The sequence below is a fragment of the Chamaea fasciata genome, unplaced genomic scaffold, assembly GCF_029207755.1.
Source record: "Chamaea fasciata isolate MVZ Bird 193981 ecotype frontalis unplaced genomic scaffold, bChaFas1.0.hap1 SCAF_2, whole genome shotgun sequence".
Taxonomy (NCBI): domain Eukaryota; kingdom Metazoa; phylum Chordata; class Aves; order Passeriformes; family Sylviidae; genus Chamaea; species Chamaea fasciata.
Genome location: NW_027094087.1, coordinates 52,958,251 through 53,019,198, shown reverse-complemented (window position 1 = coordinate 53,019,198; position 60,948 = coordinate 52,958,251). Strand labels below are relative to the sequence as shown.

The window sequence follows — 60,948 nt, the reverse complement described above, 5'->3', positions numbered from 1 at the left end:
AGAAGAGCTGTGTGAAAACTGAGGGAGGGCTTCAGGCAGATCCAGTAGAATAGCTAAAAAATAACATGACAAAGTAAAAAGAAGTAAGATAAGCAGAGCACAGCGCTTAAGAAAAGCATTTTTTTATAGACAGGGCATCCAATATCTAGCTGCTCCTCTGAAGGAGGTTTTGGCTAACATGGTCAGTATGATGAGATGTGAGGCATTTAACAAAACTATCCTAGGGTTTACGTTTTATGTTTTGGGGGTGAAGGAGAGTTTGAGTTACAGATAAGGGATGGCAGGTGTTCATGCCAGTCTCCCACTTCTTACTTCTGGGTTTAAAGTCCAGGCTATTTGCTTTCTTTTTTCTCCAGGACAGTAGTTACCCTTTTTAAACAAAGTCCTTCAGTTAGTGTCCCATGTTTTGTTTGTGCACAATACTGTCGACAATATCAGGATATGTTTAGATAAAAGATCTACTAAATAGGCTGGCTTGGGAGTTTGGAGAGTTTATCTTCACAGATTTTTTGTAGTGGCTCTCATTAGTTGACTCAGTCTTATCTAATCAGCCTCCGAAGCCAATCAATACAGAAAGTTGCCAATCAGTGCTGAAGCATTTCACGCGGTTGTATTCTTGAGGCTCCCAGAAAAAAAAAGGGAAAAGGCCATAGAAGTAGTTTTTGTTTGCTTCTGGTTAAAAGCTGTTCTGAAAAAACGGTTGCTGGATGAGATGCTGGGAGCTGATCCTTGCTAGGTTTCTTGGCACTGGTTGATGGACTAGGCTGTAAATGTCTTTATTTCTCCTGAGGTAGGATTCTTTTCTGTTTTTCAGATGAACCTTCAGTACTTTGTTGCAATGTATTAATTCAGCCTACCTACACATATCTCAGTGCTCAGGCTCCTGAACTGGTAATGTTTATGGACAGTTAACATCAACCATAAATATTGGCTTTAAGAGGATTTGACTGATACAGGCTACGGTGAATAATCTGGAGGGTGTGTTTAAGCATGGAAGAAGTGTCCTGGGTACAATATTTATATTTTATTTTCCAGCCCATCATAAATGAGGTTGGGTCTTCCAAGGATGGTACCTCATGACTGATCCTGCATGGTGCCGGGTTTAGTCATCTGACCAAACCAGTCCTCACATATACCCTTGATGGGATGTCAGTCCATGAAGACACTGGTGTGAAGTGTTGAGATGGACCCTGAAGTCTCGTGTTGTAGTTCAATGTTGTGCATTTATCTTCACTGTTTGCTTGGCATGCTTTTATAGGTTGGAAATTACAGCATCCTGAACTGAGAAAAACAGATGAAACCCATAGTTCTCACTTCTTGAAGCACACCTGTGTATTTATAAATGCAAGCAAAGGCCATCTGCACCTTCTCATGCTGCAGGTGTCCATGGCCACATTACAGTTTTGATCTGACTTTTTTTTCTGAGAAAGCTAAATGAGGAGTGTGAAATATTCCTGATTTGGTTTCTGTGATCAAACCCAAGAGATATTTCAAGCATTTTAAAGCACGATGAATGAGGAAAAAAGCTAAAAGTGGGGTATGTGAGATTGCTCAACTGTTTCAGTCCCTCAGTCTAAAGGGTGGGAGTCTGGCAGCAGGCTGCTAAGGGAAGGTGCAAATTGACACCAAGATGATGTACATCTGGTCCTGGTTGAGGAGCATAACTGAGGCATAAAACGAACCCCACATCACTTCCACAAAAGTAGGAGTTGTTGTTGGTATGATTGACCATACCACTGGATTGATGCATGTCTGTAGGGAAAATGTACAAGGAGTGGACATCTCTAAAGCCAATATGTCCCACCCCTGGCTGAAGTATCCAAATGTACCCTGGCATCCTTTGGTGAGGGAGCAGCTGGTGCATGGTAGAGCACAACCCAGGTTATGGGGACAGCTGGGGGTTGGGGTTTGAGCATGGCACTGGGGGTGTGGCAGCAACCTGCACACACCCATGGAACAGTGCTCTGGGAAGAAGGCCCTGAGGGAGAACACTTCTGCAGAAAGTGTAACTGCAAAATGTGGTATGGTGAGAAAATTCACATATGAGGTGCAGCCAGGGGACACTTTCAGACCTCCAAACTCCCTCCAAAGGAAAGAAGTAAAAATGCTAAAAAATACAGAGGGGTCCCTGGCAAACAAATGAGATCAGCAATACATGATGTCAATATATTGCCTCTGTTTCTGTTTGCTCTTTTTCTTACAGAAATATCAATGATTGCCATTGAGACCAGTTCTGGAATAAAATCTGTGCATCCAGGCTGAGGATCTAGCTTGTTTTCTGTCTAAACTTTTAAGTCAGTTTTGCTGGATGTGCATTAGAACTAAAGTCCTAAACATAAATAATTACTGTATTTGCTTTCCTGTTTTATTGCAGCTGTGAAAGTGAGCCATAATGATTTTTATACTACATGATAGAATTTATCAGCTTTGGGACAGAATGAACTCACACAATAGCGACTGGCTCAGCCTCAAAGTGATAAACATGTCAAGATAACAGCAATCATTTTTTCCCTGAACACGAGAATACAATGCAATTTAAAGCAGTTTTTTTTACTCTTTTTCTGCATTTTAATATTCCTATAATCAATCACCAACCATAACGGTTTTATTATTACTATGGACACAATAGATCAAATTTTTATGGCCTGGTCTTAGTTTTCCATATGTAATCTGCCAGCACCAGCAATTGCACAGTTTAGGTCATTTGACTACCCGATTACACCCACAAATCAGGTAACTAGACATCTATGCTGCATGCCGACATAACTGGGAGAATAAACTTGTTCACAAAACTTGGCACATGTAAAGTTGAAAGTCATTCTTCAGGCCAAAGTGAGAATTTTGCCTTGCTTGTTTATTGTTATGATTCCCCCAGGGACCATATGAAGACAGAAAATTAAAAAAACCACATTTGCTTTAAATATGCAGTTTCTTTCAAGACTTTGGCTAGAGCCAAACCTAAAATTTAGGGTTTCTTGCCAACAGGCAGGCAGCAGGTAAATCCTGTATGATTAAAATAGTGGATTGAATTTTTCAAAAACTTTAATTCACAAGTCTCAAAGCTGTAATGGAATCAAGTGGAGACCGAGGTTGAAGTTTGATTAAAAGTTGAGAAAGGGGACAAGGAAAAAAGTTATTTATTTACACAAGGGAGAAAGACCACCTGAAAGTATCCGTGGCACTTGTGTAGATCATCATCTTCATAAATGATCTAATAAAAGGTCTGGTACAAGGTCTCAACATTTCTGAGTGAATTAAGATTATATAGGATAGTAAAACTAAAGGAAGTTGAGAAGACTTGCATGAAGATTTTAAAATGTGGATGACTGAGACATGAATAAGGCAATGCTTGCAGAAGAGCAGACACACAGGGAGCAGGAATTCACTGCAAGGTGAGGCATGAGAGGAAAAATAAAGTCAGCTACGTACACGTGTACAAAAAAAATGTCTGTACCTAACTTCAGCCTCTCAAGAGAGAGCTGGCATTAGTTCCCTGCTTATTAGTGGTCAGGAAGACAAAGGGTGCATTAAGTGTTATTACAAAAGGAGTATATAATAAAGGTCAATCAGTCATCATCCACCTGTATAAATCCTCAGGGCTCCCACATCTTGAGGTGTTCATGCAGACCTAGTCCCCTGGGTGACCAAGATGGGATGGGGAAAGCTGCAGACTCAGATGTCCCATGGCAAAGGAAGTTTCACCCTGTCTCTGCTGGAGTCACTGCTCCAGCTGGCCTGAGTCCTTGAAGCTCTTCTTACGCTACAGAGGTAAGAAGAACTTTTTACAAATACAATTCCTTTTTATTAGTCTGGCAGCATCCATCCCAGTTGAGTCAGGGGTTTTTTTGGATGAGTCCCACTGTGGGATAGGATCCTGGGAAGCTCAGCATCCTAGCAGGTGTCCTTGGTCAGAGTTGCCCTCACCTCACGGTGGCCCCTCATTTCCCATGCCTCACTGACATAAGCTCCTGGAGGCCTCAACAATTTGAGCTGGAGCTGGTTTCCCTGCCTGCTGCTGCAGCCCCATCCTCTCACAGACTGGAAACACTGGAGGGGAGGCAGGCACTGTCCCTAGCAGTGAGTACGCTCATCCTTTCCTGGGAGGATGACGCCTGGGAAGAGGGGAGAGACAGTGGAAGGATTGGAGACTTCTGTCCTTGTTCTGGGTGCAGGTATGGCTCTTGGCATCCCATGCTGTCATGCTTTGTCTGCCTCCCTGTGCTGGTGATGTGTGCAACGGCACTGCTGCCTCTCGTGCAGGGGAAAGGCACATATGAGGCAGAGAGGGGCTCAGACATGCTGGCAGAGAGCACTGCAGGCACACACTTGAGTAAAAATTGGAAGACCTAGTCAATTGCTTGTTTTTTGTTTGATATGTTATCCTAAAGCATTCCTGCAAAATTATCGTGGTCATAAGCCAGCCAAGGTACAGAACTCACTGCCTGTCCTTTGCTATGATAATGAAAACACTGTTGATATTTTCAATTAAAAAAATACCCCAGGGAGGTAAGATTTTGTGAGGCTGTTCTAAAACTTTCCTTCATGTCCAACAATATGTACGTGACTCAGCTACTAAATAGGCATCTAAATAAAGAGGCTTCTCTTGTGCTTTATGTTCACAAAACTCTCATTCTAGTGGGCAAAGAAACACTCTCCAGCTTTTCTACATGTTCTTTCTTTGATCTGCACAGCTAATGATAAAACATGTTAGCGTGAATCATAAATGGAGAATTATTCCAGTCTGATTTTTTCAGAAATCCTGCTTATAGTTTAATATGACACAACCACATAATTAAATGATAAGAGTATGTAGTTCATGACATAATTTTATTTCATTTAGGCTTTAAACTATGCTTAGCAGAAGTACAACAGTCCTGAGACATTTTTATTTCAACAGAACTCAAAGGGCCTAATACTATTGTGTAATATGGGAGAGACCTTTAAATTTACTGTGTCTAACACGAATGCATATTGTCATGCAGAGACTCCCTGAAGGTATTTCAGTGCATTATCCAAGTGGTAGATGCTTGGAAAAAATGCTTACAAAGTAATCTCCAAATACAGCATATTCAGACAAAGTGCAACTTGTGGATTACTTTTACCACTGCTGTGCGTGTTCTTCTGTGCCTGTATAATCCTCACATAATGGGGTCCTAGACCATTCCTGGGGCTTTTTGAAATCACCAAAACACGAATAATTCATAATAATAATACAAAACAAAAGTCATATAAGGAGGTGCAAACTGACTGTATAAAGTTGTTACAGCAGACAAGGCCCTCTCAGCAGTCTCAAAGTTATGTGAAAGTTGTTTCAAAATTCAGAAGTCTTCTGCAGTATTCACAGCAATTCATCCTTAGCAGAACAGCTAAATGGTTTTTCATCAGTAAATTACATTTACATACACCCTCTGTCTTCTTGAAAATATGTTGGAAATTCACAGTAATGTTCAGTAGAAGAAGCATCTTTCAAGTGTTTTGGGTACTCCTTTTAAGGAATGCACTGTTAATTTTATTCTATGTGGCATTTTGATCTTTATGTGTACAGTGCAAATGACCACCAGTTATTATTTCAGTCCTCTGACTTGGCAAATCAAAATTTTAAGCAAAGAAGCTGGTCTGAGGTGAAGAGCAAAGGAAGGTTACTGGCCAGGGGCTTGTAGGAGCACTGGCATATATAATGACACTGAATTGAAGGAATTAATTTGTGTGAATGGTGCTGGTGGGGAACTATGTGTGCTAATGTGTGCAATGAGGACGTTTGCTCTAGGAATTTATGCACTGGACTTTCTGTGTCATGTTCCATCAGTTCCAGGGACCAGTTTAGGAAAGTGTTTAGGCACATCATCAACATATGAGCTTACACATTAACAGCTGGCTTTTTCAAGAGCAATTTGTCCTTAGATCAAAGCCTTAGTTGCTTGGAATAGAAGGTGTGGTAGCAGTAATACAGGGAACGATTTTGAAAAGGTATTTGATGGATTTGAACAGAGAGGGTTGCCAGTTCCCAATGGTGTCACATGGTGTAAAATATTTGCCTGTAAATGGAGATGGAGCTGTTTCTTTCATTTTCTTTGTAACTTCCATTTTATAACAGAAATGGGATGAAGCACACTATGTTTCAAAGAGATCAGTGTTATCCTTGAGTAAATCTGTTTACCCACTGGCCTCATGCCTTTTGAAATATCCATACACCTAAGAAGCCAGACTTAACACTTGCAGCGCTGCAAATCAGAAATAGCTGTTATTACAGTAAGCTAGCATCACATCAGCAGAAAACCAATGAAAAGGTAAGCAGGCCTAACCCCAAAATGTTGTACATGACAATGGTTCTTGTGTCTTACAAGTAAATATTTCATTACATGCTAATTTTGTGGATTTATCCCACTTACTGGTTTCCCCAAAGGCAAAGGGAGAATTTCCTTCGTGCTGAGTTTTCCACTAGCTCTTAAGAGAGCAACATTTACACTTAAAATTTTAGCATACAAATCACCTGTTCTGTAATCACCGTAGTTTTGGAGGTCCTCAGGAAAGGTCACAGATTTGTCCCTCCTCCAGTGAGGAGCATCCTTCTGATGTTCTGCCCAGCCTTGATCTCTGGCTCCAGTTTTGCAGTGGTCTCATGCCAGTCACTTCGACTGTGGACGAAGGACTGAATCTCACTCACTCTGAAAACAGTTTAGACTTAAAAGTTTACCATAAGAACCGTGCCAGTTGTGATCTGGCCTGTTTTACTAAAATATTTATACTAGTAAAAGAGCAAATGTAAACTCAGGTTACACCAGAAATAAGCTGTGCTTCTGGGAATGCTTGTATTGCAGGTTAACTGTATTCTCACTAAGATAAGATTTATATATCAACAGCCAGATGTCTTTCCTATTGCTTAAAGTAAGTTTTTTTCACACTCATTTTAAAGATTTTAGTCTCAGAATTTAGCCTAGACTTCCTATAGCATTTGCTGACTGTATCTGTATTAGCAGGCAGTGCAGACCAAAAGGAAGTTTGTAAAGCAAAAGAGTTGTGGTTGAGGTCCCAACACCCACACCAGACATGCTCCAGGGAAGTTTACTCCATGCTGGCTCTAGTCTGGGCCATTCCCAGCACATCCATTGGCTGATGGAACAGGTTGGCTCCATACGCGCAATTTCTGCAAGCTTTGTTTGAAAGGAATCCAGTTCATGTGCCCTGAGCCCATCCTGTGATGTGAACCAAGGCACATCATGTGGGGACAGCCTGGAGATTCACTTCAAAGCATGCTCCCAATCCAAACTGAAGCCCTAAAGTAGACATACCCATTAAGTCAGAAGAATTAAAAACTCCCTGGACCCACGGATGTAGAAAGATTACCCTTGGGACCCATTGATGCATGGAGAGAGAATATTGAAATGGAATGAATTCTGGGCAGCAGCCACTGAAAAAGGACTGCAAATGCAGGTTTCCATGGCGAGATGAAGTGCTGAAAGACATGTCAGAGGATGACACAGTAGACAGGAGTTTACAATGCACAATGGCAATAACAAAAAAGATCAGCATTTCTTGGCCCATAGAAAAGCATTGTGCCATGCACAGCCATTCTCCAGACTGCTGAAAATGAACCTGGACACGTTTTCTTTTTTTTCTTTTTTTTTTTTTTTTTGGGGCTTAATACTTCCTTCCCAGACAAGCCCCAGAGATGCAAAGCAATTCAAACAGTTCAAACTTAAAACACATCCAGGAAAGGGCTGATTTGTGTGGAACAACTTCATCTTGATTTGCATGATTGGTGTCTTTACAAATTTTGGGAAAAGTTAGGCAGATTAAATTGGTCCTTATGAAGCCATATACAACTTCTTGTGCCATCTGCTAGTTCTTAATTTCCTCTTTAAGTTATTTAGCAGTCACATGGATGTTTCTCTTTAATTGATTTGTGTTGATTTTTCTGATTTGAAACCAAATGTTTCTCAGACTAAATGGCTGAACCAGCCAGAGCACTTCTTTAATTATGCTACCTTGAACTGGCTGTACAGTGCGACAGGGAGCTGAAAATCCACAGAGCTCTCCAAAATTACATGAGCAGATTTAGGGGTGGGGAAATAATTTAAAATCCCTGAACAGAAAAGCTGTGCTTGCTATCACATTTCAGATAATCATGGTTCCTTCCCCTGTTAATGTACACTTCTTGGATAAGTTGCAATAAGTGGAGTTGTATGAAGAGGATGGACATATGTGATATTATCAGCACTTGTGTATCATACATATACATCACAAGAGCAGCTGGCACAAGAGCAGGTAAGGCAGCTAGAAAGCTGGTAGCTCTTCCTCCAAGGTCTCACATTATATTTTTACAGTAAAAACCTCTTAAGTGGTCCCTCTCAAGAGACATATTGCTCTCTATCCTTGTAGTGACCTAGCTCAAGAAGAAGGAAACAAAGGCAGTCTCATTCTCTTCAACTCTCATGAGGCTGTTCCACAAAATGGCTTTTTGGCTTAATGTTAATTTTTTCATGTGATGAACACACTAAGAAAATGTGGATGTAAAATAGGATGTGAAACAGAGTCAAGCATAGTCATGCTTACAGAAATGCAGAGGTGCAATGAAAAGCTGATCTGAATCAGAGGATGAAGTGGTGTAAAGTGGTAAAAGTAGTTACGTTTTCTAGCTACTGAATCTAGTCACACAATGAGACTCAGCGCTAGAAGTCATTAGTCCTTTGCTCTCCTGTTTTTTTCTCCTTGTTTCCCTGGCTCCCAGTCTGCCTCTCCTGATGTGCTTCATCCTCCCAGCTGGATAGCAGAAAACCTGCCTCAGCTGCAAGCTCTTGGCTGGCAGCCACATGGTAATTTATAATGGTCCTCATGCCTCTGGAAGTAGTCCAGGTGGCATCATCTTCACAGTTGTGAATTCATTTTATGCCTCTACAGGTTGAGGGTTTTCTCATGCCTAGAGACCCTTTCCTCTATGGCTTCTGAGGGCACCTTGTCCAGGCTTTGTAGTGTGACTGTGACATAGTTCTCTCCACTGTAAATTTAAACCAAAATATTATTGAGGATCCTTTTGTGTGAAGATGGTTAGAAATGCACACGCATGCACATATATATAATATTACTAGTGCTGGCGCTATGGCTGAGCTAATTCCATCTACATTTTGACATCTGGTCTAGGACAGTTGGTAGGTGTTTTCAAGAGCCTGCAGAGAAAGAGGTGCTTTAGGATGTGATCTACTTTAAATTTAGGCCTCTAAGGCAAGGCATTGCTCCCAGGGGGAGCCTGTCTCAACTCAGTGACTTTAGGGGGCCTGTAAGTAAAAGTCAATGGGACGAACTAACCTTATGATGTGCCTGTGCAAACACATAAGCAGGGGAGCTGAGTTTGTTTTGGAGTCCAAACTCACCTGCCAGCCCTGCTGTAAGTGGGGGTTCCCAAGCACAGCCCTCAGACATGGCTTTTACCCTGGGAACTGCATGGAAGGAAAGAAGACAGGCTGGCTTGAGGTCTTGGGTCAGGCACATGCATCCATCCACCCTTTCCACAGCGCATATGAATGCCAGGATCCCACCCACTGGCAGGTGGTGTGGCCACGGCCTGTTCCCTTCACGTATATTAGGGTGTCTCAAATAAAAACTACATCAGGTTATCCAGCCACTCAGCCTAACCCAGGTGATTTGGCTTCATATGTCTTTACATATCCCTTAGAATATATACGGACCTGTTGACAATGTAATCTGAATCTGAAACTTTGGTTTTGAGTGTCCCACCAACCGTTTCTACATGAGTCACACTGCCCATGTAATATTTGCTGGAAAGAGGGATTTGTTTTTTTTTTCCTTCCGCTCTCCTGAAGTGGAAGCAGTTAAAGAAAGTGGACTGAGTGAGCAGGAGCCCAGAGCTCAGTGTTAAGGTGCTGTCTGAAAGGAAGCAGATGTCTTTCCATCCGTTCTCAGGTGGTGAGATGTCTGGCACAATTACTGGTGCAACATATGGGAACAGACAGGAGTGTTTCAGTTCTGGCTTTGGATGTTTGGACTAGTTCTCATCTGGGAGGTGCCTGTTGCAAACTATCTTTTCTATTTTTCCTTAACAGAAGCTGTGCATTGGATTCCACCATAAATGTGGAAACCAGAGTGAAATCATTCTTTTGTATCTTTTTAGAAGGTATAAAAGATTTGCTGGTGTAATTTCCTTAAAACAGCAAGACAACACCTTGATGGGAGGTATTGGGAAGTCACACACCATCATGGAGTACTCTGTTCTTTTTAAAAAATAGGGCAGATCTTGTTGCTTAAAAAAAATCTTTTGAGGGTGGTGGCGTCAGGAAACAACAAATTTCATTTTGCTCTACCACTTGTGTCAAAACATCTGCATCAAACATTCGGTGCATAGTGAAATAGCAAAACAAATGTAGAGCAGACACTACAGATGAATGGCTTGTTGACAGATTAGCAGATGAGTTTCCCTTATGTTTTTGAAAAACATAGCTCCCTAGACATAATGTACAAAGGGGAAAGCTGGGATTAAAGATCAAATAACAAATAGCAAGCTTTTCTTTTCAGTGTTTACTACTCAAATTCTCTAATATCATGAAAGATATAAAGAGCAAGTAAAGAAAAATATGCCACGTCCAACACAGGGAAGTGAAAAATGGACATATTTTAGGACTAAAGCTGCAAGTGGGGCTGAGGGAAATGTTTTGGCCTTTCAATATATATGCAAAAAAACCCCCCCAAAACACCAAACCAACCCCCCCCCCCCTTCCCCCCTCGCCCCCTGCCCCCCGAAAAGACAGCAGATTTTGGTTATTGAAGCTGCTGGCAAAATTTGTGTTGACCTCATCAAATTATTTTGGCTGTAAAACAGCTGATTCCTTTAAAAAATTTTTAAAGGTTGTTTTCTAAATAAAACGGGGGTTTTTTGTTTCCAAAATGGTTTTTTTGTATATAAAAGTACCTAACTTTAGGCACAGGAATTAAATTGCACTTTAAAATTAATAATTTTTGACTCAAAATGGTTTTGTTCCTGTTCATTGTTGTTTGTTTGTCAAGGGACTGAAGAACAGATTATTTGTACAGATCTAGATACAGTATGAGGCGTGGATAATTTTTAAGTAGCTCTGTTAATTCAGCCCTGTTCTAATAATATAATTGTAAATCTTCTCCTGGGTCAGAGTGTAGATACATCTGGCTGGGCTAACTCTTCTACCCTTTCCAGTTCTCTAAAATCTTACCAGCAAAGCGTCTCTGTTGACTTGCTTAACCACTTTGGTGTGCTGCCTTCTCAAGCAGATAAGTTATCAGTTTCACTGGTTGTGTGAAAGCTGTTTCCTGTAAGATGTGGGGACTGGGAATGAGATGATTGCAGTAGTCAAAAAAATGTTCCTCATGCTGCATAATGTGCAGTGGTGTGCACTGCATCCTGTTGGATCCGTCAGAGACCAGAACAGCTGGATTTGCTTGTGGGAGTTTTGTTTGGTAAAGATGTGATAGTGTCATCTATTGGTAGGTTAGATAGCCTGACGTGGTGGGTAGCAAGCCCTGAGAAGGACAGTGCTAAGGCATTTAGGATAGACATTTATGGTTCTGCTCTGCTACATGAAGCTCGAGGTAGTGGGGAAGGAGAAAGAGGAAGGGGAAGACATCCTCACAGTAGTTTCCTGGTGCTTCTCTCGTTAATCTCATCCAGTCAACATGGGGAAAGCCTTCTGATGAATGCATTGGGAGGAAACACAGTGTAAGCTCCTCCTGCCAGTTACCCTAACTCTGTGTATTTTAGGTGGCCAAAATCTAGAGCTGATTCTTTACAGAGTATGAGCACTGCTGGTAGCAGGAAATCCCCAGTTCTCCCTGGTAGCATAAAAATGAAATTAATGGCAAGTCCTTGCATAGCTCTGTGAGGGGTTGAAGACTTTGTACTTTTCATTCAGTTATCCATACATGGGTAGCCCAAAACTAGCTGTTGTTTTAAAATACCTAATATGAATGGAATTATTTTCATGTATTGCTTTAATTTTTTTAAAAAAACTTCCTTTTTATTACATGCTGACAGAAAAATCCAATATATAATCCACTGACAGCCAGCAAGCGCCAGAGCCCGAGAAGTCATCTTACAAAGAAGGACATGCAATTTTGTATTTCTATCAAGCGTGCTAGAATAATAAGTCAGTTGCCACAAGCTTTGGAAAACTGGCTGGAATTGGACCTCCTGCAGCAAATTGTAATTAAGATTGTAGAAATTTCCCTTTTTGGGGCTTGGTTTACAGAATATAGGGTACTGATATTTTTTATAAGCTTCCAGTGTGGGTTGCTACATAAGGCACAGCAGGGTAACAAGAGAGGTAGAATGACCTCCTCTCCTCCCTTCACCCCAGGAGGTAGATGGTCCCAACAGAGTTCTCTATTAGAAGGAAAAGCTCAGAGTGTCTCCTGAGGAACTGGCAACCACAACCCCTTGACCCAGTCTGTGCGAGCACAGTGTGTGCTGGCTGCTTTGCCCTAAGCAAGTGGGGTCCTAAGTAGAGATTTGAGGATGAATCATCCAACTATGCCAGTTCAGGAGCACTCTCCTTTGGATCGGGAATCAGGATGGGTTTGGGATGAAGGCAAGTAGTTCCTACTCCTTGGAAACCTTAGCAGTACTCTTAGCTCTGAGCAATTTGTCTTCCCATCAGTGCCACCAGGAAAACAGATTCGTTGCCTGGGTAAGAAGCAAATGTAAGCAATATAAGGCCAAAATAGAAAGTGCAGAAACTGAGCTACATCCCAATCCATGGATTCTTAATTTCTTTAAAACAGGCATGAGTTACGTGTGTGGAAGATGTCTTCTACTACTGTGCAAATGACTATGGTCAGTTCATACTTAGTCAACCCATTTTCAGGGTGGAGAGATTGCTTTGAAACTGATCTGCCAGATGGAGAGTGAAGTGGAAAAGGAAAAGAGGAAGGATATTATATTGGTCTGCAGTACACTGCTGAACCACTCAGTATTTCACTGTCTGGTGCAGTGTAGGTCCTGTGAAACAAGGACAACCTGGCCCTAAAATCCTGTAGAGTCCTTTTGTCTGCAGTTGTAGATTTTTTTCTTGAATGAATACTTCATGCTTGGGAAAGCATGCTGTTAAACATGAGGCCATTTGAAGCAAAAACATGGATCTTTTAAGTACAGGTGACTTCATTTTGATGGCAAAAAGGGCTGCAAACTATTTCTAGGATCCCCTTCTCCTTGTGAGCTAAAGTGATCTGGCCAGAGGGACTGGCGGTCCTGTCTTCTCTGCCTGTCTTTCAGGAGCAGCTGGAGTCCCACATATCTGTGGTGGTGGCAGATCTGAGAGCTGGGCAGGCATAGGGAACATTTGCCTCTGCCTGTTATCCAGCTAGCCATCTTTTAACTCTTTTGTGGAAAAAGATGATGGGCTAACCTACTTAGCAACATCTGGCCTACAGGCTACCAGCTGAGCCATTCTGGAAAGATCATAACTTAAGTTCTTTTAGGATTGATATGTCGTGTTGGCTGGACTTGTGCATCTCCATATTTATAATTCAACCAGTGTGTACTGTTGGAGGACTTCTCAACATTTAACCTTCAGCATTTCAACTCAAAGTGTAGACTTGTTTTGTTAGAGAATCTTTTTCTCCTTCAAGCTTTGTGGAGTAAACAAGTTATGAGAGTGCTGCAGAGTAACAGGGGATTAAAGAAAACACTTGGCTTTAAAACATGAAAAACATTTCGGGTAGACAGAGGGCCAAGCTCTAATCTTATTTCCAGGGAATCAGAGCAGAGCAGAGCAGAGTTGGCTTCATTAGAGTTGGAGCCCACCTGGGCTCTGCAGCTGTGTGTGGAGCTGTAGCTTGTCAAGGTGGGACTTGGGGGCTCTCTTAAATGCTGTTAATGAGCTGCCTGAGGTGCCACATTGACTGCGTGCATCGAGAATATCCACATCAGGAGCAAAGGCAGCCTGCACCCCAGCCTGGCAAAGGCCCCTTGACCACACCAGCAAATCCCTCTTGTATCCTCTGCTTGGGGCACTGAATCCAAGTGCAAGGAGCCAGTGAGCTTGGCAGCACCCAGGGTCAGGCCAGCCTCCTGGTTTTAGCACCCTTTCAGATGGTTTGCGCTGTGCCTGAGCTCCTAGCAGTCGCCAGGGAGTGGCACTGCCGGCACCATTTGCCGAAGGAGCAGTGGAGCGGGCTTGTCACACCTCGGTATTCACAGGCTGGAAATAGAACAAGCTCACACCACTCCCACACAGGCACGCATTACACAGCCTAACAAAAATATCTGTACTTTCCGCGATGACTCCAGTCATTTTTAATGCCACTGACTCTAAATCATGTGCTCTGCTATTACCTCAGGAAGACACCCAACACGTGTTGAGCTGGCACTGCTGCCTGGTATGGCCTGGTGTCAGCCACACCATGTGCGGCTATGGGCAGCTCGGTTTGCTTGTGATGTCTGGGTAAAGCTTGCCATAGTCACCACCGGCCACGTCTCTGTTCTAAATCTTTGTCTCTAATGAATGTAAAGCTGAGCCCAAGTCCCCTTGCTGAATCCCGCTGTGTCGGTGACCTAAAATGAGCAGGGACTACTCCCATGAGTTAGTGTTGCTGGAATCGACTGTACATCACAAAATTATCCCCACAGCTTACTGCCAGTTTTCTCTGTCTTGAAGTTTCACTTGAATTCAGACATATGGCTTTAAAATTTCCACCAGCCGTCACCAGCAACACTGTAGGAAGGAGATTTCATTCCCTGTCTCCATTAGTCAACCGTGAGCTTTCCTGTGCTAAAACCTACTCAGGAAATGCTGCAAACAAAAGAAGTAAATAGTTCTCAGCATTCCTTGTTGCTTGGAAAGAGTTAAGCTGTTCTCAACAGACTGATCGAGTTTTTCTGGCATTATCCCATTAGCTTAAGTCATTGCTGATGACTTCACCCTCCTGGTGACATCAGCCTCTAATCTTGTGAAGGTGAATTCATGTGAGATTGTTTCAAAACAATTACTCCCTGAATTGTCGGTCATTTCAATTGATATATGGATGCAACATTCACTTTTGCAGATTGTAGCTTCTCTTAGGCAGTTGTGTACACATTTTCCATCTTGTATTTCAGCATGTGTGTTATGTTACAAACTGGCGCTGCCTGAGATCAGCAGGAGAATGTGCTTGTTTTAAATGCAAAAGTAAAAGAAACAAACAAAAATCAACCCACTGATATTACTATTTTTGTAGGTATGATTAAGATTTGTCTTCAGTCATATATGTGGTTTGTTTGATTCCCTCTGGATGCTGTCTCCTTCTCTGTCTCTTCTGGAATATTCTGCTTTGTCTAGGCTGTGTCTTTGCCTAGGAGTGCTCTGGCCATTTCTGATTCTCCTGCTTTTACCCGTACATGGGGAAAAATGTAGACAGATAAATGGTTACTTAATAAATCACAATTTTTAATAACATTGGATATTTTTTTCTCACCCCATACCAGGTTAAATAAAGATAAAAGTGCATAAAGATGATAGATCGGGTCTTAAAATATTTTCTGTTTTTCTCTTTCCTCTGAAGAAGTGACTCAGAGGAACACGGAGACAGAGTCGACACTTGTAAGAAGTGGTTTTAATAAGAGAAGACAAGTCATCATCCCAGCTGTGCAATCCTTGCTGAAGTCAAAGGATCGGAAAAGAAAGGCCCCATTTGTCCTGAGGAGCAGCACACACATGTATACTGAGGGAGGATAGGGATGTATTTAGACTAGAAGTTCCCCAGACCTAAACGAGACATTTGTTTGCTTAACTTCATTGTTCTTCTCTTCTCTCAGCACTTGTCCTCAGCTGGCTGCAGCAATCCCTGTGGAGCTCTGCAGCAGCATCCACCTTGAAACCAGGGGAAAGAAAGTTGCTTCTCCCCAAAACCTCTCATGCTCCCAACTGCTGGCAGAAAACCTCTCTGAGCTGCCCTGTACAAGCTGGCCACAGCCAGGGGGTGACAGGGCACAGGGTGGCACCGGAGGCAGGAGGACTCAGACGCTGTTGTCTCTGACTGACGTATTGTGAGGAGACTTCTTAATGTGACTAAGAGCCCTTGGCATAGAGCTGTAGCTCCTGAAGTGCAGAGCTGGCATGTCCATGCACTAATGTTTAAAGTAATGTGTCAGAAAAGTTTTATAGTAGCAGCACAGTATTGTTGGGGGAGAAGAAGCCTGTTTAAATAAAGCCAATAAAATTCTACTATCATCACTTCTCTCTCTTTATTGTGAGAGGGTGGAAATGACTAAAGTTTTTATTTGGTGTTAGCAGTGTGATGCTAGATTTTTTTCCACATTTGGAAGTGAGCAAGGTAGTGATAAAAAAATCATTAAAAAGTGAGATGGTTGTCCTCAGCTCCTGGACGCTTCAGAGGGGCTCAGCCAAAGAGACAGCAAACTTAGTGCAGGCAACCAAAAAGGAATTTTTTTCTCCTTACAAAATAAACCCTGTTGTGCTACTCCTTTAGGAAGGAAATTGAATTTCTGGATGACTCGCAAATGCTTTGCTCATTGTAGTGGCCTGTATGTTTCCTGAATACCCAGATCTGATTTAGATTAGGGCCTTTTGGGCGGGTGCGTGTGGGGGGGTGCGAAGGACTGGCTAAATAAGAGGAAATTTGCAGTTTTAGTCCAAGGTCCAAGCACTGTTACCAATTACATGTGTATAAGCTATAAGAGAGGGACTGCATCTGCCTTAGCTATAGTTAAAGTTGTACAGTGCTCCATCCTTCTCCTATGCCCTTTCCTCCCCTTTTAGAGGGAGGAGAAGTAAGAAAAACAAACAACAAAGTGTCTCTCCAAACTGCTCTCTGTGGTTTAAACCTTATCAGGGTTAGATAAAGTCTCTAGAATTTAAAGCAAGTGAAAAACTGGAAGGAGAAATTGGATCAGCAAGTACTGCTTAAACAGTGGTTATTGTGTCTGGCATTCACGTGGTTTTGCAGTGAAGCAAAGAGAAGCAGAAAAGCTAAAGGTGAAAGCAGAAAATCCTTTCTTGAGTTAAACTCCAGGGAAAATGGCAGCTTTCTCACTGTGCCAGTTTCTTGGTAACTACTCCCACAATGCCTGGTATCTGTAAACTGATGGTAATACATCCCTCAGTAGCAGGCCAAAATATTGAAGCTGTGGTTTGCACCAAACTGTGATGATGCAATCTTTTTGGTGCTGGTAGCTGAGAAGAGGTTTGGGAATGGGACCAAGGTGGTTCTGCAAGGGTGATGCACAGCTCTGTATGCCAGGCATTTCTGGGCCACAGTGTTTTCTCCCCATGTGTACAGTGGCTGCTTCATCACAAAGAAGGTAATCAGCTGTTGGAGCTGCTGAAGGGCTGGGATGGTGGGTCAGCCACTTTCAACTTCCACATCCCAACAGTCCTTCTCTTCTTGCTGAGAGAGCATATCACACCCGGTTTTCCTCCTCTGCCTGCTGCTTCAGAGATTGATGAGATGCAAGGAAGCAAAGGGCACAGCGCTTGTAATGTGCCCACCAGTTTTGAATAGGGTATCCTCTGTGATTTGCTTTAGCATTTACTGTGTGGCTACCAGATCATGCCCTCTGCTTTTGTCTTACAGAAAGAAATTCCATTTTGTTCACTAAAAAAATCCAAAGTCAGCATGCAAAAGACCAGCTTCATACAGCAAGCTGTGGTTTGTTCTGCCTTTACTAGTAGGGCAAAATCCATTGCCTTTCAAGGTCCACCTTCTTTTCCCACTATGTACCAGGTCTATGTAAATCTTTTGCAACTGGGTATGTTAATGTTTGGCATTGACATAGGAACCTCAGGTATTCAAAGGTACATTTAAAAGAAACACAAACACTCTCCAAAAGAACAAAAAGATAATTCGTCTTTGCAATAGCTGTTCTGCCACAGCACCCGCATTAAATAAAGGATTGGATCTGTCCTCATGTGGTACTACATGGACCTGGAGCCTCCACAAACAAAAGTAGTTTAGAAACTTTAGCACCATCTTTAAGAGAGGTTTGTTAGACAAATTCCAGTGTCTGTGACTGCCTGTGTCACAAAAGAACTTAATTAATATTGTAGATCTTAAATTAGTGCCTAATTCTTGGACTGTAGTCTTACTTTTTTGAACACTCCCTTACCCATCCCACTTTACCAAGGGGAGCCTGCATTTCAAGTTGGTGTCTTCGGACAGTGTCAGGTTACAGAAATGCTGATGAGCTCTGCAAAAGTTTGGTTTCTTTGGAAAAGACCTCTTATATCTCACTTTGGCACAAGGTTTTAATATTTCACCTGGTATTTTCCTATGCTTACAGTAAAAGCTTTTCCTCATTGAGGTGCAAGGAGCTGTGGCAGCATGGTTAACCACAAGCAGCTATTTATGTGTAATGATTTCAAGGGAAATTTGTTGCTTTTATCATGTGTTGATGGGACCAAAGTCTTAGGAGAACTCAGTGCTGTGCACATTGTGGTATAGCAGAGTTCTGTATCAAGATTGTGATATCCAGAACACATTACATTATGAGACCCAGGGATGGGTTTTGTAACCCCCGTCCCATTCTGTTCTCTGCATTTTCCTTCTTGGGATGCTTCTGTGGCAATGTGGAACAGCCCATCATTATCGGCCATTTTTCAGCTGCTGGATCTAGACCCTATTTGCCAATCAGGTACCAGACGTGTGTGCTCAAGTACAAGTAAAGTGATCTCTGGATTTTGTAAGACCAGTGGAGTTCACTGTGAGCTGCAGAAAATTCTTCTTGACTACTTTTTATGTTGTCTCTTAACAATATTTTGCTAGAAGCTTAAAACTTCAGGTGGGCACTGTATATTTGGGGTGAGATGTGGCGCCTGCTCTTTGTGGGCAGATGCGCATGGGTCCGGAGAACAGAGCTAGAGAATAAGATATGAAATTTTTCCCCTTTTCTAAGTGAGGCTCTTGTTTTCAGATAATAATGGAAATTCATGCAGTTGAGTGACTATATAATAGCTAAGATATCTAGGTTCTAATCCAAAGCCAGTCGAAATCTGTGACTCTTGAAGGGTTTTAGAGTGGGCTGCTGAAGTGCAGATAGATAAAATACAGATAAAATATGATATATGTATAGTATGAAAGGGTGTGGTTTCAACACTGTGAATGAGCTCACTGTTGACTAAAGGACTGTATGAATAACAATTAATTTCCTTTGCTTGCCTAAGACAAAAATACTTCACAAACAATGTCTTCTGCTTGTCTGCTACAATGTTCAGTGGAGCTGGGGACTGTATTCATGTGTTAGAGGAACACAGCCAAAAAAATGTATTATCTTATTTTGTAGAGCCCACTTTCTCCAGGAAGAAATAAATTGAGCAGGACAGCTACACTGGGAAAAATAAGACATACAGCTAAGTACTTTCCATATGAGGTTTTGAAAATTCTTTCTAAAGGACAGCACCTCCTAGTTCATTTTGCAAACAGAGTATGTTGGATACAGAGGATTTTAACAAATTGCACAAGTTCATGGAGTGAATCTGCAGTTGCAGGAACGGGCTCCTCAGTTTTTTTTTTGATCTTTGTTCATTTGGGTAGATGACCTCTGAGTCAAAGTGTGATGATGATGGAGAGGTCCCGTCAGGCTCAGCTGTTTTCCTTTTTCCTTTCTTCCCTCTTCTCCCTTTGGACTACAGCACAGCCATGGGGCTTTCCTTTCTTCTCACCCACACCTATTCCCTGGCTTGAGATGATGCAGGAAGAAAGGCAGCAACAAAAGAAAGGCACCAGCTGAAGGGATGAATAAATGGTCTCATATGGCACAGGAACCTTCCCTACCCAAGCTGCCTCTGTTTCAGTATATTCATTTATTGCAAGATATGCATTGCCACAGTGAAATAATTTTTTGTTTCTGCGCAAGAAGCCACTGAGTGATCACTCTGTGATGTGAGGATCAGATGCTTCTCCCTTCTGCCTGTCCATCAGGGCTGGATTTAGACCTTCCTGTGATTAGGCAATAACTTTTGTCTGGGTGAAGTTAATCCTGCTGTTTCTTTCCTGGTAACCTCATCTAGCACCCCTCAGAAGTTGCTCTAATAGCCCTGGAAATTAAAATACTTCATGTCCTCCCCTAGTAGACATATTACTGGCTAGAAGAAACTTTCTTAATTTCTGCATTAAGTCAGCTTGAGCTGAGGGCTAAAACTGAAGTAATATTGAAGAAAGATCATCTTAGAGATGATATGGATAACACAATGTTCTTCAACTTAAAAATACAGTTCCTAGTGATGGAAAAGGATTTACTATGTGGATTCCTTTCTTCTGTTGGGAATGACACCAGGAACTCCCAATCTACTACTTACAAAGAATGCAGATGAGATATTAAATGTCACTTCTCTGTCATTTATGAGCCATCTGGATAAGAGGAAAGGGAAGGAAAATGATTAACTAAGTCCTGAAAGTGTAAGGCTGGCTCAGAGCCCCAGCTGTGTCCTGTACCCACTTCAACTCAATGCAGGGGAAATCTGAAGAGGGCTGTCAAGCTGTTAAGAAACAGCCTTCCCACAGAGCAGAAGAGACAGAGAATGAGCAGGGTCTGAAAATCTTACCAAATATGTCCAAATATTTGAAATAAACTCAAACATTCAATGGCTGCTTAGCCATACCTTTTACATTCAACCCACAACAATTAGTGTAAATGGAACTCTGATTTATATAAAGGAAGAAAATAAATTTGGAGAAGTCAAACTTGTCTTTTTAATATCTTCTAGATTTTCCTTATTTTTTTTATAAGGTTTGATTAATGTTTTTTCATTGTTGAATGTCAATGAACATTGAACTTGTGCTCAGCACATTACTGTGGATAGCAGTGAAATGACAAAGAACAGAATAGAAGTACATATATTTCAGATGTATTGAATGTCTTCTCCAAAATTTTACTGGACTGTGTAATATCTTTTCCATACTTCAGCCTTATACACTTTTTTCTGTAAAATAACTTCAGAGATGGAAAGAGCATTAAGGCAGCCTTTTATGAACCTGGCCTTGTACCTCTTTGAAAAACTGCTCTGTGTACTTATATGTACATGTGGGGGATGAAGGCAGTGATCAGCTGCTGTACATGGCACTGGTGAGGCCACACTTTGAGTACCATGTTCAGTTTTGGGTCTCTCACTAATAAAAGGACATGGAGGTGCTGGAGCATGTCTTGAGGAGGGCAATGGTGTTGGGGAAGGGTCTGGAGCACAAGCCTGATCAGGAGCTACTGAAGGAACTGGGGTTATTTAGCCTGGAGAAAAGGAGGCTCAGGAGGACCATATTGCTCTCTACAACTACCTAAAAGGAGGTACCCGCAGAACTCACTGATTTCTCTGGAGAATTTGAATCCTCAAATGTTAGAACAGTGCCATAGATATTTAGGGAAGCATTGGGTTGGTCATGTTTGTCCATTAGATCCTAGAAAAATTGACAAGTCACGAGTAAACTGAAAGCACAGTTTTACTAATGCAGGAGGAAAAATAGAACTGCAAGAAATTATGGGGCTGGATTAGGACATAATGAAAATAGAGAAAAAAAATCAAGTAGGACCTAAATTATTGTTACATAATCCCACAAATGAAGTGCTTCTTTGCAGAGGTGCCATTGCCTGCGCCATTCTCTCTCTGGGGATGTCACCTCACCCCATGTTATCACCTACAACACATATCCGGTATGAAGCAGTATTTCCGTATGAAGCAGTATTTCCTTATTTTCTGTGATGAATTCAAAGGAATGATGCAGTGACATGAGACTGTAGAAACATGGCTAAAAACTCAGCTTTTAGTTTAAACCAAGAGAGATGCATAACAACCTCTAACTTCCTCAGCCTACAGTCTCATACCTCTTACAAAGCAAACCAGACTTCCCGATGTGGTGGGTTGACATTGGCTGGACACCGCCAGGTCACTCTATCATCATACTCTGCCCTCAGCAGGAAGGAGGAAGAGGAGGAAAGTAAGATGGCAAAAACTTATTGGTCAAGACAAAGGCAGCTTAATAAAAGCAAAAGCAAAGGTTGTACGCAGAAGCAAAGGAACACAGGAGATTTATTCTCCGCTTCCAATAAGCAGGTGATGCTCAGCCACTTCCTGGGAAGTAGGTCTTCATCATGAGCCCTGATTGCCCTGGAAGACAAAGCACTGTAATAACGAATGCCCTGCCTCCTTCTCCTCCTCCCTCTTAGTTTTTATTGCTGAGCCAACATCACATGATATAGAATATCTCTGGTGATTCAGGGTCAGCTGTCCCGGCTGTGTCTGCTCCCAAGATCTTGCCACCCCCAGCCTACTGATGGGAGGCAGAATGTTGGAGAGACAGCACTGATGCTGTGCCAGCACTGCTCAGCAGAAGCCAAAACACTGGTGTGTTATCAACACCTTTTCAGTTACAAACAGAAAGCACAGCCCTGTGAGGTTACTATGGGAAAATGCACTCCATCTCTGCCAGACCCAATATACCTGATCCAACTGTCCCTTGGTAACAAATGTAACTGATCCTTTCCAAGAGGTGTTGTCTTCAAACAAGTGCGGTAGGAGCCAATTGTCACATTTGCCCAGTTAATTAGTGATCAGTGACTGAGAAGGCAGTAACCAAAATCTCCAAAGAAACGCACTTGGATTCCAGAGCCACGACACATTTCATAGATTTCACAGAGATTATGCCCAATCTCCCGTTCACCACTGTCACATTTTAATCACTTTCCAGGATGGGAAGGAATATTCCTCTTGTCAAAACTCAGTGCTTTTGGAAGAGAATGGGAAGCTTCTTGTCTGCTGTGATTGTACAGCTTAAGGTTGATCGGTTTTGGTGCACTGCACCAGGGGAAGCAGGGACAACAAACTTCTCCCAGCAGGGCCAGAGGAAATCCTGTCCAGTCTTCAAAGCTGTTGAGCCAAAGCTTATGAAGGCACTTAAAAAATACAAGTAAAGTTTGAAGCATGAGACTTAGTTGTGGTTGTTATCCTAGTATGGAGCTAATGGTTGCTATCCTTATGTGCATTGTGAGAATCCTCAATCTCCAGAAGGGATGGGTGAGAGAGAAAAGCTTACATCCATGGGTCCAGAATAGGTTGTCACAGCCATCACAGGTTGGAGAGTTTTTCCACAAAACTGAAACAAAGCATGCCGGCAGGTTTCCTAAAAGTGATATCCTGTCTCACTTAAAGGCTCTAAACCCCAGTGAGACCATGACCTTTGATGATTATGTGACAGTGTGTGTTACATCACAACACCTAATGCTAAATTATTAACCCAGGAACATCATTCTGAGATGCCTGTCAAAAAATATTTCTTCATTTCTTTAACAGGCATAGGTATATCTGGAATAACCAGATAATGGATTGATTCTGGAGCCAAAGGTTTAATGATAAATTTTGAGAGGGAAGTCCGTGGTTCTTTGTGAAGTTCAGTGCATTAATTCTTTAGTACACAAATTTATAATTTTGTACACTAGTGAAGTGGATGAGACGTTGGAGTTGCAAGTCTTCTGGTCAGTCCATTAGTTCTGAGATCCTTACAAAGGGAAGATTTGGCAGGCCTGTGGCTAAGATGACACTGTGATACAGGAATGAAGCAAATCTGGGATTGCCCAAGGGAAAAAGGAATTTCAAGGTTGTTATATAGACTACACAGATGAGAAGGTTTTTAAAACAAAAAAGAACACAAACGGTTAAAGAAGGAGCTGTTTCTGCAAGAGCTGAGTTTTTAATAAGTCATTTGATTCTTGCAAAGTCACTCAGTTTGTGAGTATGCTAACATGCTGGAATTTCAATGCCTTTTTGATTTTACTAATAAATTGTGTTAAATGTATTTCCTGTTGTTCCTCCTGTGTAAGCATATGCCACTTTCTATGGTGACTGTTAACTTTCATGTGACTGTTTTGAAGTATTCATTACACTGAAGACCAAAATATTTAATGGATCACTTGTTATCTAACACTCATCACCTTCTCTAATAAACTGCTGTGATGTTCTGTCTTGATTTTTGCAAGCTGTTTGGGTATATTTGAACACATTTAAGATTTGAAAACTCTCTAAAAATAAAGTACTGTTTTCAAGGAATGCAGTTCAGAAAGCAGTATTTTCTGACGGTTCCTAAAAACATATCAGGAATGTCAATTTCAGCAAGAAATTAATGTATTTTTGACTCGGTTTCCTGGGCTGTTTGGGCTGTGCTCAGCAGCTCTTCAAGAGGAATCTCTTTACAATTCTGAGTCTGTTAAGGGTGTAATGTAGGAGTTTTCAAGTGTGGCTCGTGGATACTATAGTTTTACCCAAAGGAATGCAAGGGCTAGGCGAGGAAATGAGGTAAGTAAGGCTTCATGCCACCCATTGCTTTACCTGGACTCTGTAATTTCCTAAAGGCTTCCTAAAGCTTGTTGGAAGTTGAACTTAGCTTTTGTGACACATCCCACCTACCTCTTCTGTCCTACAGATATTTCTCAAGTGGCATGGAAGATGGGTGGCTTGTAGTATCTCTTGCAATAGACTTTTAGAGATTTTATGCCACCAATGGCATAAAGGCCAAGGAAAGGCCAAGGAAAGGCTGAGAATCTGGAAAACAAGGGAATATTTTTAAAAGTATTATCAGTGTGAGTGCTGAGCAGCATAACTGCTGCAATAATTATAAAAATGAACTAAAAGGGGCAAAACCAATGTTTTAAGGAAATTGAGTTGTAATCATTTCTCATACTGTAACAACTAAATTGCCCATTAGTATAATAACTAATAGAAAATGTTTTTAAGGACAGCTCAGGTTGTTTGTTAGAGGCAGTGGGCTGGATTCCTCTCACATATCTTCATCTGACTGTAATGCTAAAAGCAAAATACTTACCAGTGCTTGTTGGTACTTACAAGGACCACTCCCAGAATGCCGGTGTTTCAGTGAAACCATTCCTTTGAAAACACCGGTTTTCTATGTGAGCTTCCTCTTTATTATTCTGTTAGAAGGCCAAAGTGCATTGACGAGGACTGAAATAATTTCAGGCAAAAAATAATACTTCTGTAATTCAGGTTAGCTGAACTGAAGTCTTAAAAATAATTTTTCATTGTATTCTGATTTAGTTCTATCAAAGATGAAAATAGTAGGAAGAATTTCCTCCTGTGTAATGGACCACAGGGGATTTCCTTTTCCTATCTGCAAGAGCAAAGTCTCTGCTGTATGTGAAATGCAGAATAATAAGGGAATTCAGAGTGTAGAAGAGGAAAGAGTCACAGAAGACCTGTATCATGGCTCCCACAAAATACTACTACAGCATATTTTTTCCCATGATTTCGTTAATTATTTTCCCCCTAGGATTTGCTTTTTGCAAGAAGAAAATGAATTTGACTTGTACTGTTATTCCTATAAATATTGACTTCTAGGTTTGATCAGGAGGCTGGATCCCTACTGGTTTCAAAGACAACAAATATGAGATCTGCATGAATTTTGCTGCAGATTATTTTACAATTTATCTGTGCTGTTGTCCATTTTAGAAGAGGTGTTTCACAATGATGTGATGAAAGCACAGCTCTATGTTTATCAATAAAGTTTGGATATCACAGAAAAATTTTCCCCCATAATCTTAGGAAGCTGAGGCAGCGACACTGAAGAGACATGACTTCATAATTTGTGTCTCACCTCCCTAAACTGACACTGTATAGCCAAGTTTTTCCCACTTGGAAAGAGACTAAGGTTTGTGATGCTCCTCCACTGCTGTTTTCTTGATCCCTGAGTCCCTTTGTGTGATGTTCCCGCATGATTGCTTAGTATATACCCCCTGCCTATGGGGGGTATGCTTTTTATTCTGAGGGTGTGCTTTCTTTAAATAGTGGGAGAAAACCTCTTCTCCTTGTACACCCTATAACACTTCAGCTCTGCTGCTGGTACCGGTCTCAATGGTCTCTTCAGTGCCTGCTTTGTGCTCTGTCTCTGCCTCTTTCTTAGTTGTCCCTTAAGAATGGAGTAATTTCCAACACTTCTTTTTTTTTTTTTTTTCCTTGAGAAGACTTCATCTTATTTAACTGCACACTGAAATCCCAGCACTGGCAGACCTGTGAAGAGCTCAAAAGCACAGATGGTGGGTTACCCCTTTTTGTGTCTGTTCTGCAGGGAAGGAAGATGGAAGGAGAAGGTTTTGCTTTAGTCTTGGCTTTGGCACAGCAGCAGGTGTGCTGTCAAAGCTGACAAACAGCAGACAAGGCAGGGTATTAAGATGGTATTCAGAAAACCTGGTTTCAGTCCTTGGCTCAGTTTCCAGTGCAACAGGTATGAAATTTTCCTTCCTCTCTAAGGTGTTGTGAGAGTAAAACCAAGTTAATAATTGTGGATTGCTGGCGTCTGTGGGGTGATGGACAGACTGTGGTTTTCCAGCTCTGTGCTTAAAACTGCCACAGAACAGATCTGTGTGTTGGGTTTGGGTGCTGTCCTGTGAGCAGCAGCTGTAGGAAGCAGCTCACTGCCCCTGTGGGCGTTCCTGAGAAGACATTTGGGCGCCTACACGGTGTAAGAACGTGCAAAGGACAGATATGTGGCCTCTGAGCTTAGCTTTCCTGCTGCTAGTCCACTTCTGAACTTGAACATCTAAAAGAATTTGCAACCACAAGCAAGACGCTAGACTAAAGAACACTTTGGGATTCTGGGTTACAAGACACATACTCTTTTTGGAAGTTCAAAGAAAGGTTTAAATAATTTTTGTTAGGAGGAAAAAGCCCCCTAATTAAATTCTAACTGCAGAGTTTAAAATTTTTCTTCCTTTTATAAACTGTGTTAGAAACAGGGTAACTCCTCCACCCCTGATAAATAGCAGCAGATGTAACTCAATAGACTTCAAACAATTCCAAAGCCTTTGACAGGATGAACAACACTAACATACTTTCCAGTCTCAACCATCAAATAAAGTGTTTACAAATTTGGATGTAATGGCCATCACTTTTCTTCTTTAAAGTACAACAGAAAAAGAAACAAAAACAACCAAACTTGAAATTATCAAATCTGTCATTGAACCTTAATTAGCTCTGGCTCTTTGACATTCTGAAACCTACATGAAGTAAAATAATGCTTTTTTTTTTCTATGCAACAAATTAATGTTTACAAAATGCAGTGTAGTATGAAATCCTCTGTTCTCTCAGCATGCAGGCCACATAGCAACCAGGGTTTCAGTCTCAGTTGGTGATTCCCGTTGAATAACTGGAACAGTGCACCATGTGAGCACAACCAGCCACAAATGGCAAAATGCTTAACAATGTCTCAACTCCAGGGCACCGTCTCCAGGGCTATTTGTTCAGGCCTATGGCTCTTGGTGCTCCTGTGCAAGTGTTTGCATAGCAATGCTGCTGGGCTAAATACAGAGACGAACTTGCAAATTAGAAATGGGAGAAATGGACTCAATTTTATGCTTTGCAAAGCACTGGGGAACTTGACCGTTATCTTTACATTTAAAATTTTCTTTCTTTTTCTGAGGTGAATTACCCTTCAATTTGTCAAATTTGTGCAACACCAAATGAAATGAATTAATGATCAGAACAAATGGGATCTAGAGTTCTATCAGTGAACCAAATTATGCAAGTGACATATTATGTTGCGTCTTCTCCCATATGAAATGCAAATAGACAGGAACTGGCCTGAGATTGTGTTTAGTACTTCTGATTTCCCTAGAAAAGTGTCTGTATATAAACTTAGTCACTCCTGATCATGCCAGGATTTAGTTAGCAAATGAAATAAATCTCAAGCAGGTGACTTCATTGATTCAATGAATCTTAATTGATTTGATTAATATAATATACTATTATCCACCCTTTCTTGGCTTTCTGGATTTTCCTCTTCACTTTATTGACCAATATCACATTATTTCCTATTTGTTTTTTGCTATACAGTGCACGTGTCTTTTACCCAAGGAAATTAAACAAAATTCCTTGCTATAGAAAGAAGGCTCTGTCTCCATCCTTCCCATTTGAGGGTCCCATATGCCCAATTAAACCTTTCTTTTCACCTTGATGATTATTTTTTTGTTAAAGATGCAGACATCCAGAGCGTGCAGACTGAGCTATAGAATTGAGATTGGACCTGCACCAGCAGAAGACTCATTGTTCAAGTCATGTTGGTACAGCTTGAGCAAACACTCAAAGCAGCTGGTCAGCTCCAGATGGATTTCATCTCCAGCCAACCGTTACGTGCAACCTTGCTTCCAATGCCTTACCTCCCTCTGCCCATGCCCTATGCCTATTAGAATTCTTTTCCAGAAATTCTCATTCCCGTTTTCCATCTTCTTTTGAGCAGCTAGATTTCGTGGCTGTTTATTCTTTGGCAGGAGAAATGCTTAATTACTCCCTACCATCTTCTGGAGAAAAACAAATGACAGCAGAATCCCAAAGGTCTCCCCTTCCCTTTAGTCCAGTTCCCTGTTTTTTATTTCAGTGGGGAAAGGCAGAGCAGACAGAAATGGAGAATGTGAATGCAAAACCACACTTACTTCTGAAAACAAAAACCAATCAACCAACAAACTAACAAAAAAAAAAAAGCCTTTTGAAATCAAGATAAAATTACTTTTACATATCTGTGCAGAAAAATAATTTTGTAGCATTTCAATGAAGACAATTTTCTGTTCTCAGTGAAGTCTACTCTTTAGCTTTGGAAAATGTTTGATTTAACTTCCTATTTTTTTAATCATCAAGTACTAAGCATATTTGCTCTTTTTTCATATCTTCTGACAGCTTTAAGCCAGCTTTTTCTTCTGGGAGTTGAAGCTGTGCCTGTGTTAGTCCACGAAACGTGCTTGGGTCTGACCCTCATGAGGCCAAAACACACAGTGCCTGGGCAGGCAGAGGAGTTCAGCACCCAGAGCAGAGTGGCTGCCTGTGGACCACCCACTCCTGGACACCCTCTGCCTCCCAAACTATGCCTGGAAATTTCAGGGGGACACTCTAACTGGCACTGGCCCAAACTGTGCTGTAATCTGGTCACTCCAACAGCTTAACGGTAGGGATGATCCCTCTTCCCAGGACACAGGACTTCTTCCAGGCAGTGATAATCTTAGCAATATAGACACAAACAGAGAGTATTCATGCTTTTTTCATAGGTCCACTTACTCTCTGGGTCTTAGAAGTGGACTTTAGGTGTTGAAATTATGAGGAGTAACTTTTTAGCTAGTTTTAAGAAGCAAGGGATCCCCTTCTCTGTCAGAGGTTGTGCAAACATCGGCTGAGACTTAAAATAGTGAGATGTGGGTCACAAACCCCGTGGGATGAACATATGGCTGCATCAGCTCACCCAGTGAGAGCTCTGTGCCTCAGTCTTTGCACTTCAGGGCAAGAGTCACATTTGTAGCATCACTGAGAAGCCCAGGCACAGTGGGCTTGGGCTCAGGCTGTATCATCCAAATCATAAACCTGTGAGGCACCACACCAGTAATTAGAAAAGCCCCAACTGTGAAAACAGAGTCCACGTTTCACCTGATCATCCTCTCCTGCAGAGCTGCAGACTGGTTTGCTGTTCCTTTGAGTCAGTCCTCTGTTTAGATCTCAACCAGGAGAATTCCATGCTGGATGTACACCATGTGGCTGCACTGCCAGGAGTCAGCAGCCACTAAAGTCCCCAGTCTCCAACATGGGCCAGAGCCAGATATGAGCAAATTCTTCTCAAGTTACAAGCTGGTTACAGCCAGAGGTTTAATAATGTGGTTTCACTAGGTAATTGTGCTATCCAAGTTAACTATTAATTAACCTCCCGTTAGATGATGTCAGACCTTGCTGCACAAGAAACAATTGCCATAATTTTAACAGTTTTTATTTCTGTGTTGACTGTATTGATCATGCACTAAAAAGACAAGCAGAGAAGGATTAGATTGTGGTTACTGTCCATTGAGTAAATAATTCTTCTTTCTAGTTTCATTGAGATCTTTAAGAAGTTTTATATCTCTCTGAAGGGATTTTATTTGTATTTTTAGCAGAAATGATGATACCCCATCCTGCTATGGGAAGGCCCACATACTACTCCTTCAAGTAGACTCTGTACTTTCTTCCCCTCTACATATTCAGCTGATATAATTTTGTTAAACAAGTTTGAAATGAGATCTTACCTCCTTCTGGCAAGGACAACACCTTCTTATTTGTTCCATGAAATGGCAGACAGACTTTTTCAGATATACAAAAACCTATTCAAAACACTCTCCTTTCTGTATAATGGGAGTATCAAACTTTGCAAGGTTGGGTTCCTGCTTCTACGACCAAACTCTTAAAAAATATTGGATCAACAGTTATCTGTCATTTCGTTCCACTGCTGGGATTTTCTACAACACAGCTGTATAAAATAAGAACACTGTCTCTTCCTGTGTCTGCACCAGTGGCCTTTGAGGTGACCTTTTTGGAATTACAAGGCAGGGTGGTCTGAATGCCACCATTAATTCAGGTTAGCCAAGAAACTGCAATATAAGTTACTTCATATGCCCGGCATGACCGCAAAAACTCGGACTGCCAAAGTTCTGGAATCCCAGGGCTTGTGTGGACAAGTAGGAACCAATTTTAGCGGTGCTCCCACTATCCCTCTTAGCAGGTTGTTTACCAAGTTATTTTGAGAAACTCATGGGAAGTCAAGGAGCTGAGACAGATATTCAAAATAGATGTCTGTCACGTAGCATTTGTAGAATTTATTGTCTGCCAGTTACCAGGGAAGTTCTGTAAGCCATGCTGGCAGCATTAGACTTACTGACAGAGAGATTAAATACTCATTTTGTAATTAGTGGGAGTACTGCTTTGTTTTTATTGCAGTAATACATAGAGGTTCCAATAGAGATTGAGGGCCTCTCTGTGATAAGCACTAGATTTATGTACAATAATAATTAAAGTTCTTGCCTCACACTCCTATGAAGGTCATCTGAAGGATGCTGAGAGATTTCAAAACAAATAAAGCGATTATGAAATGGATCCACCTTGAGCTTTTCAGCTCCCAAAGTTGCAAGATCAAGTCAAGACCACACACAGAGCTCCCCCTCTCCATGTTGTTTATGAATGGTTTACAAGGGGCTCTTCCCAGGGGGTCACTACCACAGGCATTCCAATATTATACCCACTTCTAAAACAGCCTCCACAGAATCGTTATTATGAACATTTTTTCAGATGTTATAAAATAACGGCTTCACAGTGAGTTAACTACTCTCTAGCTTAGTCAGATGGGGAACAATATAGTTTATGTGCTCTGAGCTTTCTCATGGATTAAATTTATCACTTGGTCAGTGGTAGTGCCCCTGTTTGACAGATGTAGGCCATTATTGAACAATTTGGCCTTCAAAACAGTGACTGTATTTGGAAATGTACTTATGGCATAGCTAACCTCAATTTTAGCAATCCATAATGAAACGTAAGAGACCTTCCTTATGCTGACAAAGGCATGGAATAGGCTACTTCTGAAAATATTTTAACAAAAGAGATGGAGAGGACATCATCAGTAGAAAAAAGGGCCAAGTTGGACGCTTCACCACACTTCGCTCACTGAGGTGATGGCTTTTGTCAGATGCTCCTGAAGATCATTACATTTACCCATGCAAAATCCTAGAAATAATGAGTCTTGGGGCAACAGAGCCAAAAGGTGACAGTGCAGTAGTGGTGGAGGGGAGTGCTCAGGTGTGACCTCTGGGCAAAAGTGAAAGGGTGGGACATCTGCTTACAAGCTGCCTTGCAAGAAGACACTTTGGAAGCATGGCAATTTTGGGATGCTGTTTCAGTACAGAAGACTTGTTGTGTACACATATATTTGTATGAACTTTGAGATAGACAGGAGGGTCACACATTTGGTGAAGACACTTTGGCAGACTCTCCAGTGTGCAGAGCATCATGGCTGTGTCACATAAGGGTGTTGGAAAGAAAGGGAACAGCTAGTCCTCCAGTATAGGGGAATCTTCAGTCAGAGTTGGAAAAAGATGAAGGAGAAAGCAAAGGTTTTTCTTGTTTTAATTCACAAGAAGATGTGTTTCTGACAAGAAAGGACAGGGACATCCAAAAATTAGTGAAGATGTTGAAGATGGCAATTTGTAGTGGTGACAAGGGCCTATAGGAAAGTATGAAGAAAGTACTTTCTATGAAAGAAGAGCTCGTGAACAGTGTTAATTTAATAGTAAGGGAATCAGTGAAACTTGGAAGGACTAGAAGGGAAGAATGAAGACTACAGTGTCTTAAGGCTTGGCAGAGATGGAAAGGAACAACTGACTGTAGCCAAGGACTAGGAAGAATGTGATGGTTTAGGAATGTGACTTCAGATACAACCTTGTCCTTGCAGGACACCTGTTCACTGAACCTGTGACCAAGATCAGCCTTGGTTTGACCAAGCACATGCCAGCATGCATCCTTCCTGCTGTACTGAAGTGGAAGGATTTTTCCCTTGGTGGTATGTTCTGTGAAAGCTGAAGCCCTCAGTGATGCTGGCAGCATCCTCTCTGAGCATGAGCCAGCCTATTCAGTGAATGCTGAAGGTGCAAGGCATGAGGGATGTGGCATGCTAGACTTGGCCATGCTGGAAAAGGCCCCTCATTGGCTAAACAAGGCATTGTTGTTGTATCTGGCATGAAATTCATGTATTGACCTTGGATCACAGCCCCAGAAATAGTCTCCTTCCCATTGCCCATCTCCAATCCTCATGAACAACGGCAACCTCCTGGGGTAGCGGATGGGCTGGAAAACAAGACCAGAGTCTTCTGGGACGACAAGGGCAAAGCAACTCTGGCTGTGCCTGAGGATATGTTGGCCAGCAAGCATTATGTTTGTCATTGCCAGAGGCCACCCAGGCTGGAGATGTCCTTGAAAGGGTGGTGTGAATTTTAGCTTGAATGTTTCCTCTTCTCGGGGAGACATTAATAGCCACAGATAATGCTTCTGTCACCCTCTCTAGGGTTTGACAGCAAAAAGGTGACTTCTAATGCAAACAATTCACTTACTCAAGTCAAAGTTTTGGTGCAGATCAGCTCCAAACAGCTCCAACAAGGTGAGGTGCATTTAGACATCTTCATGTTCCCAGCCTCTGACCTTCCTTTTTTTTTTTTTTTTTTTTTTTTTTTGCCTATGAAGCATAAGACCAAAGAATCTCTACTGACAATGATTAGAATAAAAGACTAAACTTTATATCCACATCATCTTTGCTCATGAGTGTTGGCTAACACACAGGCACTCTTGGGATGGAGCACAGCAGCCATTTTGCATGCAGCATATCTTACCAATAATTTTCAAGGAGTGGGAGAAGTGGCAAATAACTTCCTTAATTGAAAATTATGTGGGAATTTCACAGTGTGCAGCATATAATTAACACTGGAATCTGGCCAAGGAACCAAGGTTAACACTGCTGTATTTGCAGAAGGGCCACTGGTAAAGCAACACCTCCTGAAAACTTTAGAACCTAATCCATTTCTATGAAATAAATAAAAGGCATGTATTTGAAAGCCGGTGTACAGCTTTTATTTATATTTGGCCATGCCTTCATCACTTACCAGCGAAACAGTCAGTGGCTGTACACTAAAATCAGAAGTATATATAGCTCTAAATGACATTATTTTTTTAGTGAATCGAACTTGAGTTAGTATATTGAATTTTGCCAATTCTTTATAAAATTGAGCCAAAGTCATCTAACGTATGCAACACATTTTATCAAAAGTGTAAGAAATATTTGGAAGAGGAATATTGTTTATATAGAAGGAAGGGTGGAAAAGTAAAGTTGGCAGCATATCACGCAAAAATTAGTTCAGTCAAAGGGGAAAAAAAAAATCAAGCTATGTGCCAGAGTTTCAGTCACAGTCAGATGAGCTTTTCTGAGCTTGCAAGTACTATACAAATGTGAAAAACACACACTTGGTGCAGGAGGAAGCGAAGAAGGAAATAGCTGATGGAGAAGTCAGGGCTGTTTATGCCAATGGTGACGCTGCAAGTCAGATAGAAAAAAAGCAGAAAGAAATGAAGTCATGCCTAAAGCCTGGGTTTATCTCTCACATTCCTGGAGCTGTGTTGCAGATTCTTTAGGCCAGCCATAGTGTGGGACAGCTATGGGTCTTGCGGCACAAATAGCACCACTTCATTTCCAGAGGGAGCATGATTCTCATAATGGCTGCAACTCAATAAGCCAAAAAATCCTGTGGAAACCAGAAGTTGCATTTGCCTGTTGTGTAAAACCTGGAGTTGTCATGCAGAATTGGGCCTGATGTGAATCACAGAATCATAGAATGGTTTGGGTTGGAAGGAACCCTTCTGTGATGGGCACCTTCCACCAGACCAGGTTGCTCAATGCTCAATTCAACCTGGCCTTGGACACTGCCAGGGATGGGGTACCCACAGCTTCTCGGTGTAACCTGTGCCAGGGCATCACGACCCTCATAGTAAAGAATTTCTTCCTAATATCCAACTTAAAGCTACTTCCTTGGGTTTGAAGCCATTTCCCATGAAGGTCCCTAAGAACCTGTCCATGTGAGCCAAGCAACACCTCAAAATTTCCACCCTCAGGACTGAGACCTGAAAGATTACCAGAGTGACATTTCAGAAAGTTCAGTGAAGCAAAATTCCCATAACATATACGTGTGGTGCACATGTCTTTGAAGCTGAAGTGGTGGGCAGGGTTACAGCAGTGGGTGAAAAAATTTGTATCTCTTGAATGCCTCTGAAAACATCCCTGCTCTACCCTAGAATGAAGGACTGCTTGCAGCATGGTGTTTATTCATCCCTGTGACAGGCCAGATGGCTGGAGGCCAGTGGAGCAGCCCAGTGCCTAGAGTGTGGAGGGGCAGAGCAGGAATCTGTGGGGCTGAGGTTGCTGTCCTGGTTGTCATTGACAGTACTGGTGCCAGGTTTGCCCTTCCCTTATTTGGAGTGAATCTGGGGAGGTGTATTTTGGGCTGAGGGCACTGAAACTGCAGGAGCCTCTGCCCAGCGTGCAGGCATAGTTTGAAGCTGCCAAGCCACTGTGCTAGAGTGGGCTGCCAGCCCGTTCTGGTGGGATTTGGGCTGATTCAGAGTGTCACTGCTCAGCACCTGGGAAGAAACAGCACCCAGAAGAAGACAACGAGGAAGGCCTCACGCCATTGGCCTGAGAAGATTTGAAGAATTTTTGGTTTTAATGTGACTGAAAAGAGGCTTGATTCACAGTTTGTTCCATGAAATAAGACTCTATTTACAGCCTTTCAAACTTAGTAGTATTGCATCAAAGAAATAACTGACACTAGAATTAATTTCTCCAGCCCAGGGAGAAGATTAACTCCCCGAATATTGACTGACTGCTTTGGTCTATAGGTAACAGTGCACAGCTAGCTGGAAGAGTGTTTGATGTTTTGTGTTTTGCATTCCCTTGCTGAATGCTTCAGATTTCATTGGTGGAGATTTCATACTGACTCTGCCTTTTTGTTTCCATTATAAGGCTTTTAAGTTGCTGATGGAAACTTCTGCCCTTGAGTATGAGCACAGCCAAGGGTAACATCCCTATGCCAAATACTAGAGGGGACGCCATCAGCCCCTTAAATCAAGAAAACTACATTTACTACTAATGTACTACAAATTGCTAGTCTTCCCATTCCCTGATGCTGTGGAAGTGGGTGCCAGGGGCACTGAGGAGCTGGCAAGGATGGGAAGCAGCTCTTGCAGTCACTTGCTGAGCCCTGTCTCAGGGAGAGGAGGGCTGTGGGGCTTTTTGCACCAACAGCAGACACATGGGCAGGATTTTGAGTCACACCATAACTATAGCAAATTTCCACTGAGCAAAAAAACATATAAAGAAACACTCCAAAGAGGCTAAGCCCTCTGGCTGGGCTGGGTGATGGAGGGAGTCAAGTGGCTGGAAAACATTGCTAAACAGTTAAATCCAGCAGTGAGTGCTGAAGCAGCTGATTCCCTAAACACAGCATTTCCCTGCAGCCTAAGTTGTATTTGAGGGGAGTGTTGCCCTAGCAGGAGCTGCAGGGCTCCTGGGGAAGACTGGGGCATGAGGAAGGGGATCGGAATGCACCCAGAGTCACACAAACCTGGAGTCATTGCTCAGGCAAAACTCCAAGGGACCAGCCCCTTAATGCAATTTCACTGGGGCTTTGAATGCAATTTTTACATAGCATCTTTCTCCTTGACAAATCCAAATGCTTTCTTCAGTGATGACTGGCACCAGCCCCCTGTGGCTCCTCTTGGACTGGATTCAAGCTGTATGTTGTTTTTTGCTATAAATCTTTCTATCCCACTCCCCTTCCCCTGTTCCCCTCCCCACCTTTTAAATTCTTCATTGATTTAATGCTCCCCCTTCAGAGGCTATCAAACAGCTTTTCCCTGAACACTTTTGGTTGCTCCAGTGAAATAGGCTTGGAAGAAAAGTGGTTCCAGGCTGAGAACTTGAAGAGGTTATACATGAGCTCTGTACAGAGATTGAAAAGCTCTGAGTTGTTATAGCAGCTGTCCCAGCTGAAAAAATGTCAGGGAGTGGGATCGTTTTCTGTGTATTTTATGGACAGGGAATAGGCCAGGTTCCCTGGTATTTGAGTTACTCTGGGGTTGTTCAGCCAACCCCTACACTTCGTAGGATAGTAATCGGATCCTCAATGCCCTTGAAGTGTGCTAGCACTCAGTGTAGAAAGGAATAGCTCTTATGCCAAGCACTAAGTGGACTTTTAAGTGTGTAAGTCATTTTTCTACTTGTAAAATCTAGGTTTGGTTCTGTAAAAAGACTTGCACATCTTTTTTTCTGGAGAGTTCAATGCAATTTTTCTCTGTGTTAAGGCTGAATGAACTATTGTCAGGGGCTAACTCCCTTTCTCCCTCTGTTTTTCTGTTTGTGAATAATTAATTATTTTAAGTTGGTCAGCTGCACTTCGAGCAATACATTGCAACCACTGGGTTGTTTGCATTTGCTTTGCTGGTTAGCTGAAGTTTTCCACAAAATTTAAGGCCAGAAGGGACCATTAGAACAGTCAGTCTGACCCCCTGTACATCACAAGCCATTAAATTTCACCCAGTCAGCCTCCTACTGAGCCAAATAATGTCAGAGTTGGCTAAATCACAAACCCCAGAATCATATCCAACCTGGATTTGAAGACATCCAGGGCCACAGTCTTTGACACTCTCTTGGTAGTTTGTAACAATGATTTAAAAATTGTGCCTTGTTTCCTATTTGAATTTGGTTGGAAACTGAATCCAGATTTTGGCTCATGTTATGCCTTTCCTGCCAGGTGACACAGCCATTTGGAATATGGCATTTTGTCTAAATGAAGGTATTTATATATGCTGTTATTAAGACACATCCCAATCCTTTCTCTAACTGTTAAAAAGGTAATGGAAACAGATTGTGCTTCACGATTTCTCCCAATAAAGAAATTTATATTTAATTTTAAAAACACATAAAAATTATACAATTGTCTTCTCAGGTGCTTGACTATCCTTTTAAGAAGATGAGTGGCAGAACTGCAGAAAATCTTTCTGTCTTGACAAAATATAGGGAAAATGTTTTAAATCCTAGACCTAGATGTATATCTGCTGTGAGCACTGTCTTAGTACCTGTTTGTGGGCGATACCCAGGCACACACTGTTCTCTGGCCCTAGCTTGCTATTTTATCATTTGTAAGGGGAGGGATTGTTTGAATTAGTGGAAAATTTTTCCTGCTTGGTAGTTCTTACATCTAAGAAGTTTAAAGAACTTTCTCATTCTGCAGAGAGCTCGCAGAAAGCAAGTTAATTGTGGCCTTCTCCTGAAAACTGAGAAGGTGGACCTCAGCCAAAGGCTTGAATCTCCATCCCTGTTGCCTGAGTAAGACACTCTTGAGTGGATTTTACTGTTGTTACACCTCTTCTGTGGGAGCCATATTGCTAAATCATCAGCTATGCCATCTGACCATACAGCAGCTGAATACTCTCATCATGCTACAGAGTTGGAGCTCTTGTTTCCTTTGGGAAATCTTCTGCTTGACCTAATCATCACATAGTTATGGGTTAAAGCTGTTTGATGAGGAAAAAATTCGGTGAAAAATACAAAGAGCTTAGGACTCTCATACCCTCACATTGCTCTGTATTCCTTCTTAGGTGTGCAGCTCTGCACTTGAGTGTTTTAAAACATTCTTACTTTATTACTCCCAAGCCACTGATGAAAAGCAAGCTGAATAGTGTACAGCCCAGCTCTGACCACAGAAGACCTCTCAATCAGGTGCACCCATATGGAAAATTTGCCCGCTGATAACTACTTTGGGATATGTACTGAAGCCAGCACTTGGTTCAGATACTGCAGCCTTTACTGACTGCGTATAATGCTAATTTTAGGGAGATGGATACACCCTAGAAGCTGAGCCATACTTCAGCTACTTTAAAAAACCTAATAAACACCAGTCCAACTTATTTTTTAGGATGACAAGACCTCTTCCATGTGAAACTGTACAGAATACTAATAATTATATCCCTGTCATCCCATTCTTTACTCCTTACCAACTTTTAAGTGATGTCCAGGATTAACAGCCACTTACCCAGATTTTGGCTACTTGCACCTCATGGCCTGTCCTTTCTGTGTTTTGGCACACCACTGTATGCTTTAAACTTCTGGAATATAGCCAGTGTTCAAAGAGGCATCAAAATGGAATGTAAGTTGCCTAATTGCTACCTTAAGCAGAAGTCTAAGAACTTATAGATATATAGTCTATGGGCCTTTCCATATTAAAATTACCTTTAGTAGGTCTTCAACATCCTTCTTATTGTGACAGGATCAAGTGTTCCTTATAATATTCTGGTGTTATGAATATGTTATATACATTTTACCATGCCTTCCATGCATAGGCCAGAACTAGACGCCCAACACTTCTGCCTCCTTACACATTTTTCTGCAAATCAGATATTGTCTAGAACAACTTTTAAAATATAACAAGGCTTTATCTTTTATTGTTATTATTAGGTGTATTTATCTTGATATATTCAGACTTCTATTTTACTTTACATACTTGAGTTTTAGTTTACGTTATTTGCTCTCTTCTTTCCTAACCTTTCTGTCATTTCTTGCCCCTTTATATCTAAATTTATTAGCATGGCCTTTTAGAAAATGTCATAATCATTCCTGATTATGACAGTGTGCTTTTGGCTGACTAAGAAGGTCCATATGTCATTTATATTTTTGTTTCTTAGTTTTGAATCCCCCCCAAATTATTTTCTAATCTTTCTTTCTTTCTTTCTTTCTTTCTTTCTTTCTTTCTTTCTTTCTTTCTTTCTGCCTGCACGCCTGCATGCCTGGAAAGATCTTCTCTAGCATTTGCTGAGTTTTGTTTGCAGACCTATGTCTCTATAAAACTGTATTTAAGTAGGCTAAATGTTAAAAATGGCTTCTTTGGTTCATGCTGATGTCTTTTTGATCACAACTGCTGTCACAATTTACTGTCCGTAATTTTTACTAAAGCGATGTATAAAGTGTTGTATTCTAGGCAAGAGATTTTTGTCAGAAAAATGTCACAAGTATTTTAAAGAAATCCTAGTGATGCCTGGATAACGGATATGGAAGGATCCCTTGTCCTCATCTGTCAAACCATAGTTATTGTACGAGCTGCCCTGATCTCTGGTTTGACTCATTGGTCTGAAAGAAACCTTCACCTCTGTTTGACAAATCACTTCTGGCTGCTTGTTTTTTGGGATCTGTCACCTGAGGCATATGCTCTAGAGGGTTTTTCTTTGCTTGTTAGTTTGTTTCTTAATTCTTGCTCAGAGTTTTTTAAAAAATGCAAGTGAGCTATGTAAGATATTCCTGCGGGATGAAGTCTGACCTAGGCCAGGAGGAGTTGAGTGAAGACTTTGCAGCTCCTCTTCTCTCCCTCTTTTGGGCCCCTTTAGAATCATTTCAGTGAAGCAGTTAAACACTTTTCCCACAATCCTTGCTATGGCATTTAGTCCATCGTTCATATTTATGCAGCCACGTGTGAGCTCCCCTATAAGAATAATGAGAGTAAATACCCCATGTGGAGTCCTGCATATAAATTTCTATACTGGCCTGAATCTTCACTTATCTCTTTTTTTTATTATTTTTTTTTTAATTTTTTTTTTTTTTTTTTTTTTGTTACAAACTGTAAGAAAGTGACTGGATATGGTTTGTGAGCGGTTTCCCTCCTGCTACTTCAAAAGAGCATATTATTCATGTAATGAACAGGCTTAGTGCCGGACTTGACAAAACACTGGGAAATACACTGTTGGGCACAATTCTGAACTGGCAGGGAACTGGACTGGATGACCTAATGGGGTTCTTTCATCTCCAGTTCCTTATGATTTTCAATGCTAATTAAAACCTCACTAGCTAGTGGGGAAGAATATCACGGCCAATTCAAATAACTTCTTAAAAACTTTCCTTCTGTTTATTTTTTCCACTTGCCCACTTCGATTTTATACACATATCACTTAAAAACACCCTTAATTACAAAAGTGTTCATCTATAAAACTACAGAACAAACAAACAAAGCCATTTACACAGCTTGTAATAGAAGTGCAAAGGCCAGGGAATAAATTATTTTGCTTTATTAAGGAAAAAGAAAGTAATTTCTAGTACTACCCAGGTCCCCAGGTGTGCTGGGGTATGGCTATGCTCTCATCTTACCTTCTATCTGAGCTCTCCCTAAGCTCCCACCAGATCTGGACACTGACATGTGTCACGGGGAAGTTTTTTGCCTGAATAAAATCAGTCAGCCTTCAGACTCTCGCTGAACAACTGCTTCACCTCGATGCCTCGCTGGAAAAGGGCAGCCCAAACCCACTGGCTTTCACCATCTCATGATGGATGTCTAGGATGTGGGCTGATGTTGGGTGCTCAACTTCTTCTGAGCTCTTGGAGGCCTGAGGGGAACCAGGGCTCCTTGCACAGCCTCCTGACCACAGCTGCTGGGTAGCTGCACGTGAGTGATATCTGGGTCTGGATTCAGCCCAGGGATGGACATGCTAAAGCAGTGAAACACAACTGTCTGCTCTGCTGGGCTCATATGCAAACCCAGATGACTTCTTGTCCTTCCTCAAGGCATCAAAACAACTGAAACATGAGAGAAAACCTTAGAGCAAACCTGTCAAAAGCTGAAAAATTGAATGGGGGGACCACGACTGTTAAGGTTTAAGGAGACATTCACACAGAAGCATTAATAGAATAATCTAGGATGAACAGGATGTCTGAATGTCATGTGGTCCAACCACCACATACAGCAGGGCTGGCTTTGAACTCCAACTCTGTTAAAGCACTTTCTCAGGGTCATGTCCTGTCAAAATCTTAATATCTCCAGGGCTAGAGGCTCCGTAACCTCTGTGCTAATGTCAGACCGTCTTCATCGTAAGATCTTCATCTGTAATACCCAAATAGATTTTGCAATATTTACTGCTTGTGTTATCCTTTCATTGTGTACCTCTGAGAAGAATAAAAATGTCAAGAAAAATAGGAAAAAAAAAGTCAATGTAGTAATGCATAATAATACACATAAAATAAAATAATTCAGACAACCTGTTTACTGCCTGGAAACTTCCTATTTAAAGAGAAATGTCCCTAAGTGGCTGTTATTGCTTCAGTGACATGCTGTCTTAGAAACAGTGCAGCTGTATTTGCATTCACCTTGCTAAAAGGGCTGTCAAAACTGCAAAGTGTGAGGTCAATTAAGAAATAACAGAGATTAGAGCTGATCAGAGTAGATGATTACATTTCATTTCCAAGAGTGACATTTTAGTCTTTAGGGTCCTTCAGATCATCAGGTGAGACTGTAAGGAAGAGTTGTCCAGCAGGAGGTACTTGAGCATCAAAACCTGTTTAAGCACTGTGATGAAACCTGATGATTTTCCTCAGACACCATTCTCTACCTTGGGGCAAGGGGGTGCTGAGGGTTGCTACTGTAAGGGTTGCTTTAAAGGTGAATTCAGTAAAGACTTCCCTCTGATATTAATGTGGCTGGAGTCACACATGTTCCTTTGACAGGAGAAAGATGATACATCACAGTCATGGAACTTTTTGGGGTGCACTTTAGAAACTTTTAAAGTTTTGCGCAAGATAGATTTGAAAATAAGACAGTGGAGAGTGCTACTTTTGGCAGAAATACACTCGTTATGAAAGGTATGGAAAAGAATCATGCTCTGAGGTTTGCTGGGCATGCACAGGTCCCCAGATGAACAGTAGGCCACTGGAATGATAGATATACCTTACAGCATATTACATGCAATTAATTTAAATTTTGATTCTCTCTCCTTCTAGCACACACTTTTTAAAACATTTTTCTGTAACTGTTGTATGTGGTAGTTCAGTGAGGACCATAAACTTGCACTTTCCATCAGCCTGAATTTATAAACTATCAGAGTTTACACATTCTTGACCAAGAAATGTCTGGTTTTCCATAGATCTTTATTCTTTTGTTATATTCAAAGCAATGATTTTGTTCATGTTCTGAACAGGATTAGGATGAATAAACTGGCAATTACCTATTAAAGAGGGGCATGCTTGAAGGGGAGTCAGACTGGAAAAGTGTTTGTATTACACAGTATTCTCAAGAAAAATGTTCCTTTTCATTTCACTTTATTCTGTTTGTAGGTATTTTTCAATGAATTATAATTGCTATTTTGTTTGAAGAGTTTCTCTTCCTAACAGATTGTGGGTCAAGTTGTTAGTATCAACTGTGTGGTGATGGCCAACTTCTCCAGAAATATGAAAGTCGGAAATTCAATGGAAAGAAAACATTTCTTCTGTTCCAGGATGTGGGCAAACGCTTATGGGTGAAATAGAGCTGAAGGGCAAGGAATGTATATATTTTTTGGCCTGACCCTCCAATATATCCATTGATTTATGTCAGGAAGGCAGCAGAATATGTTCCCATGACTTTACAAGCCTGCATGGGAAAAGGAGAACATTTTCATTTAAATTAAAAAGATAGAATTAACCCTGCTTGGAGAAGGTTTAATGCTATTGGAATCAGGCAAATGAGAGGTTTGCACGCTTATTCACAGTTGTAGTTTGGATGCTGGATTGGACACAGAAGCTGCACATTTTAACACTGGTAGTATCTGGCTCGAAACCAATGCACATCTGTGACCCTGCTCATCCCTTTTGCACATCAGGATGTGTAACATTACCCTGCAGATATAGGAAGAAATATGTCTTGGAGTAATTTTTAAAATTTTCCACAAAGAAATTGAGTTGTGTCAAAAATGGATTGTTACCTAAATACAGAGCCCTTCAGAGACAAATGTCTTCTGAGGCCTACAACAGGCCAGGCAGCTATTTCCTAGTTGAGTCTCCACTGGCTGCAGGTGATTTGACACAAAAAGGGGAAAGAGATACCTTTTGTTCTGGAAGGTACTTCTGCTGCTCCCATGCTTCATGTCTCTGACTTCACAGCTTCACAGTGGCCACCTGAGTTGATTTTGGACTGGGAGACAGTCTATATTATGTCTGGGACAACTGGGCATACCCCAACAAAAATACCTCTTACACATTATTGAAGTGTTTTACTAGAGGGCAGGGGATTCAAGGGAGGGAGAAGGGTGGGTTTTATCCAGAGAACTGCTCTTTAACAGCCTGCAGCCAGCTGGATTCCTGATGGGCTGCTTCAAATTGGAAAGGAGGGAATAAGATAATTATCCTTCCTTAAAAATTAAGTGTCTTAAATTGATTTCACTTAACTTCCAGCCTGAATGGACTGGCTTATGATTTACAGCAAGGTTAGATCAGAATCAGGCCTGCAATCTTGGCTTTTTTTGTAAAAGCTATTTTCGTCTCTAGATGTCATGGACCTTTCTGGGTCCCATCTGTTCAGGGGTGTCTACAGCATTACTCCATAGACAGGGTATTTTTCTGGGCAGAGATTTCATCCCACTGATTATTCACCAGCCTTAGTGATACTGAACTTGCACAGTCTATTTGATTTCACATTTTGGAGCAAATTGGCTAGAGTGTGCTTTCTATAACCTTTAAAACAGGTTTTTAATGCTAGCGCTTGTTTAAAGAACCAGACTTCCGGCCCTGAAAAGCAGCTTGCTCTGCTGTAATACATTGCTATAGATCTGGAAGTTTTTTTATATTGCTGTCATGTCTGAGGTTTGATGTAGAAAGGACAGTTTGTGGGGAAAAAAGATAAATTGTTCATCAATTTTTTGCCTCTTACTGGGTCTGCTGACTTATGTTTCAATTCCAGCAGCACTTCACTGATAGCTTTTTCCCAGTGGCAGAAATTGTCCTTTGGAATGTATGATTTGCCCAGGACAAAATCAGCTCAAGTAGTTATCTGGCAAAGAGCTTTCAGAAGCTTCCCAGCTCATATTTGTGTGTCTTTTACATCTCTTTTCTTCATGTTGCATGAAGGAGATGTACTGAAATAGGGCTGAACTGGCGAATGAGATGTCTGAGAGCACACTGTCAGCAGAGATGCAGAGGCAGAGGGATCCACATGACTGCTAGCAGAGGTCCTTTGGAAAACTGTTCAGTTTTTTTTTTTTCATTCCCTGTTGCTCAACTTTTTCAGTAACCAAGCAGACCAGATAACCCCCTTACAGCAGTTTTAAGTTAATCTATCTTTTTACTGTTTATAGCTGCCTCTGCTGTGCAGTTCATAGTGTCTAAAGTACTCCAATAGTGGTTCAAGTACAGCTCCAGTCTCTGATGATTAATGTACTTCCTGAACTATGGATCCAGCCTGAGATGACAGTTGTCAAAGCCTGGAAGTTTTGGTGTTCGTTCTCACCTCTCTGGGATCAGTCAACAGACCTCTATTGGCCGATGAGTGGTGGAATTCTAGGCCTGGAGGTTCAAATGAGCAGCTGAGGGTTTAGTTGCTTAAAAAGAAAACAGTAGAATTTAGGAATCCCAGACAGTTCCTCAAAACTTGCACCCTGTTTTTCATTATTAGAATCATGTAATATACTGCTATTACTATGATTTCACTGGATTTTGACCAGTGCATCCCAGAGTGACAATGATGTATTTGTCCAGAACTGCTTCCCTGTCGACTGCGTTGGGTGCTGTAGTGTCACTACTCAGCACAGGAGATGTCCCTCTGGATGTTAAGAGGACCATGATCTGGTAGGACATAGGGTTCATTTGCACTCACTGTGACAGGGTCTGTATGTACAACTACCATCTCTGAGCACCGTGGCTCCATCTCTGTTGATGCAGAAGGCCACAAACAAGTGTCCTCCATCTCCCCTGATCAGGCTGTAGGAAGGAAGACTATACTTGTTTGACCCTTGCGGCATGTCAGACACCCACCAAAGCTGCTCTATCACTCCCTCCACAGCTGGACAAGGGAGAGAAACTTTAATGAAAGGTTCAAGAGTTGAAATAAGGACTGGGAGAGATCACAAACTGAATACTGTCACAGGCAAAACAGACTTGCTTCGAGGATATTAATTTAACTTCTTACTAACAAAATCAGAGGAGGATAATGAGAAGTAAAATAAATCTTAAAAACACCTTCCTCCCACTCCCCACTCCTTCCCAGGCTCTACCTTCTCCCTCCACAGTGATGGGGTCCCTCCCACAGAAGACAAGCCTCCACAAACTTCTCCAGCATGAGTCTATCCCACGGCCAAGAGCTCTTCAGAAACTGCTGCAACGCAGGTCACTCTCCCACAGGGTGCAATCCTTCAGGCACCGCCTTCTCCAATAAGGATCCCCTGCAAGGTCACAAGTCCAACCAGGAAATCTGCTCCAGTGTGGGCTCCTCTCTCTATGGGTCTGCAGGTCCCTTCCAGAACCCTGCTCCATGGGGTCACAGCCTCCTCTCAGGCATCCACCTGCTCCAGTGTGGGTTTCCTCCACAGGCAGCAGGTGGATCCTTGCATCCCTGTGTTTTTCCATGGGGTCCAGTGGAAGAGCTCCTTCACCATGTTCTGCACCCTGGGCAGGAATCCCAGCTCCAGTGTCTGGAGCACCTCCTGTCTCTCCTTCTCCACTGTTGTTGGTGCCTGAAGAGTTTCTCCTCTCATATATTCTCACTCCTCTTTCTGGAAGAGAGGATTAAAAAAACCCCTTTTTTTTCTTTCCTCCTTAAATGTGTTACCACAGAGGAGTTACTATCACTCCTGCTGGGCTCAGCCCTGGCCAGCAGAGGGTCAGTCCTGGAGCTGGCTGGCATTGGCTCTGCCGGACACAGAGGAAACTTCTGGCAGCTTCTCACTGAAGCCACCCCTGTAGGCCTCCTGCTACCCAAACCTGGCCACACAATACAAAGAGCTGTTGTTGTGCCACCGAAGAAGTGTGCTTCCCCTGCCAGCCTGGGGACTATGTATCTCAGCTAGAAGTTCAGGACTCTGGGAGGCCTCACTCCTTTGGCATTACATGATTATTGAATAAAATACAAGAACTATTTGGGGATGGAGAGCACACACTGAATGCTTCTGTATGAGTTTTTCACATTAGCCACTGAAGTATCTATGGGTAGGAGTCATCTCCTCTAAGTGTGTGTATCTGTGTCTGAGCAGAGCAGAGGTGGACATAGATATTGCCTGACATTGTGATGAGATTTGCCAGATGTGTTGGGTGACACGCACCATTATGCCCATACACAGATCAGAGTAAGTGAGGAGAAACAGGCCTTCTCTGTATTTCTGTTCTTGGCTCATTACTGGATAATTGCCAGGTATGTTCACACAATTAATTCCGAGTTGATGCAGGAGGCAAAGCTTCTTCAGACTAACAACCACCTCACCCATCAGTTAAAAAAGAAAAACCAGAAAACCTACTGCCATCTTGTGTCCCATTGGTGTTTACCAGTTCGAAGGGAAAGAGGAAGACAGATAAAGTATTCAGTATTTAATATTCAATATTTAGATACACAAAATGATGATATTTCACCTAAACTTTAATAACTTTAAAAAACAAGCTCATCAGAGGAACTGGAGACCCTGAGGACGATCCTCATGGAAACAGTCAGCAATAGGGAGCTAGGTCTGACCTCCTTCTCTCGGAAAACACTGGTGCAACCATTGGTTGCATGGAAAACCATGACCATGTTGCTTTGCAAGTTCACTGTTTTGCAAGGATTTTGCAGACTACTCCCAACTGTGGTGTTGATCCCAGTCATCTATGGGCTGCAGACTGAGTGACAGCAGAGCAAAGGGCATTTTTTTCTTTTCCTGAAAGCAACGGTTCAAAAGTTGATCTGGGTGAAATTTTGTTGTTTATTTTTTTTCTTGCTGAAAATGCACTTTAAAGTCATTAAAATTTTCTGAGAGGGAAAGGAGAAAAACAATCAAAACATTTTGACTCAATATTTGAAAAAGAATAATTCTTGTGCTTGTTTTAAGATTTCTATTTTTAGAGACTAATCTAGCCTTAATTGAAAAATAATGAAGTACTTCTCCTTCCCCTCTCCACTCCCCAGGAAAACAAAAGGCTTTGTATTTACTTTTATTTGAAATGACCCTTTTGTTAGATTGAAGATTTTAAGTGCTTTGCTTTGGGTGGGGACACTGAAAATTATTTGGTTTTGGTCAACCGCAAACAAGTTTTGGCTAGTGAGATAAAAAAGTCTAATTATTTGCTTAGTTCTTGTCATGAGTTTGAGTCCTGATGCCGCAAGCATGAAAAAAACCCCCGTTCTGTGTTGTGTTTCAGTGGGACATGGATGTCTCCAGTGGTGACTTAGCCAAACCTCTCTCTCCTACGAAGGAGCAACATTTGTTGAACAGTTGTGGTAAATGAGACAGAGCTGTAGGCAGTAATACAAACTCCATCCTTCCCTTTGAGCCTTTGGAGGTTTACAGCCTGAAGCAGCTTCAAGGGATCCTCTGGTGGGAGTTAGAGGGACAGGCAGTACTCACTGAGACCAGACCCAGCCTGACAACCAACCAAACCCTGCGTGGTGGTAAAGAAAGTGAGCTGGCCTACTCAAGGCTCAGGGGGGGTGATTAGGATGCAGTGGTTATTTTTCCTTTTAGTTGGAAGCTGCAATAGAAGCAATTTTATGGAGTTTTCTGACAAAGGCAATGCAATGAGTTTTTTCCTCTTTTGCTCCTATTCACTTACAATTCTGGATATGGTAAATGATGTCACATTTTGGGATTGGAGATGTATGGGCCATATTATTTTTTGGAAAGATGTCTAAGGGGTCTTGTTTTAACTCACAAACGTGGCTCATCACAGACACATTGGGTACTCACGTGCATTTCCTATGACTTCAAGATGTGCAGTGACCGGAAACAAGCAAAATGTGTACGAACAGCAAGGAATAAAAGCTGAAGAAATACAGGCTACCAGGTTTGCTAACACTAAACTACAACTATTGTGTGGTATTGGAGACAGCTGAGTTATCACCGCAGAATTAAAGCACAAGATGCCTGCGGATTGTCATACTATACGTATGTTCAGCATCAATATTTATAGCTGAGACAGTAAAAACATGTTGCAGAACTGCACAGTTGGAGAGAGGGGAAAATTGATCATTGCATTTTGATTTGAAATACTTGCAACCCTAAACATGACTGTGCAGCTTCTAATCTGGTACAGCCTGCACTGCTCATCTGCTTTAGGACGCAGGCTCAGACTTGTCTGTCAAGTCCCAGCCTGTCCATTAGGAACGGTTGCCACTGGAGTGCCAGGATTTCACGCTCCGTGCCCCGCTCACCTGACGCCCACCCATGGGACGTGCCAGGGGATGTGCTAACCCCCTCAGCTGTCTCCTGCCACTCCATACCATCCATCTGCAGCCCCTGTCTCCATCTGCTTCTCAAGTCAGTCCCTGCCTGCCTGTGACCTCTTTACAGCACACTAGCAAAATTTAAGGCAGGTGAGGACCTTGTCTCAACTATCTATGACTTAAGTGGGAGAAAAATGTGAGAGTTTTGTTTTTTGAATGTCCCAAATGACTGCAGATACGTAAATAGATGTGTTTCACTTCCTCAAGAGTCTCCTTTCTTCCATGGATTTGGCTTTCTTGTTGCAGAGCAGTCACTGACTTCTCCATGCCTTTGGAGAAAGTTGGATTTCCAGCTTCTAGGGAAATTATAAATCTTGGCAAGACATATCACAGTGTTTTGAAAAAGATAAAAATCTGCTCTTTCCACAGGTGATTTTCTGTAACTCATCAGTCCTCCACTTTATTGAGTAACTTGTACTTAAAGCTGATGTGGAGTTATTTTAAAACATTGCAATTAAATGGGGACAGTAGAGTTCTTCAGAGTCACAGGTGAAGTACTGTGTCCTCTTTTTCAGGCTAAAATAATTGGAAGTAAATATTGAAAAGCTCTATTCTAAGTAAACTTTAGATATCACCTAATTTCACTCTTGAAGAAATTCTATTTCTTATTAATTCAGGGCATGCCACAGTAGGAGGTATAGTTCTTTAACCCTTTGCTGGCCTGTGCCATTGTAACTTTTATGTTATGGGCTTCTTTTAAGAACAGTGTCTCACTGAGATACCAGCACTTTTTGAAACATACCTTTATTAGACATACATGAGACATGAAGTTTCTCAGCACCATATACCTGCTATGTCATTTGGTAGTCAAATGGTTAAACTTATCCAAAGGAGCTGGCAGGTCTCATGTGGCATATTCACTAGAAATACATTTATATTTTTGGTGGAACCAAGCCTACATGAAATATCTTGAGAAAATCTGCTTGTAAAAACCAGAATTCATAGCGGAGAAAAATAATATAAGATTGATAGGATGAATCAGGCTCCTAGGTTTCGTTTTGAGCACAAGGTCTTCGAATGATATAAATACCTCCGCTTCATAAAAACAAAATTTCAAACTGTCACAGCCTTACCAAGAAAGTCAATAAAACATTTATTACAAATTAAAATGCAATAGAAATCAAATTGACACTTTTTTCAAGCTCCATGTTTGAGTCAAGCCTTATCTAGAGCTCCTGGGGGAGAAACTCATAGGTGACAATAAGCCTGAGAGCACCACAGCCCATCAAAAAGGTATCCACCTTGTCCTGCCTTGGCCCCTGCTGCACTGTCGCTTCCCACACAGACTTTGACATGGGAAAACAAGCTGCTGAGCATCCCTGAGGCACAAGACTCCGGGGGGTGCAGGGGAGGGTGCTGCTTTCTACTTCTGTCCTCACAAGATTTTTCTCTTTGTCCAGTGATGGAAAGACTTCTGAAAAGCTAAGAAAACAAGCAAATACTGGTATGGGATCACCAGAACCTATGTCTACTGCTCAGCTGTGACCCTCCAGCCCCTGTTGCATAGGGACACCAAGCCCTGTGGCAGCAGGGTCTCTATTCACATCTCCTCTGTGAACAGCCTTGGACAGTCACTGCTTACAAACTTCCCCCTCCTCCATCAATTTTGCCTGAGTGTTTTCTGCAGCCACAGGTTACTTTGTTCAGTATTATAGCCAATGCTTAAGCCAATCTCAAAAGACCAATACCCCTCTGTCCAGAAGGAATCACGTTGTTTTACCTGGTCCTGATAGTCAAGTACGGTCCTCCTTCTTGGATCAAGGAGCTAAATGTCACCCTCAATTATGGCAGACATTAATTTAATAGGAACAGATGTTTAATCATCTCAGGGTCTTCCTCCCATGGTGAGGGACTGTTATGCAGCAGGGCCATATGATTACCCACTTCTCGAGTGTGCTTACAGCAAAAGCCCAGGCTTGCTTGCTTGTGTGTGCACCACAGTATGTCCTGACATACTTCATCTTATCTCAGCTTAATTGGGATAATAAAGGGAAAACGAACCAAGTAAACTATCACTAGGACACGAGACCCCTGATTTCCTTCTATTTGTCTAATCAGAGAAGCAATGGCTGTGGACGATCTTATGTGAGCACAGGGGAAAGGGTGAGGATTGCAGGACTTTGTCTGCTGATGCAGTGCTCTTACAGGAACCCCAGGGTTTTCAAATGAGAAAGTGCTTAGAAGCAGTTTATGTAGCCAAAAATGAGGTGGTAAATGGTTGTTCTGGAGCCAATATGGGGGCAAGTTGGTGTACCTCTTTATAGGGCTGCAGTGCTGTCAGGCTATTTGATACATCTGTGGTTCTGTATGGGAAAGTCCATGACAGGTTTGGGTGAAAATGTGAAGCTCCTAAGAATTTTAGTATTATTTGTATTGCCATTTAATTTTTAATAAAACTTTGAATAAAGTTGTGATTAAATGGCCATCATGAGTGGAAGATTCCACTTTAACATAAAATGTGAACGTTCCCAGAATGAGCTAAGATAAGTTCTACAATATTAGGTATGCACTCCTCTCTCAAATTCATTGGATAATGGATTCTATCAGAATGGAAAAAAAAAGAAGGCATAGATTTAGAAAAAAAAATCTGCTGTGTAGTCAGTAGTTCCACATTTTGGAAGAAATTGCTGTGCTTCTGGCATCCTTAAATAATACCCTTTTCACATGATAGTTACACTGCTCCAAAGACAGTATAATAAACCATGCCAAAAATTCTTCTATTTCGTTTGCATGAAATTGAACTGACAGATATACCTGTCTATGTTATGTCCAAGAAAATGTCTTGTTAGAAACGTGTGAAAATATATTATATGACAGATGTTGAAAATGTTTCAGATACAGCAATAAATTGATTGTGGTTTCTGGACCAGATGTGAACTCTGTTTAAAATTCATCATGCTGGTCTCTATTCTAGCTCTGCACTTAAATAAATGCAGAGAAGTGGCTTTGCTTTTCAATGAAACCCATTATAAGAATAGAAGAGCTTCTTTCCATCTCATAAAGAATAGACCTGACAGTAAGGCTTGCATCCACAGAACAAGTATTAAAAGGACAAACTGAACTAAGAGAAAGCTGTGCCAGTTCTCAGTTTTTGCTTTGTTAATGTGCATGAAAATACTTGGCAAGTCAAAGCCACTACAACCAAGCAGACTGCAATGTGCATTATTTTCATTTTAGGGGGAGATTCACAGCCATGAAACAACCAAGGAGGGAAAAGAACAGGGATTTCTCAAGAAATGGTGTTAAAGGGGAAGGAGTCAGTTGTAAAGGTGCTACAGACGTGACTGGGTTCTGAGAATAAGTCTGTGTTTCCCCAGCCCTTTATTTTGAAGCCAAGTGTTCCCTTTCTCTGCAAGGGAGCAGGATGAGAGCTAGACTTGTTTTTTTTTTTTTTTTTTTTTTGACAGATAGCTCAGGAGCTGCACAACCCCAGATGGGCAATCCAGATTTCTGAAGTCAGGTGCTTAGGCTGCCTATTCAATCCACAGGCACCTCTGAAAACCAGCCCAGAAAAGACCAATGTGCTGAGGCTGGAAAAAGGGAGGAGTAAACGGGGCAAACGGGTGTTTGTGAAGACTTCCAGCCACCCCCTGGATCTGGCATTTGGCTGTGAGCAGCATGTTTGACACCTCGGGATCTAGCTCCATGCCTCTAAATTATTTTCTGTTATGGAGACAGCAAGCACCTTTTTCTCCATATCTGAGGGATTAGAGGTTTCCCCTCCATTTGTGTTAGTGCCCCAGCCTGAGAAGGAGAAAGGAGGGCTTGCTTGTTGCCCTCTTTGCACGTCCTTGTTAGGGGACAGGTGTTTTTGCTCATGGCTGGCTGTGCCCATGTCCTCCTTGGTCTGCGATATTATTTTAATTTGCAGCACAACAAACCTCTTGCAGTCTATCAGGAGAGCCGTGTGTCTTTACACTGACATGTTATGAACATAATGTAGATTTTATGACTACTCCTCTAGGTCTGCAAATTGCACTCAATGTTGGGTGTTTTGTTTTTTTTTCATTCCCTTAGAAATACTCTCTTTCTCTCTCCACCTCTCTTTCTAAAGGAAAAACAATTCATTATTCTCCTACCCCAAAAGAACATCCACAAAGAAGGAAATAATAACAGCTGTGGGTACCTCCCGATGCGTCTCTCCTATGTTTCAAAAAATATTTGAGGCTGTAATTTGAAATACTATTAAAGATGCATGAAGTCCTCAGTGATGTCAGACAAAGGCTTTCTCACAGTGAAGTAGCTCTGCATACACACTACATCTACCACTCACTAGCACAATACAGAGTATTAGAAAAATACTTAGGCTTGTCAGACTATCAACTGTGACTATAGATGACTTTTAGTACCGTCTCCATTCTTTTGGCTTTAGTGATTTAATCCCCAAATTATGTAAAACCTCATATTCTAAAGCTCTCTTGTTATAGGCTGAGACAGAACTGTTTAATTTATGGGGAAATTTCTTTTCTGATACACATCAGAATAGATATAAAAATACTCCTCATGTATAACCACGACCACCCTCTCATCCTCCAGTGACTTCCAGTTGTCTGGCCCATCTGACCACAAACACTCCTAATACTGGACTGCCTCTTTGTTGAACGTGTGCACTGCACTATACCCAGCAAAAACCCTGGGCTGCCATGGATGTAACTTCTACTCTTTCTGTAACTTGTAATCAAACTTCAAGCCAGAAACTCTGACTCAATTACAGTGGTTATGTAGGCTGGACTGCAGGGTTTTCTGACTTTTCCGCTTAAGTACACTGTTAACATTGTCAGTTTAACTTTGTTGAATGTCACAAGTCTTGTCACAGGTCTATAACCTTTGAAGGCTGAAAATATTTGTTAAATATATGTATTTATATATAAGCCTGAACATAAATATAGAGATGATATTTATACATTTATATCTTCTGTATATATATATATATCAGTTGAATATATACATTCAACATATAACAATGAAAAGTTGCAGGCTGATAATACTAGTTAAAATTAATGTCCTTTCTGTGCTTACGTTTGACTTGGGGTATTAGAATATTAAAAGTTAACGTGCCCTGTCTTCTCTCAGAAACTGGGTTTTTAACTTTTTCCACAGGGCAGCAAACAAATAAGCAAAAGCTAAGCAGGATTTTCTCAGAAGTTCACAAAAGCCAAGAGCTGGGTCTTCAGGAATAGCAATGCATACAGCAAAACTAATGTTACAATCATGTTATTTGGTCAGATTCTTTTCCTAGTTATGAAAAGATAGCCACAATCCCAGCCACAAAAACCACTACTGCCCAGAATAGGATTTAAGTCATGATTGATCAAATGTGAGGCCAAGACGCTTGTACCTCTTCTGATTTAAAAAAACAAATGCTTTCAAAATCAAGACTGAAACTCTGCCCCTAAACAGCCTGTTACATACCCTGCTTCATCCAAACAGTCCAGAAAAGGGTTAGTTGCAATAGAAGTGCTGACACAAGTTTACTGTAGTGATGCTGTAAGATACTGTTGGGTTAATATAAGCATTACACGCTAAGAAAACATACTGAGTCAGTGATACATATTTTTCTTTAGAACAAAATCGCCATAGGAACAAAGGTCATGTGCCACACGGATGCCAATATTTGTGTTTGCGTGGCTGTTCACAATGACACACATTTTATCACATTTTAGTAAAAATAGGCCCTTATTGAAAAATAACCATCTTCTTATTGGTGGCCTCTCTTTGGTTTGGCAAAGACCACTGTTCTTCTGCCTTTTCTTTGCAAACGCTGCTCATTTTCTCTTGGATGAGATAATGATTGGTATCTGCAACACAGATGGGCACAAAGTGCTCAGAGGGACAGGGAATCCCCTGGAGCCTAGGCTGTTTTTGTAACTTAGGAAACCAATTTCTGTGAATTTACTGGCATTAATACTAAGGATTCCTGGTTGCTGCCCAGAGCGTGAGGATGTTGAACACTGAACACAGCACCATGGCATCTTTTCTGAAGGGAAATCTGTCTGTTTCTCTGCCCTCTCTTGATGCTGAACGAGTTCCTCACAGCACAGGCTGAAGACTTCTTTTGCACTTAATGTTGCCCTTTCCCATACTGGTGTCTTCAGCAGGATGCTTTGCTCTTAGAAAGGTATTTTTCTTTCCAGTCCATTTATATTTCTCCTTTGGGGAATAATGCAAGGGTTTGCACAATCCCAGCATCATACACAGCAACCCCAAAAGGCTATTTCTGATTAGATGTTGCTGTTTAGTATCCTGTGGAATCAGACTATAGCAAGGCTTAAATTCTCAAAGTCTTTGCAGGTTGCAGCCAGCCTTAAACCAAACATAGTCATCAGATTTCAGACATGGAGCAGTGGGCCAAAGCCTGGGGCTTTGGGATGGACTGTCTCCCTCCAGTTGAAATTTTAAAAATAGAAGATGTAACAAGACACTCCATTCATGTGATTGCAGTCATCTTGAGTGAATCATGAATCCATGTGCTTAAATCTGTGTGTGCAAGGGGGCACTCCTGAAATTCGTGGTGATGTCTTAACACCCTCATGCAATCACAAGGTAAATAGAGCATGCATGGAATGTATGAGGCAGCCAAGTATCACTTGCTGTAGTGTCTGAGTGGTTCTGAACCCACATTGCCAGTCCCTATGAGTACATTCCACATGGTATACCCTGGAAAGAGAATCTTTGGTCTATGCTGGGGACCAGCTGGCTTTGACTGGTGGGTCATGGCCAGAAAACCATGAGGAAGGTTTCTGAGACACTCTTGTGAAGTGAATGGGGGAAGTGCAAATGAGGAAAAATAAGTGAATTTGGATTACTCATATCTTGGACTCCTTAAAAGCTGGGCTACGATATAGGGAAGGTACAGGACTTGCCTGGCCTTTTGTTCCCTCTGTATTTCATTCCAGTAACTGAAAATGAAACTGTGAGAGGTGAAACAGAAGTAAAGGACACTTTCCAGTTCCCCCTCCATCCCTTTGTGCCTCGGAAAAATGATTTAGGTTGATCCAAGCTGACATTTTGAAAACCTTCCTCTGGTTCGGCAGCCAAGCCTGAATATTGGCCACTCGCACCGCCCTCGCTCCGCAAGCGAGAATGCTTCCTGGGGACTGGCTGACGGCAGCCCCTGCGAGCCCTGCCAAGAAAACCAGCGGTAGGCCTCTCTAGAACAGATTGAATTCTTGACCTCTCAATATGCTATTTCTAACCACATCGGTGTCCTCTCTTCAGCAGCTCAATTAAAAAAAGGCAGACATGGGTTTCTATGGAAAGGGCAAGTTGCCGATGTTTGTTTATGTGTAGGTGATGGGACACAAGGTCCCAGTTTGTGGCTGTTTTTATAGTTTTAGAAGTTGCCTGAAGCACTGCACGAGAAGTTTCTTCCAGCTGATTCCATGGCCTGAGATGTACTACCACACAGTGGTGTGAAACCTTCCTGGGGCAGGCTTGATCTCATCGTCAGGATTTCCCAGCCTCATCCAGCTGGCATTGGGCAAGGTGACTAACCCTGATCCTTGCAGCTCCCTCCTCCTGTCCTCAGGAGCATGGAGAATAGGACAGTCTGTCAGATGGCCCCACAGTCTTTCCAGTCTCTGTTTTCTTTCATCAATATTTCTTTGGATTTTTAGTAAGAGAAGGAAGGTAAACAAGTGTGTACTTTCTTATAGAGTACTTGCTTGTAATGAAATTTATCCTGCCCTTTAGATTTTTGGTGAGTCTGTTGCACATTTTACGATTTGCCTATGGAAAACCTCTGTGCCCAGATGGACTTTTGACCTGTTATGGGTAGTTTTAATATGCCAAGAGTGCGTGCGTTAACCACCCTTCTTCCTACAGCTTAATGTGAATTTTAGATGACACAGTCTGTGACCACTGGGTGCTTTGTAGAGAAAACCTGAGACTGTTAATTTGAATCTTTTGGGAGGGTAAAGTTGAAGTTGAAGAATGGGTTTAGTAAGGTTTGATAATGAGTGCTACTGAGGAAAATTTTACTCTGTGTTTTGAACTGGAGTTTTGTAGGGGCTGACAACTTCATGTCTGTGTGTGTAGCTGTGCTGAGGTCTTGCTACAAAATGATGAAGGAACGAGTAACCTGTGCCAAAACACTGTTAGCCAGGATGAACTGGGTAAACAGAGATTTTTAGAAAGTGTTATTTATAAAAGCTGGCAAATGAAACCATTGCATCAGTGAAGAATTCAACAATGCTGTTAACTTACCAGAGTGAATTGACTAGTTGTACATGTGGGCATATCTTCAACTAAATGATACTGGGCGGGGCTGCAAACTCTCCAAAGTACTGTTATTTTCAAGCTAAACCTCAGATAACCTCCAGCCCTTTAAAAATATCTGTTGCTGAAAATAAGTCCTCAGATAACCTTCATCCTTGGATAACCCACATAAAATCAAATATGAGGAACTAATAGGAGAAAGGGGGCTTGGAAATAAACTTGTTCTCATATTGCCCACACATGTGAGCAATACGCTGCTGCTGACTAGCGGCTATTTTTACATATAGCCCATGTGTTATGAGCAAGAAAAGGGGTGATTTTCTTCGATAGCAGCAAGGTCACTGTCAGTGGTTTAGCCAGAGGGCCCTGGTTTTCTGTTTATCAGGAGCTGTGGATACTGCTGGCACTCACACTCTTACTGTTGGTTTCATTATCTAGGGCTCCACACACTTGCCTGGGTAGGACACAAACAATCCTTGAGCGGACCTAGGAAAGATGCAAATAAGGGCAGAATGGGTCTCAGAAAAGTGCCCTCAAATAGTCTGAGTCCTTCTGAGAGGGTATCTGCCAGAACTACAGGGAGCTGTGGCTTCTCCTAGATGACAATGGAGCTGTAAAAGTTAAAAGGCTTTAGAAGGTTTAGAGTACTTCTGCTATCTCAGATGTGAAAAAGACACACCCCAAAAGAAAAATAAAAGAAAAAAAGAAGAAGAAGAAAAAAGAGACAATTTTCTGTGCTACGCACCTGAGCATTGAGTCTTCAGCCGTGACAAGACTTCAGAGCTGGGTAAGGAAGAAACTAACCAGTCAGAAACACACAGCCAGATGCACACTGGGGAAAAAAATCCAACACTTCCAGGTTCCTGCAGGTGAGCTGATGAAGCCCCAGCCCACGCACTTTGATTACAGTCATGGGAGAGTTTGATAGCCCTTGATGAGTGAATATAGAGTCCCCCAGGGTGGGAAGTCTCCTGTCACTTGATGAACAGGATTACAAAGGATCTGTGCTGTTTATGAACCTTCCTGGATGTGCATGATTTTTTCTCCAAGCAAGGAGATCATGCACAGAACTTGGCAAAAAGTTCAGCTAAGTGCGGGGGCACAGAGGTTTGATAAAGCAGTTTGCTGCCCCAGATAGTTCCTCTGGGTGGGATTTGGCAGCTCTAATCGAGGCTGAGAGTAAGGTTTGAATTCATTCATCTGACAATAGAAACCTGAGCCAAAGCTAACATAGAGTTTTATGCTCATTTACAGACCTCTACAGACCAAAGGGTTCATAAAGGAGTTCACTGATACCTTGTTGACAATGGTGATGAAATACCCTGACTTGTCATCCTGGGAGATTTCAACACACACATCGACAAGGCTGCAGATATGAAGTCCCACAAACTCACCTCCTGGCTTTCCTCCCAAACACTCTCTGGGTATTTCTACATTGACATTTACAGTCAGCCCCAAGGGGTACCTGTTACTGGCTCTGAGTGGCATGTGTCACCCTGACAAGAAATTTCAGTAAGCTGCATGCAGGGTTTACTGAAGTTCCCTACCTGTGGGCAGTACCAGGAAGAGGTCAGAAGCCAGGATCACAGGGTGTGGTTGTGCTGAATTCCTCTGCACAATGCCTGCAAACATGCTGAGGACAGGGTGATAGGATGAAAGAGAGGATGAAAGATGGAGCTGATCTCCTGCAGATTTCCTTGCTTTTGCTATATTTGGGGGTCACAGTGTGGGTGTTTATTTAGTATAAGCATAATGATGACCTTAGGGTCACTTCTCGCTATAAGTGTTGATTATCTTCTCTCATTTAATCAGTGTCTTCTTTGATTTGATCTATACTTAACAAGAAGAGTGTGGACCAACCACATGGGCTGTCCTGAGCCTGGGGTAAGCAAGACATTCCGTCCCCACAGGTGAGCCAGAGCAGAATAGATCAGCCAGGGTTAGCACAGGAGGCACCAAGCTGTGTGCAGCGGGTGGTAGGATGAAGGGTTCTCAAGGCATGTGAATACGGGTGGGACTCAGCGACTTCTAGCTCTGATTTAGCTTTTATCAGATTCTCTCCTAGCATCACCCTGGAAGAGCAGCACTGCACGGGTGGGCCAAGGTGCTGAGGATTAAGGAAGCTCCTCCTGCCCTGCGTGAGTCCCTTAAGATTCTTACCTAGTCCCCAACAGCATCTCATTCCCTTCACCCTCACAGAGTGCCTCAGAGCTGCCGCCCTGTTGGATTGGAGAGGAGAGATAAGGAAGCCAGGGCAGGAACCAGGATAGCAACATTGGAAAAACATCTGTCTCCATGTATCTGGTTCTGTCCTTGGTGACATGGCATGAGAGGCCAAGGAGACTTCCTGAGCTGCAACAGTGAAGTGGCAAACACCTCTGTATCCTCTGTCACAGATAACTCCAGACAAAGTGGCCACAGGGAGCAGCCAGCAACCATGCTGCTGAGAACCATGGACAATGACTCAAGGGATTCACTAAAGCCCAAACTGGGTGTCAGACCAAGAGTGGGTGAGAAGCAGTGGAGGTTTGTTACCTTTTTGAAATTTATTTTCTTTGTTTTCAAATCATGTGCAACCTTTGGGAGATACTTCTTGGCAAAGAAGCACGTTATGCTCCTTGCCACGGAAGCTCTGATAGGTAAGTTTGAGTTGAAATCGAAGCGCTCAGTTTATTTTTTATTATTTATAGACTTATTTATAGACTTTATTTTTTTTCTCTCTCTCTCTCCAAATTGGACTGTGAAATTGTGGGCATGATTTTTTTACCTTAACTTTGGCTTTTCCCCTCTCTGTTTTGGTTTCCTAATGAACAGCCACAGATCCTCTATGCTATGCTGCTACTGTAGGAAAAACTGGACAGGACCAAACCTAGTTGCTGAAATAATGATGAGGAAAATGTCCTTTTGTTTTCTGTTGACAGAGGTAGTTCATTGCCAGTCAATTAGGCCTTTGACATGATCATCAGAACAAAGCTGTTAATGTAAATGAGGACATGTATTTTTAAAATTACTTGATAGAAAACTCATAGCCATCACTCCCAAAATCAGTGAATCTTGTCTCACAGGTGCAGTTACCACAAAGTTTTTTAAGTGTTTTTATTTTCATCCAAGCATAACAGAACTTGACTCTAGATCACATACCTTCTGTTACTGAAATCTGAGTAATGCATTAAGTAATGGACGAATATGTCTGGATTGACTAATGTGGTTACAGGATTTTATCCTGATTTGAGATGCATGAATCAGGGATGAGAAGAGCCAGTTTTAATAAACTGCAGATACCCCTTAGGGACTCCAGGGGGAGGGGGCCGTTTGGGTGCCCACACTCCCCACCTGCATGTGCCACCCACCCACCACCCTGCCTTTTCTTTCTTTCTCCCCCCCCCCCCCCTTTTTTTTTTTTTTTTTTTTTTTTGTGTCATTTTTTCCTGGAGCATTGCCTAAAGGAATGAATTAAGGCTGTTAGGGCCCGGGTTGATGTTGTGATGTTTATGGCCCCAATAGCGTGATGATTGTTTTATGGTGTTTGTGTTTTGGCATCAGTGATGCTGTGATGTTTGCGCTGCAATGTTGTCATCCGAGGAGGGCAGGGCCATGGCTACATTACATATATGTATCCCATACGTGGTGTAGAATGCACATATAAATCATACAAATGTTGAGTTCCTGGGGCGTGGGTTTGGGGGCCCACATCCCCCAAGCAAGTGCTCGTGAGGAACAAGTGTGCAGTCACGCAGCCAGGCATGAAATGGCTTAGGGTGGCTTGCAAATCCAACAGCCTGCCAGGATGGCCAGCATTGCAGGATGCCATGTGATCTTCTGCCAAAAGAAATGCCATTTATTGGACTAAAAGTATGCAGCTCTTGCCTGTGTCTTCAGACAACTGTCCTTAGCAAGGTGGAAGTGGGCCTTGGGGCCAGGATGCAGGGTCTGGAATTGCTGGTGTTCCTGTATGGGTGGAGGTGGGCACTGAAATTTCCTCAGAGTGGTGTGGTATTTATGGATGAAGCCTTTGCCTAGGAGACCTTCCTGCTCTGCTCGTACTAGTCCTCTCACAGGGGCTGCTGGAGCCAAAGCAGAGTGACAGAGCAGACCAGGAGGAACAGCACTGCAGCCTAGAGGATGTAGGCCACTGCATTACACCTGAGGAAAAGAGTTTCTCAGGAAATATCCTGACTACTTGCTGCTCACATATAAATCACAAT

The 60,948-nt window shown here is 41.9% G+C and overlaps 1 long non-coding RNA gene across 1 annotated transcript; it reads left to right on the top strand.

Annotated features, from left to right (window-relative positions):
- Positions 1-588: 588 nt before the first annotated feature.
- On the top strand, positions 589-16,147 carry LOC136285945 (uncharacterized). Its single transcript, XR_010719606.1, has 3 exons — positions 589-790; positions 3,598-3,768; positions 15,520-16,147. It is a non-coding gene; the product is annotated as an uncharacterized lncRNA (long non-coding RNA).
- The last annotated feature ends 44,801 nt before the right edge of the window (positions 16,148-60,948 follow it).